This window comes from Sprattus sprattus (assembly GCF_963457725.1).
Source record: "Sprattus sprattus genome assembly, chromosome: 2".
NCBI classification, from domain to species: Eukaryota; Metazoa; Chordata; class Actinopteri; order Clupeiformes; family Clupeidae; genus Sprattus; species Sprattus sprattus.
The window spans coordinates 24,610,186-24,682,274 of NC_137921.1; the positions used below are offsets into that span (position 1 = coordinate 24,610,186).

The 72,089-nt window shown below is 42.4% G+C and overlaps 4 protein-coding genes across 5 annotated transcripts in view; 2 read left to right on the forward strand and 2 right to left on the reverse strand.

The window, feature by feature from the left end:
• Positions 1 to 17,203: 17,203 nt before the first annotated feature.
• Positions 17,204 to 36,595, reverse strand: kif26bb (kinesin family member 26Bb; the record flags this gene model as incomplete). The annotated part of the gene is made up of 12 exons (XM_080833430.1): positions 17,204 to 17,403; positions 17,652 to 17,802; positions 18,631 to 18,800; positions 19,054 to 22,342; positions 22,457 to 22,616; positions 24,112 to 24,256; positions 25,130 to 25,295; positions 25,772 to 26,034; positions 27,182 to 27,275; positions 30,388 to 30,573; positions 33,512 to 33,695; positions 36,519 to 36,595. 12 exons carry the CDS (start codon positions 36,593 to 36,595, stop codon positions 17,204 to 17,206), a joined length of 5,085 nt encoding a protein of 1,694 aa, XP_080689556.1.
• A 6,807-nt stretch (positions 36,596 to 43,402) lies between these two features.
• hnrnpub (heterogeneous nuclear ribonucleoprotein Ub) lies at positions 43,403 to 54,061 on the forward strand. Its single transcript, XM_080832274.1, has 14 exons — positions 43,403 to 44,033; positions 45,249 to 45,363; positions 47,067 to 47,140; positions 48,092 to 48,231; positions 48,473 to 48,572; positions 48,954 to 49,066; positions 49,765 to 50,028; positions 50,193 to 50,312; positions 50,640 to 50,768; positions 51,212 to 51,380; positions 51,527 to 51,802; positions 52,068 to 52,357; positions 52,896 to 53,039; positions 53,209 to 54,061. Exons 1-14 carry the CDS (start codon positions 43,553 to 43,555, stop codon positions 53,257 to 53,259), a joined length of 2,466 nt encoding a protein of 821 aa, XP_080688400.1. The 5' UTR covers positions 43,403 to 43,552; the 3' UTR covers positions 53,260 to 54,061.
• A 3,892-nt stretch (positions 54,062 to 57,953) lies between these two features.
• On the reverse strand, positions 57,954 to 59,603 carry lft1 (lefty1; the record flags this gene model as incomplete). The annotated part of the gene is made up of 4 exons (XM_080832748.1): positions 57,954 to 58,438; positions 58,549 to 58,788; positions 58,899 to 59,142; positions 59,336 to 59,603. The coding sequence occupies 4 exons, from the start codon at positions 59,601 to 59,603 to the stop codon at positions 58,120 to 58,122; spliced, it is 1,071 nt and encodes a 356-aa protein (XP_080688874.1). The 3' UTR covers positions 57,954 to 58,119.
• A 4,391-nt stretch (positions 59,604 to 63,994) lies between these two features.
• The window catches only part of cdc42bpab (CDC42 binding protein kinase alpha (DMPK-like) b), a gene marked incomplete at its 5' end in the record, with an annotated part of 73,043 nt that continues 64,948 nt past the window's right edge, over positions 63,995 to 72,089 (forward strand). For both annotated transcript variants that reach the window (XM_080832218.1, XM_080832219.1), the window contains one exon: positions 63,995 to 64,172. In XM_080832218.1, the coding sequence (XP_080688344.1) occupies positions 63,995 to 64,172 (178 nt within the window). The remainder of the gene's footprint in view (positions 64,173 to 72,089) is intronic.

Sequence of the window (72,089 nt, forward strand, 5' to 3'; positions counted from 1 at the left end):
ATCATGTTTAAATCTGTGTAATAATGTCACTGTAATACAGTGGCGGTCCGTGCATTTCACGACTAGGCCTTCAGCGATGTCCTACACGATGTTAAACTGTGTGAATCCACCTCCTAATACCATCATTATGATGACGCCATGGCTCTCGAACCATTATATTTATAGAGAAAGGCAGTATAAGTGAGCATTGCATCACCTTAACATAGTCGAGTACAACAGACTTTGTTAATATTTCCGGAGCATTTAAAATCAATACACCCGTATTAACAATACATTAAGAGTAGTAAACTCTCAGTTACGATCACTTGGATATTCACAACTTTAAAATAAAAGGCGATTTTCAGGGATTAGTCTACAAAGTTTTATTAAGTCCACCGAAAGTAGCCGTGAGCTATAACAAGTTTGTCCACTAAACATCGCATTGTCCCACCTGCAAAGCAGTTTCATTAAACTTCCCATCCTCACGATATCCAGTTTTTCTTGAAAGTTCCGTCTTGAAAATGGCGTTGTAATTGTATCAAAAACTGGAATTATCAAGTTGGTGCAAACTAGTTTATTTGAGTTGGTTAATGTTATTATATAACAACTAGCATAATAAGCATTGAAACCGATGTACGTCGTTTTCGCATTAGCCAGCTAAACTGAGCACTGAAGCACTGCACCGGTCTGCCTCAGTGTCCAATCAAAGGACGTTTACGTGTCACGTTCAACGCGAGGAAATAAATCTTCCGGGCCTTCTAGAAGGCCCAGTGTCGCCAACTCGAAATCTGATTGGTTGTCACAACTGTCTGTTTCAGTTCATTCAACTTAAATGAACTGAAACAGCCAGTTGTGATAACCAATCAGATGTACACGGGCCTTCAATGTGAAATCTGAAGGCCTCAGGGAAGATTTCTGTTCTCGGGGAAGATTCCTCGGAGCGTAGCAACACATGATAGCTGAAATATGATTGGATGAAAGCTCTAACATAAATTAACAACGCTGGAAGCTATGAAATGAAGATAATGGACTATGGGGAATAATTTAATACATATTTATGAAAAGAAAATATTAAAATTTAATTTATTTTATTACATTTATTTTCTGATGATGTTTAGGCCAGCAGAGAAGGCCTTGAAGGCCCTGACGGACCACCACTGCTGTAATACTGAGGGAGTCATTAGTCTGTGCTCACATGTCCTGGTTCTCAGTGTTACACAACTACTTCAGGTAGATGACGAGCTACTGAATTCATCTGCATGTTTAAAAGCCATAGGAGAAATAGGGTAAGCCATTGTGGCAATGCTGAATCTACTCTTGGGTCTTTTCTGAATGAACTTGAATGTGAGTTTGTCTTCTTCCCCATGTGAACTAAAATGGGACAGAAAACTACAACAAATGAATCTGCTTGTGCAACAGATGTTTTTATCCTGTTTAAGATTGATTCCTATGGTGACCTCAAGACACCAAAACTACTGTCTCTCTTCCTCCACAGCTTAGTTCCATTTGTGTTTAATGGTTTGCTGTGTGTTGTTATGTCATCTAATACAGTAATTAAGTTAAAAGAGTAAAGATTCCTGTAAGATCTCAATCAAAGGAATCATAGCTGTGAGGAAATTATTTCCCAATCCCACTCTCACTCTTGTCATAATGCCTAAAAGGCTTACAGGATGGTCTGGGAAAGGATGTAGGGGATTAGGATTACATCTGTACCTCCTCCACCTGAATTAATTTTGCCAAGTCATCCACAGGTTCCAGTCCCTTGCTCCTCGCCTCTCCAACTCCCCCCTTCAGCTCCTCCACACCCTCCTCTTCCTCGTCCTCCTGCTCCTCCCAAAGGTCCTCATCTTCCTCCTCTACCTGCTCCTCCTCTTCTCCTTCACCATCCTGCTCCCTCTTTGGATGGAAGGATTCGCCCGCTTCTGTTCTCATGTTTATGTTCTCAACAGAGGTCACAGCCTGCTGCACACCTCCAATGCCACACGGCCGGAGGCTCTCTGTCTGGGGTTGGTCAACCATGTTCTGCAGGGGTGAAGAGAAAGACAGGTGGCATGTTTGAAATGCAGCATGCAATCACAATTAAGATTCTGGGAGGGAAACTGAAGATGTCTGCAATGCACAAGCGCTTCAATGACAAGTATAGGGATGAAATAGCAAAATGATTCAGTCACTCACCTTTTCCAGGTAGAGAGTAGGTCTGTAAGACAGGGAGAGAAATGAATAAATACGAGATTAAAAAGAGAGCAAAGAGCATAAAAGTAAAGGTGAGAAAAAGAGAGAAGGAAGGTTTGGAGTGTTTCCAGAGTGTCAAAGGATAATAAACTGACTGTCATAGCAGTGTCATGTGCGGCTAATTCCATGACCTTGGCATAACCAACATACACTTATGAACTTTCATGTCTAGAAAGTTAGTTAATAGAAAAAGACTCTATTCACTGAAGAGAATGATAAACAGCTTGCTGAGTAGCATGAGAAATGCTGAGAATAATTCTGGAATGCAACAGTTAAGGAAGCTGTTCCAGTCCAGACATGTAAGCCCCAACACGGAGCAAAGCAGACGCCTCTGAAGGTATTACGTCTTATTAACATACGCCTGTGTGCTTCAGTGAAATAGATCAGCTTAATGGACCAAGGCATGGGGGAATGACACCCCTTCATATAAATGAATGCACACAATCACTTTAGCCAGCAAAGCAGAAGGTTTAATAGAGTTCACCGACGGCCTGCACACCAACAGTTGCTGAGCTTCTTTTGGCATTGCTTGTTTCATGGTCAACAAGCTCATTCTGTGGCAGGACCTTGCACTTAATGTAGTCAGTTACCAATGCAACAGTGTGATTAATCTCTGTTTGATGAAAAGATGATAATATACATGTCTGAGGCCCATCTGACTTTAATTAATGTAGGTGCTTCCTTTAGGGTCTTGTATAACATGCATATTACTTTCTGGGACATGATAAACATCTCTCTCAGAAATCAGCTTGGGTTCTGGTGTAGGAAAATCAGCATCAGCACCGGTGATGACCTCTCTCTGGTTACGTTTGGCCAATGATTGATTGAGCCGCATGGAACCTGATCCAGGAATCTGGTAGTGAAGCCTGAGGCAAGGGTCGTGAACGTGACCCTGAGTTACATCACTGATGCACGGACATAGCCTGTTGGGCTTCACTCAGAAGCTGACACTACAATAGATCCTGGCCTGACCTTGTGCAGATGTGGCCATTTGACGATGCATTTATACATAAACTGACAGCACAAGATCTGCAACACAAGGCTGTAACTTCACTTTTAAAAACTGTAAGTGTCCCACCTCATGTTTTTTTTTTTTTTTTAATCTAAAATAATTAAGGTCATTAAGAGACAAGTACCTGACCAAATTGTTAAACATATCATGTGCAGATCTTCTTGTCTATTTTGCAAGGCATGAGATTTTGATACTTTGTCTAAGTGCAGGAAAGAATGAAATACAGACAAGACCATATCTGTTATACCATCACACAAAGTGAGGGTACAGTTCAGTTCCCACAGATACTATAGATTCTAACAAAATATACATATTCCCACATTCCTTCACATTACTTTATATAGAAACAGCTGATGAATGGTCGAATGAATATTACGGCTTAAAGATTCACAAACATGACTGTCAAACACGCAGCGCTCATTCTGTTACTGCCTCCAGGGAGTGAGTTAGCAGTGGGCAAGCTCACCGTTGGTGGGTCGTGCAGATGTGCCTGAGTAAGTCCATCCGCTTGGATTCTTCATGGGAGCAGTCAGCCAGCGGTGAGGCACCAGCCAGAGGCCCCTTCCCCCCCACCATCCCCTGGGATTCTGCAGAGGAGCGAGCGAGGCGAGAGAGGCACGTTTTTTTTTAAACTTCAGAGAAATGTTATGAATGTAAACTCCCACACATTACACACATGCACAGAGAGATATGGTTCAGCATGTCGGTTTACCTCAAACTATACATGATATGCATAATTATGGAGGTGCATTTGCAAGCATATTAATGCATTAAAGAGCCACACACAGATGCTGTACATAGGTATGAAAACAAGATGCAAACAGAACAACACATGACCTCATGTACACATACACACACACGCACATTTAAGCAGACGCACACACACACACACACACACACACACACACACACACACACACTATGACATGTGTACACATAAACAGTGACACACATAAATCAGGCACACCCAAACACATCCACACACACACACACACACGCACAATGACCGCCTTGACAGACTTCCAAAAAACATTAGGTTTCTCCTCCAGCTCAAATCCTTGGCAGTTGTATTATGCAAGAGCCAGGGACATGAGAAGAGCACATTCCATCTCCGCTGCCAGAAGAGGAGGAAGCAGAGCTTCATGACTCAATAGACAGGGGAGACAGAGGCCTTATGTCAGGTCGGGCGGGGGAGTTGGCTGAGGTGAAATCTTTTGGTCCAGACGCTACAACTTTGTGTCTAAATCTGTACAATGGTGCAACTCTTCAGAGAGTGCAACGATCGATCAGTCCCTTCATTTTCTGATGTGGTAAATGCTGTCTCATGTTCTGTGTTCTCATGTGTTCTGATGCATGAAGTAATTACTTGAATGAAGATAAATGTAATTTACTGGCTAAGTGAATGCTAAATGCAAAACACATACGTAGGTGTGTTTGTTACCTAAATGTGAACGTTCCAACATCTGGACTTGGAAAAAAAATACAGTAGAGTGATACTCAAGGTGCTTTAGGTGTGGGGTGGGCATAACAGATACACGGGGAAGACACATTGTTTTGGAAGGAGGTTGGGGCTTTAAAGAGAGACCACCGTGAGAGGGCTGTTTGTGTGTGAGGTGGGCTCCTACCCCATTGTTCCTGCAGGGCAGCCAGGTTGGACAGCAACCTCTGGTGGTATAGTCTCTCTAGCTGGAGGAAGTCGACAGCCCCGTGGTCTGATGAGGGGAAGTGGTTAAAGCCAGTAACAACATAATCACTTTTGACCATCATGTGACATGGCGTAGAAGCTATTACTGGGTGTAAATGCTTTTCAGTCTGCTGCTGATTATTCTGTCCTATTAAAATTCCCTGCCTCAGCACCAAGAAATGACCCTTAAGCTCTGAAAACATAAGCTATTTAAAAAATAAGGTTTGATATTGAGTCAAGACTGTACATCCAAGGGGGAAAAAAACAATACAAATATGTATTGCAGATGTTCATTCAGATCAAACCACAGCAAATTAAACAGTAAAAGAGTGAATTTTTTACAAACATTCATAACTGACTATCCTCAGAAAACATGATGGCGAACTCCTGACTAGAACTATGCTCAGACAGTTATGGTGATCCCTTTCTCCCTCATCCCTACACCAGCAAACCCACAGAGTGGAAACCGACACTCCCTCCTTCGTCTCTGCTTCCTACTTTCCACAGGCCTGGGCCCGTTGGCATGGCAACTGCCAAAACAGGTGACTGGGTCTGGCACACTTACAGCCCAGAAGAGGGGCGAAGTCCAGAGGAAACGCAAGGAGCTGACAGATCGAACCCACCCACGTTTCGGCACGCGAATCAAGATAAAAAACTAGTGCCCGAAACAAAGGCTTGCCTGACAGATGTCTCTGAGAGATCAGCTGATTTAAAACAGAGACTTCAGCTGTTTGTGCATTATTCTTATTCTGCTCAAATCCTTAAGCTAATATTGAGCTTCGTTGTGCACTTGGCTCCATCTGAGGGCCATGAAAACAAAAAATGACACAACCTAAACAGGAGTCACCCTTGGAGATCTGGCTTTCATTCTAGAGTTTTTTTTTTCCATAACACTGTCTGGCTTATCACACATTTACTGTGCCAGACAACAGATAAGTGATCTATATTATTACAATATTTGTTTAAGTCATATAACAGATCTTGTCACTTATCTATTGTTTTGCCCCTTCTCTTGATTTTTTAAAGAAAGTATATTTAGTAATTTACTGACATAGAGCAAGCATCAAGGTGGTCTCTATGTCCACTTCCCTTCTGTGTCTCTCAGGTCCCTTCTGAGTACTTCCTGTTAAGCTCTAGCCCAGGATAATGGACAACACCAGTGGCATCTGTCCAAACCCCCTGTATTTGTTGGCTATCAGACTGGAGACAGTACAAAACAGCATCTTTATGATGATAAGCAAGGCAACCTTGTGTTTCTTGGACCCTTGGGAAGTGTAATGATTCCAAACAGGGGAAAAAGGATACAGTCTTCCTCCAGGAAATATGCTTCTGCTATCTGTAACGGAGTAAAACATCCGTTTGAAATTCCCATTCTGGGAACTGGCTCACTGTAGCCTTGAGAAACCAGATAAACATCAGGACCTGTTTAACTTTCACATTGTCAAGCATAATAGGACCAGGATCACTTAGCCTGGATAAAATATCCCTCCTTTCATAATGGTTCTTACTCCAATGGCTATCTTAGTTTCAGGGAATCCATTCACTGAACATTTGGCCTGTTTTGAATAAGAATCCTCACTTTCTGTAGAATTAAAATTCTTTTAAATTTCTGTTTAACAAAGAAGGCCCCATAGATATCTGAAATACCATTTCTGTTGGCAAAAGAGTATGTTTAAGAGACACCATCCCATGTTAACAATCACTAATAAACACAATGCATGCCTGTCCGTGTCTGAAATCTGCATGTGACTTCCAGACCAAACATCCAGGAACAGGTTTGGAGTTAACATATAGCTGGGAAGGGTCACACAGTTAGCTCATTGCCCATTAGTCCACTTGGCCATGCATGATGTTTTGCTCAGATTTTTCGTAATAATTCCCTCTTCATGACAGACCTCTTTGTCATTACATAGGGTGACCAGAAGTCCTCTTTTACCCGGACATGTCCTCTTTTCAAGACCTAAAAAATGCATCCGTCAATGATTCCAAAATTGTCTGGGATTTTGCCTTGACGGATATTTGTGTTTCTCTGGATCTTTCACAAACTGCTGTTTGATCACCTTGCCGCTTCCAGTAGTTGCATCGTTTACCAGGGCACGACATTTGCATGTTAAAACTTCGTCAAGTGGGAGGGGGCGGGTTCATCTGCATGTGAAATAGATGTTAAAACTTCATAAAGGGGGACGCGGCAGGGTCATCTGTATGCCCTGGGGGCCAAATCCAGTATACACTACCCCGCGACGAAGTGTCCTCTTTTTCACAAACTCAAATCTGGTCACCCTATATTATACACACGGATAAGAACTAGCAGTGAATTATACCTTCAGCATAACCCAACCAGCACTGAGCTCACAATACAAAGGTCCTTATTATATAATTCCCAGGGATTACAAGTCCTATAACAATACTGCACATAACTCTCCTGAAACTGTGTTAAATAACAACATGAAAAACTCCCTTTACCAAACTGTGTGAACTTTTGACCTTTACATTCTCTGTGAAATATAGTACCATTTAAGCAATAAAAGCCATCAATCTTCTGGACAGGACAGGGAGATAACCTGGGCACGTGAGATGGCATCAGGGGAGGAAGGAGAAGGTATGCACACTGCATTGTTGCTTCCTGAGACACATCATGCTGGAGAGTATTTTTCCACATCACAGAATTGAGTTTAGTCTAAATGATGTGCCCCGAGGCTCAGGTCATCAACAAGCTCAGCATGATGATGACTGTGTGTTTGCGTTTCAGTGTCTCTATTGGGATGGCCATCGCAGAGGTCATCGCTGAATCCATTAGTGAGTTCAGGTTAAATTTGTTTTTTTTTTGTTGTAATATTACAATTATTGTTGTAAGGCATTGCCAAATTCCAATATTAACCGGAGACAATCTTTCCCTGTTTCTAAGGAGCCTTGATTCCGAAGCACCACACTTCAAACTTCCAAAGATGGTAGGAAGGATAAATAAATACCAGAACCTCCAATGTGCGGAATTAAACAAAAACAGAGCGCAGAGAAGTGAAAGAGAGAGAGAGAGAGAGAGAGAAAAAGAGAGAGAGTTTTAAGAGTTGTTGGAAAATAAAGCATATTTAGGATCCTAACTGATGGTGACAAGCACATGGCGTTTGAAAAAAAAGCCAGATTCTCCAAAACCACAACTTCGGTCCCTACAGTTTTCTTTGGAATGGAATGAAAATATTTAAAGCCCACAGTAAAATCTAAAGAACAAACGTATGAATATAAACATGAGTGCACAAAATACAAAACCATATAAATATCACAAAATGCAAAACAATGCGGCACCAAAACTCAAACATGCCATGGGTAGGACTAGGGGGAAGCATTTTTAATAGAAGTAAATATCAACAAAGTCTGTGTCAGACCATGTGTGTCTGTTTGTTTTCCTGAAACGGAGAACAAGCACACATTAACTCTTTTTTTAAAAGCAGGTCCTAAGCGAGGCTTAATCTTTATATTCAAAACCTGTTCCCCAGGTGAAACACTTCAAGTAGGACATCAATATTATTGGAAACATGAACATACCTCCTGAGCTAAATATCTTAAAAAAAGGTTGAAAAAGTACTCAGAAAATGCCATGCTGTTCTACCCATTGTTAGTATGACAGAGAGAGAGAGCGAGAGAAGGGGAGCAGCACTAACCTGGTGAAGAGACTGGGGCAGCAGTGTGTGATCACTGTGTTCTCCCAGAGACAGCAGGGAAGCCAGCAGAGAAGGGCTGGGCCCTGGGGGTCCAAAGGCGGTGGAGGAGGGCCACCACCTAAAAAACACATCCAACCAGTCAAATGCAATCCAACCAGGTAATCCGCACACTCTAAAGGCTGAAATACACTTCTGCATCCTTCTCCTCCATTTTTCAAAGGTGAAAGATTAAAGGCAAGAGAATCGCCAGGTGTAGGCTACCTTCTCATTATGTGTGTGCGTTTTTGACAATAAAATAAATCCCATTTAGGATAACAGCCTTCCTCCTATGTGCGGGAGTTTGTTTATGCCTGGGTGTGACAACCCGATTACAGGCGGAACACTGGTATAACGGAAGGAGTTTAAAAATAAACTGTCATCTGGAGAGTTTAAAACAATACGAAACGAAGGGAAATCTATATGGACATATTTCTAGTCAATGCTGGTGTAGTATATAACGTGAGTTATATTTAGGCATAGCAGATGCCTAGCATGTGTCGGCAATTTAATTCCGTTCTTGCAATGTGAATAATTTAATTTCAATATGCTTATCTCGCCCTTGCCCGCGCTTGTGCGTTTAAAGGTGCATTTTTGTGTGAGCGAGTTGATTTTTCTATTGATGCTGGAGTTTAATAAAGGCAGGCTATTCATATAAAACGTATGTAATGTGTCAGTAGTATGAGAGACATTGACTCGGTGGGGCTCAGGTAGTTCGGACAAAATACTTAAATAGCGCCAGCTCTTGCTGGGATCAGGCTCTACTCCGGTGATGATGTCGTTGGGAAATAATATCGTTAATGGACCAATCACAGCAAAGGGGGTATCCGACTCTCTCCGACTCTCTACGAAAAGTTAGAAAAAAGCGTTCCTCTCCGACCAGCTCTCCGAGGGCTCGGATGGGCGTTAACACCTGGGCGAAGGTGTTGCCAAGGCGTGCCCAAGTGTCCCTCTACCACCAGATTGCAGAAGTGAAAATCAGGCTTCAGGCACTACTCCGGTGATGATGTCGTTGGGAAATAATATTGTTAGTGGACCAATCACAGCCAAGGGGGTATCCGACTCTCTACGAAAGGTTAGAAAAAAGCGTTCCTCTCCGACCAGCTCCCCTCGGGCTCGGATGGGCGTTAACACCTGGGGGAAGGTGTTGCCAAGGCGTGCCAAGGCGTGCCCAAGTGTCCCTCTACGACCAGATTTCAAAAGTGAAAATCAGGCTTAACAGGCAGCTAAGTACGCAAACCCTTTGGGGAAAAGAAGTTAGTTGTGAACCTTTAAGGGCTGTCCTGCTGGTTCTGAGGAGAACCGATTAAGGTCTCATGATGAACTTGAATGTTTTCCCTAGGGTCTTTCAGTGTACTGTGTGACGGCACACACTACTAATGATATGGACCAAGACAGTTTAACACTTTAAGGTGTTTCTCCACCACAAAGAGTCTGGGAAAATGTACAGGCAGCATTGCTTGTCATGCCCCAACTTACTGTGTTCTCCATGGTCTTGTTTTCCATGTAGATTAGAATGTGCTGTGTGCTGATCAGCTAATCATGTCTATATTACATAGTTTATTACAACAGTTTTCCTGAGCCAGGGAAAACTACTGACTGCCTGTCTTATACACACACACACACACACACAGGATGATTACCTACTCCTGTTATATGTACAATACTATATAATACTTCCTTAGTAAGTCTATTCCATCCAGTCATCAGGGAAATGCTCCACATGTCCTGCCTTTTTCACTTTGTGATCTAGGCATAATCTTGGTACATGGTACAAATCATCCATTTGATATCTTGAGTCCTATACAACTTATGCGACAAAAAGCTAACCCTGGGTTTTAAATGTTTAACTTGATAATGACAACATCCTGTTTGGAAAGTCTCTTTGAGGCAAAGGTAATGATGGTAAACAATAAAGAAAATGAGTTGGGAAAAACACATACCGTGAGCATCACTGTGAACTGAGGCCCCTGTGCTGTCTGCAATCATATTCGCAGAACAGCCCTTGCTCTGGATGTTATTGCTTCCCGTTGACTGATGCCCTTTGCAGGTTGACCCCCAATGTTGCTTCTGTTCCTGAGTCACCTGATTCTGGTTTTCATCTGAGCCGGACAAGTGCAGGGTTGCCATGGCGTCAACGGGTTTGGGTGTATCATGACATCAGCGCTGGGGATGCCCAATAGGAAGTCGTCAGCATTGAGAAAAGGCAATACCACACTGCTCAAAGGTGAAACTCAGTCAAGAACACACATTTGACTGTGAAGTGCTGATAAGATGAACATGAATTTGGAAAGCTTTTAAAAATGTTTTTTTTTTTTTTTTTAATTATAAAAGACAGCTACGACATGTTGCGCAACTTAAAGCACCAAAGCCTAATACACTAATACATATGATGACATTTTAGATCTGTAGCCATTAATTACTTACACACCAAGGTATGATCAAATTATAAAACCAACTGAATCCTAAAAGTAGACAACCAGTTTTTCCTGTTCTACAAACAGGGACACACTTCAAGGAAGGTGCACACGCCATAAGTGCAAAATAACAGGCGTGTCCAAAAACAAGGGCCTGTAATGGGCGGCCTGCACTATTCACGCTGGGACTCTTGTCTTTCACTTAGCCGAAGTGCTCTAGGGAGCGAGTCCGCTGTCAGAGGGGTGACCTGAGACCAGAGGAGACCCAGGGGAGTAATGCCCAAGCAGTGGAGCATGGACGAAAACCTAACCCTTACCCTAAGGAACAAACAAGGGAAACACGTTCCGTGACCCAGCTGTACAGGTGGTTTGATCTTATAGGTGGTCTTACAGGTGGAAATGTGAAATAGATGATAAGAAGAGGGGGGCATGGATTCCAATCAGGAGGAAAGGGACATACACCAAAGCAGAAGGTCCACATGGGTCTCTCTGAGGCTAAAAGGAGCCCCCAGGGCTTTAGGGGAGGGGTTCTTTTTTTCAGGCGGGTATGCTCAGGGGGAAAAGGAGAGAACAACCAAACAAGTTTGACTCCAGCTCCTGTTCCAAGTTGGTTTGTTTCAGTCAATGTGAAAACACATATTTTGCTCATTCAAGCTTATAAACACTAAACAGCCCAATTAAGAATCCACAAGACCAATTACAATGTCTGTTGGTTGCTTGGGTATTACTCACATCTATTCCAAAACCTAACCAGTTAATCATAATCAAGAAGAGGTTAGGAATAAAGAACAGGTGCTACAGCAGCTAAAGTTCTGTCAGACTCACAGATGTGCACAGATGCATAACTCTGCATTTTACATGAGGCATGACGAGACATGTTTAGAGACATTATGTCTGCATGAACTCATTACAGACCAGTTTATCTGCTTGACATACAACAAGACAGGGCTGGGCTGGGTCACTCTGCTTGCCAAGTGTGCAGTCATAAGTCTTCATGTGAGGAAATATAAGAATATTTTATCTGGCAAAAGATAGTAAGCTTGCAGCACTGAGTGACCAAAGGTAGAATAAGGCTGATAAACAGTGGCTACGTGCGTTTATTTCAGTGACTTTTCAGTGACTTCCATCCCACTGCTGAACCCTTAGGTATAATTACAAAAATCCTGTCACATCATTACTAAATCTACAAATGGCACAGGCCCCCTCAAATATCACACATGCTGACAAAATGTAATTCATAGATGACATCTTACTAAAAAATAGACATATTTGTTGTGCATTGTCCCAAATGGCCTAACATTGTCTGTGTTTCCCTAGGGGATAAAAAGCCGTCATGAATAAACTGTGTCCTACTTCCAACCCTTGGGAAATGAATAACATGGATTATAAAAACGAGGTTATAACGTTTTGAAAGAAGGAGTATCAAGAACACCAATAATGTTTCTAAGTTCTGGAGTTGGTTTCAATTCATATTCAAGTTACACAGATTACCTGTTTTTCCTGTACACAGTATTATCAAGATACATTAAAACAGTACTGATGCTGCAACAACGGCGCCTCTCAGATCGCCTGGAGGAGCTATAAAGCACTGTTTAATCACACTTTGAAACGTATTTTTAGAAAACGCGATGTCTGGTCCCTATGATAGCCCACGATCGACTAACATTGCCAACAAGTCGAGGAAAGGTTATTCTAAACAACCCAAACACAGTAGGCCTATACTTCGCCCGTCTCTGATCAGTAGACAGTTTAACGGCACATGCAATATCGATAAATAATAAACCACTACTTTTACTGTAAACAGTTGCATAGTTTTGCAGTCTTAAATACTTACAGTATAGATACCGGCGCGACCCTTGACGCTCAATCAGGCGAGTGTTGTACAGGTTGAGGTATATCCTTTGGTTTATGCTTTGGACTAAGAGGCGGACAGTCCCATGGCTAGTACTGCTGAGTAACCGATCCCAAGTCATTCCCAAGCGATTCAAGCGAATGTTTCCTCAGGTCGGATTGCTACCAGCTTCCACACGGGTTTTCTGACTGACATGGTTGATTGATTTATATTTGTTTTTAGCGCCATCTGCTGTAGGCTATCAGCTGCATTTAAAAATACGACCTCTTACATACATTCCGATCAGTCAAATATCTCTGGTTTGAGTCTACCAAAGCTTACCCGCAAAAACCTTGAGTCTGTGCTTAAAGCTGGAGTAAATAGTTACTATTGACAAAAAAATGAAACTGCTTCTGGACTGAAAGTAATGATGAGGAGCATGTGGAGAGGCATCAAAACCCTTACTGACTACAAACACAAGAACACACTGGTTAGCAAGGACAGGGACCTCCCAGACACCCTAAACCGCTTTTTTGCCCGCTTTGACAAGCATCACAGTGGGGTAACAGTGGAGCATCAGATGTCAGGGTCAGAGGAGGAGCAGACTCTCACTCTTCAACACCACCAAGTGAGGTCCACCTTGAGTAGAATTGACACCAGCAAGGCCACTGGCCCTGATGGGGTGTCGGGACGTATACTTAGATCATGTGCCGACCAGTTAGCAGGAGTTTTTACAGACATTTTTAACCTCTCCCTGCAACAAGCCGTAGTCCCCACCTGCCTCAAGACCACTACCATCGTCCCTATCCCCAAAAAATCTGCCATTACCTGCCTCAATGACTACCGCCCAGTCGCCCTCACCCCAGTAATCATGAAGTGTTTTGAGCGGATGATACTGGCGCACATCAGACACCACATACCTGTGGACCTGGACAGCCACCAGTTTGCCTATAAGGCAAACAGATCCACAGAGGACGCTGTCTCCATCGCACTCCACACAGCCCTGTCCCACCTGGAACACCTGAACACATATGTAAGAATGCTCTTTGTGGACTTCAGCTCTGCGTTTAATACAATAATCCCCCATAAGCTGGTCCTCAAACTCATTAATCTTGGTCTCCCTACCTCACTGTGCTCATGGATCCTGGACTTTCTCTCAAACAGACCACAGAATGATAGAATAGGGCATATGACATCCTCAACTGTAACCTTGAACACAGGTGCGCCCCAGGGGTGTGTACTCAGCCCAGCCCTCTACACGCTCTTCACCCATGACTGCGTGCCTATACACTCATCCAACACCATAATCAAGTTCGCCGATGACACCACTGTGGTGGGGCTCATTAGTAACAACAACGAGTGCCATTATAGGCAGGAGATCGAACACATGGCAGAGTGGTGTGTGGAAAACAATCTGGTCCTAAACACAGCAAAAACAAATGAGCTCATTGTGGACTAGGATGCCCAAGAGGACCACGCAGACCCCACTTACCATCAACGGGGAAGAAGTGGAGAGGGTGGTTAAATTCCTAGGGACGTACATCACCAAGGACCTAACATGGGCAACTAACGTCTCCAATCTGGTAAAGAGGGCCCAGAAGAGGCTCTTCTTTCTACGGAAGCTGAAACGGGCTGGCTTATCCACACACCTGCTCATACCACAACTTTTATAGGAGCACAATTGAGAGCATCCTCTGCCAGGGCTGCAGTGTGTGGTATTCAGGCTGCACAGTGGAGAGCAGGAGGGACCTGGCCAGGGTGATCAGGTCAGCAAAAAAGATCATAGGAGCTGAGCTCCCAGACCTGGAATCTGTGTGTAATGACCGCCTGAAGAGGAAGGCAAGGTCAATAAGTACGGACAAAACACACCCTGGACACACCTTGTTTGTGTCCCTACCATCAGGGAAAAGGTACCGCACACTGCGGGCCCGCACCACAAGACTGAGGAACAGTTTTTTCCCAAGAGCTGCAGCCTCCATCACCCCCTCAACCCCCGCCCCTACCTGACCCCCTAACAAAGCACTAAAGACTTGATGGGCACAATATGTGCATGGTGATGTGTGTGAGTGTGTGAGTGAACGAGTGAGTGAATGTGTTTCTGTGCATGTGTGTGTGTAATGATATCTTTGCACTTCACAACTGCCTTACATTTTTAAGTATTTATATATATATATATATTTTTTTAAATAATTTCTGAAATTTGGTATTTGTCCTTGTCATATTTGTCATGCTCTTATTGTGTCTTTGTGTGTTGATGTCAATTTTATATATCTAAACAAACTGCTGCTGGAGAGCGCCAAACTGTTTTTCGTTGTGTATTACAATGACAATTAAACTCCTTGATTCCTTGAATCCTTGAATGTTAGTCAAATGGTTTGGTAAATAAAGTGTTCCCCCACATTACTGCGGTTTTGTCCTCTTTTACAAATCTTTTTTAACCTCTCTGAGTCCTCCAAATTGTCAACAGATACACCTAAGAACCAAAACACACCTCAGACAAAGGAATATGCACAGAAGACAGGATTATCCTATACTATGGCTTGTGAACACTATGTAGGCCTACAGCATGTGTGCATGCAGGTGTGAGTATGCTGTGTTCCAAAGTCAGCTGTTATGAGCGGCATTGACGGTGACATCACTGTATGACATCACTGTATCAATCATCACTCTGTCAATGGTTTAGGAGAGAAGTTATTTTATTGTTATGGATGCATATACAGCATGGGCCACACAAGTCTCAAAGTGGCAAGTGAATTTGTTTGCTTGGATATTCACAAGTACAAGATAAGTCAGCTTCGGTAAAATGTTGCAAGCCAATATCAGACGTTTGTGTCCAGCCTGAAGTATTTCTATTAGTCTCGGCTGGACACAGGAAAAGGCATTGCCACTCACCCAAAAGATCTGACTCTTGCTCAAACAAAAAGGGAGCACCCTTACATCTGGGCCAGTCCTTCAGGGAGATAATAAATACGTTTAAATATTTAGGAACTGGAGCAGAAACATTCTCATGTCTCTCTGAACAGAGCGTCACTGTAGCATCCCGGGATGGAGAACAACTGCAGGCATTGGCAGCTGCAGGGAGCAATGAGTCTTAACTCGATAATAGGCTACCTATTGTCTTTTATACACATGTGAACTCTGTGTGACTTCCTCCCTTGATAACTCCGTCCCAAATGAGTTAAATTCAAAGTGGCGGTGGGGGTATCCATTGTGTCACAAGTACAGCTCAACCTACCGCATGAAACACAGCATGAGGTTAGACCTGGACTGACTTGGGGTAAAGCTGCTACTGCTGTTATTGCAGTTAACTATTTCAATGCTTAGTGATGCAGAGTGCAGTTTCTCTATCTGTGGTTTGAGTGTAGCTATGGACCCAGCATAAACACTTGTTCAATACAAATCAAATGAAACAATTTAAGAAATGTTTAAACATGTAACTTGTTTTTGTAACTACCCTAATTACAAATTCATTCAAATTAATCAAATCTTTGAACAAATTCAAATAAAACTCACAGGACCAAATACATTTAGAGTAACAGCATGTAACACAATGTGAAACAGTACAAATATGTGAAATAATTTATATAAATGAAAACAAATCAAAGGTGACCAGTGCATTTTTTTCCAAAAGAAATAACATACGAATAGATATGTTTTAGTATTTTCGAACACATTTATGCATAGTATAAGCACAATCTGTGCCAATAATCAACAGAAAAACTACGTGCGTCTTGCTGTATTCCGTCAGCTGAAAACAGCAGAATGTGTTTGACAGTTACTTTCTGCAGTATGGGGCCGTATGTTGTTTACTGTCACTAAGGTGCAACTCACGTGGGAGTCATCACAGTGCTTTGTTGTGAAATGTTATCGGATGTGAGCCTGAAGCCAAACTATTCACTGAAAATGGCTCTGAGTAAGGAAAATGGTCATTTCTGTCTGATCAGATTTCCCCCCTCTCCATCCCACCCCCCACCCTGTGTTTCCTGTGGTTCATCAGTTTACAGAAAAATCTCCCTAGAGGAGACTACATAGTTGCAAACCCTGTGACCTGTTGTCTTTTAAAAACCTTCTTCCCCTTCTTTGAAATCTTTTTTAATAAGAAAAACTGCATCAAGTGGACGTTTGCAGTCTGAGTCATGAGAAGAGAAATCTGTCCTTCAGGGATAAAAGACTCATTGTATACAGATTCAGTTTGGCTCAAAGGTACTATGGCGCTAGACATCCAGTTTGACTGCATTAGCACCAAAAGTGGGAGTTAAATCTTTTAAGGTTGGTAGTATCCAAGTGTCATTTCTGTTACTGATAAGTCAATATCCAAGTGATACCACATCTGGTAAAACAGGTGAATAGCACGAGTCACAGGAGTCCCTTTGGGTCTGGCGAAGGCCGACATCTCTTTGTTCTCTTTTGTCGTCGCTTTGGCGCAGCATCAAAGCATGTCACCATCATCATATGGGCCTTGCACAGGTTCAGTCGGCTTTCCAGTTTGGCGGTGACCAGCTCCAAGGCTTCAAGGTGTTCAAGGGAGTCCACCTCAAATGTCTGCCAAAGATCAACTGCAATACAAGAGGCAAAGATAGACTTCATAACACAAATAAACATTATTTAGCAAATTATAGCTTAATCTTTAATCTAATTTAGTTGAGGTTAATAATAAGACAGGCTGATATTCTTTCATGACAGGCAGGGTAGTTTCACTAGGGTTGGGGTTAGATCAGGTTCAGATGGTAGTGATTAGTAATGAAGAGCATTAAAACAGATTGAACACTTGTATAGAAACGCCAGTTCTTATGTTAGCACTTACACTCGCGAGTCCATTTTTCCGGGTCTAGCATGAGGTACTGCTTTGCCTGCTCCAGTTCCCTCTTCAAATTGTTGTATTTCAACCGCAACTCTATTATCCGTTGTTGGCGGTGCTCTAGGAACTTCAGCTTAGCACTAAAGCAAGCCACACCCTACAATAAATTACAGAGCCGATGTCCACCTTTTATTTCATATGAAACACAACGCTAATCAAATGTTTGACTGATCCATTCTAAATAATATTTTGAATTCCAAACAGATAACCTCTTTTTACTTCAGTGGCCCACTGTCAGTCCACTTATCCAGTTATTCTGGTGTGACTGCCTGAATTTATAAGTGGAAAACCTAAATTCCAAACACTCTTACAATAGAAACAAAACAGGCACCCGCCCAGAGGCATATGAAACAAGAAATGTGAAACCCATCATTTTGTGTTGCATGTGCTTGCATACTTTCTCTTTGGCCCTAACAACACAGAGATGACCCGGCATTATCTGCCTGTGATAATTGACAGCTTACTATTGATGTGGAAGTTTCAAAATCCAAAATATTCCTTTAATGCATAGCACTGACCAAATCCAACTGCTTCATCTCCTCAGCCAACATCCAAATGTACAGAGCTATTTAGTGATTTACAAGATATTTTTTTTTAAATTCTGAAGCTTCTGGCATAGAAGTGAGTCTACACTGTACTGTGTACACTTGAATCCATGACCTTGGATAAATGTAGCCCAACACTAAGTGCAGTGTGATAAGGCTTCCTGCTCTACAAGACCACCAGCTCCATCCCACACTGTCATCCACTTGAGTTCATTTCAAGATTCTCAGAATTTGATGCAATTAAATGATAATGTGGCATGCAGCAGTCCAGAGAAGTCAGAAACATATCTCCACTGCACCATGAGCTGCACTACTGTCCTTGACTGCCCCCATCACAATTTCCTGACTGACAATAAATTGAAAAGCTTCAGAGGACTCACTCGGTTGCTAGAGAGCCCCCTTCTCTGCGAACAATTCACATTGTCAATCTCATAGACTTTAATCTCATAGGAGTCCGCTGCACCCCTGTCACCCCAGCGCACTCTGGGGCCACTAGATGATCTTCGCAAGGATAGAAGGTTTTCTTGTGACGGACGTCTCTGACTGGTCCCTGGCGCGATTCCAAGAAAGGATTGCAGATCAGATATAAGCAAGTCAGAAGTTAGTCATAATTCACTGTCTCTAGATACATTTACCATACAAGTTTTGTAAAAAGTAAAAAATACAAAATAAACAGTTGAAACACTCGTCAATGATCATTGTTAATGGCAATAATAAAATAAACAAGACATTTCTACTGAAATTACATTTTGTCAGACAGAAATACCAGTAAAAATGCCAGTAAAATCCCAGCAATTGCAAACCTGCTGTGCTGTTGTTCCTTCTTTTCGAGCTCCTACCACTCCTGGCCAAGCTGTGAGTGCCGCTGTGGTCACTGATAGACTCTCTGATAGACAGGCTGCTTCCCGTGGCCTCACTGTCTCTCATCAAGCTCTCATAACCGCTGCTAACAACACTGTTGCGGTTACACAGTAGAGAGGTCTTGCCCATGGCTGGAGGCAGCTCGCCACTCAGAATGCTTGTTGTATCACTGGCATGGCCACTGCAGTGGCTGGGCATTTGTGGAGCTGTGACCCTACAGTAAGGAGAAGGCAAGGGGAGGTTCTCATCATCCTTGGACGCTCCCTTCTCTTTGTATTCAGAAACACCCTGGTCGACACCAGATATTGGATCTCCATTCCCTCGAAGAAGCTCAGTGATCCTGCCATTCATGATTTTCAGGGAGGACTTGGCAGAAAATGTGGAGCCTTGGCTTCGGGACAATGATTGGGTTGCCAAAGGACAATGGCCAGAGGTTGTTCCATCTGGTGACAAACTTGAGCTCCTCACTGACTGCCTTAAAGACTTGGTGGTGAGGTTAATGGTCTTGGTACTGGTTGTTGAGCTCCTGCTTGGCTTTGAACTAGACATCATTAGTTTGCTAACTGCTGAAACTTTGGACAGATTACTTCTAGATGCTGAACTACTGTCATCTTGGTCATTTATAGGTAGGAACTTAGGGTATCTCCTGGCATTTGCTCTTGGCAAAGTAGAATCACTTTCAAAGCGCTCCAGAGTATCCGTGGATGTCATAAAATTGTCCTGTTCTGAAAAATAAAAGTTGGAAAATTCTGACCGTGATGTATTTCCAGTAGGAGCCCTATTGGTCAATTGCTCCAGTTTTGCACTAAATAGTTTACTGCTTTCCTCGATAGGAGACCGTAGATGTTTTCTTCTACAGGAATCATCAGGAGCCTCATGAGGAAAAGATGGCTTCTGGTGCAATACTGGACTTCTAGGCAGGCTGGACTGACTGCTGGCTCTTCTCTTCCCGGATGATACGTTTTCTTTGGTTCTGGCAAAACGTCCCTGTTTGGCATGTGAATGCCTTCTCTCCAAAGTATCTCCAGGACTGCACGGAGTGGACATTGCTTCTCCCAGCACCTTGTAGTCCTTTCTTGTACTGGTTTGGAAGTCATCATCAAGGCCATCCTCTTGATCCAAACTATGCCAAGCTCTCGGTAAGCTGGCTGTTCTGTGGTTTTTGAAATTCAGGCTCCCAGATCTGGTCAGGTCATACGCATCCACCAACCTCCTTCTTGAGGCTGGGGACATGATGACCTCACCTTTAAAGGAGTGGTGTTTGTTTAGCTGATTGGCTTTTTTGCCAGCTGCTTTCTTTTCTTGTCTGAACTCCGTGGGGGGATCTCTGGGCCCAGCCAACCCATAGGTTTTCTTATCAAGTTTAGCCTTGCTAGAGAACAAACTGATATCCTGGTCCTTGCATTTATTGCTTTCATTTTGAATGGGATTGTAACGGTCACTAGTCCTGTTGGGGAACATGTTAACATCTTGGTCTTTAGATTTCATGGTATCATTTTGAATAGGGTTGTGAAAGCTATTGTCTGTCTTACAATCTGTCTTCCTGACTATTCCTTGATGAACACTTGATTTTGGTGTATGGTTGCTGGGGATACCTTCTGTGTTACATGCTTTCCAGGGACTGTCCATACTTTTGGCTGGTGAAGGCATTTCCTTGATGACCTCTAGCTTGTTCTTACAAACATCCTGAGAAGGTGTGTACCCGCATTTCAATTTCTCTAGACTATTTTTACCCCCTGAATTTCCTGAGGAACTACTGACATGTTTTGTCATCTCACAAACCATACTGGATTGAGTGTCTGTCTGGTTTTCCATTTTTCTAAAGCAGGGTTGGTAAAAACCCTCAACACTAGCACTGGGATGTACACCATGAGTCTCAACTTTGTTGGAAGAGTCCTGGTTAGATTTGAACTCACACCTTTCCTGTGATGTCGAAAGGAGCTGTCTCTCTGATGCCCCATTCTTGGCTAAGAAATCTGGAATACTTGCATCTTCACTGACACTGCTAATGATCCTGACAGGCTGTGATCCTGATGGTAAGGCCTGGAGAGGGCTCCCCTCACTGAAACTGATGACGTTGGTTGACCTGCCTTTCTTAGCCATGCCACTGATGGTTACCTCCTCCACCACAGTGTAGACCAGCTCATCATGCCCATTCAGGTCAAAGGGCTGCTGGACAGTCACCGTTATGGTGGCCTTCATCTCTCGCTGACCCTCTGCAGACAGCTGAGGAACAACATCATTCAAGGTGATGGGTAGAGTGATGGGTGAGTCTGTACTCGTATACATGGAGGATGAGGACAATGATGAGCCAGATGACGAGGATTTAGAGGAACTTTTACCAATAGGAGAGATCCTGATTTCGGGTTGCAGTGAGGATTCATCTGAGGACTGTCCTTCACACTTTGTAATCTCAAGTAGTAGGGAGTCATTTATGGAAGGGGATTTTGCACACTGGGGAGATTCAGCAGAGTACTGATCAGAATCTGAAGCACTAGTTTGGCTCCTGCTGTCAATGGGATTACCCAGATTATCTGTCAGTTGTTTGTCACTGGGGGTCTCGTTGTAACTTGTGGGATCACTTTGAAAAGAATCTATGAGCTCAATGTCACTGTTTTTTGTCTCACATGCTGCCAGGAAGCCATTTTCTTCTGTGTTAACTTGTGAGGAGGGGACATAATTTACAATTTCAGTCTCCACCCCTTTTTTGGCTTCCAGAAAAGGCTGTAATTTACTTAGGCCCGTAGTTTGACCCTGGCTGATAAACTCACTTCCATCAATGCATCCCAGTCGTTCCTGCAGCTCTGCAAATGTACTGCACTTGAAATATTCCATCTCTGCATTCTGGGTCTCCAACGTTTTCGTTTCTTTCTCCTCTTGCGACCGGTTCATGATCCGAAAGTCTTTCAGGAATATCCTCTGGGGGCGCTGTTTCATAGAGGGCGAAGTATTCCCTACCTCAGTCTTGCTTTTAAGCAAAGATGGGATTATTGATATGGACTGTTGAGGCTTTTTGTTCATATCAGTGTTGCACCCCTCAGAATCTACATGAATGACTGTATCACAGGATAGGTCACTGCCGGAGCGATCCTCCACATCCCGGAACAGCTTTGGTGCTGCCACATCTGGGTCCAGAGTGCCGGTGGAGTAGAATGCTCTCAGTTTGGTTTCATGAAGCAATTTCTTCTCTTTACGGACACTTCTCTCACTTGGTGAAGAGGACCTTGATTTCTGTTGGGAGGAGAAAGTTTACAGCAACATCAATTCTAATTATCTTAATTTTTCCTGAAATCTGTATTCAAATTATTTATTAGACATGAATACTCATCACAGCCTGATCAATACCTTGGCTTTTCTTTGCATCTTATGGACACGAGAGATGATTTGAATGGTAGAGAGAGTGTCTGAAATCCTCTCTGACGATCCAGACACATGAGCAACAACAGTTGTCTTACAATTGACATTCCCAAGAGACTCCTGCAGGAGCATGGTCAGCTTGCTATTCCTATAAGTCAATTGAAAATATGTTATTATTTATGTAGTGTTGACAGTTATTCTGTTTATGTAGTGTTGACAGTTATTCTGTAAAAAAAACCATGAAGCACTTATATAACTGTGAATGCATCTTCCACACACAGTAAACCAGTAAGCAGTAAACTAAAGTTTTAAATATTTACAGTTTTTTACGATCGGATACACACAATTTTGACTGCTTTGTTTTGTTTTTCAATCGCCTCACACAATAAGCACAACCACACACCCAATGAGCAAAAACATCAGATCCATTGCTAAATGAAACACTCTTGTAAAATCTATACACTCATTTAACAAAACCATATTTTGTAACCATATGAAACACACACATTGCATATACTGAATTCTGTTTGTACCACTTACACACTTCTGTTATAAACCTAAAACACTTTTAGCACTACTACTTCTCAGTGGTTAGAGTAGTGTAAGTGAAGTACACAGAGAAAGTGAAAATACACAATACAGTAAAAACACTACCCAAGACCAATGCTGATGAAAATATTATTGACGTAATTCTCTCCATATACCCAAATCAGTCAACATGTCAACATGGAGAATCACAACAAAACATGTCCCAGTTTTCATGCTACTTCAGTAGTGTGCATAACACTGTAAGCTCAGCAAATATCAGACAAAGGTGAAAAGATGTTTCCAGTAGAGGTTACAATTCCATTTACAGTAAAATGTACAGATTTGTCAGTGTCGCCAGTGTTGACTGAGAGACCTGATGGACATTACTGTATTGAAAATGGCATGGTCACCGATAATGTTTGCTTGAATTTCTCTGAGCCTGATAGCATAACGTATTTGCCAAAAGCATGTTTATGATCTCTCTATCTTGTTCTTGTGTGAATATGGGCCTGTCCTCCTTTCAAGTATATTTGATACATTTTGTCTTCTTTTTCTTTGAGCACATTTTCCTCCTGCTTCAGGTCTTCCTCTTCCTTTACTTCCACCTTGACCTCAGCCTCATGGCATGGCCTCGGCCTCTTCCTCCTTCTCCTCCTCTGTGGATTCCCCCTCTCACCCTCACTCTTCTTCTTCTGACTTCTTCCATTTTGGTTGAAGACAGATGACAGTTACTCATCTGCTGCATTTATATAGTGCTTACTGTAAACCTGTTTGTTGTGCCTACAATTAAGCAATCATGTGTTTGGGCACTTGATGGCTGTGTTTATTTGACCAGCTCAGGTGTGGTAATTTGGCAGTCAGTGTTTTGGAATTGCAAGGCAGTGACCTCTTGATATACGTCTTTGTCTAAAGCATAAAAGTGTGTTTAGTGCTTTGCAAATCACTTGTGTGTATGGTTTTGCAAAAAGTGTGATGTTTAAATGTGCTTATAGTTGTGCAGATCTGAGCCGTTCGTTTGCTCCTTGAGTGAAGGTTTTGATAAATGTGTTACACTTTTGATTTTAGTGTGTATCCGATTGTAAAAAACTGTAATTAAACAAGCGAACTGAGCATACCTGTTTGGGACTTGCTTGCCACCTCTGAGCAGGGTCAACATCACACTGCTGAGCTCAGAATAGGAAAGCTGGGCCATGTTCTTAGAGTGTTCCTCAACACAGCTCCCGAGATCTACAAGGATCAGCCTGCTTTGGCCTCCACACTCTGAAACATAGAAAAGGGGAAGTGGGAGCAAATCAGAGGAAGAAGAGAGAATTTTTTTTTAATAAAGCAGCTGCAAAACAAAATCACACATTAGTATGACAACATTTTGTTATTGCTCAGTGCTGCACATCAAAGCTTTGCTGATATATTTGGTTAAGTTAGACTTTTTGGTTGTAATTTTGTCATTAAGGTATCGAAGTTGCCAAAACAAATTTTATGTGAATGAAATTCAACTTCTGTTGAGGACATGCAACATCATGGGAATGGCTCAAATTCTGATGCTACAGAGAGCTTACGGTTACTGTTGAGCCCACTGTTACTGTTGAAAAATATTTAGGTCAGTTTTTTTCTTTCCTTTTTAAAAAAAAAAAAAAATAGGCAAAGGAACATCATTATTTAGTCAGGATGTAACCTAGGGTAGTAACCCACATTCAGGGAATCAAATCGAATAAGCAATGGCAACATTTGGGGGATTGCTTATTTGACAACAAAATATGCCCACATCTGCAGAGAATGCCCTTATTCAGCAAGTTCACATGATATGCAAGGAACAAGCAAAAATGTTATAAAGATCAAAGTACACTGAATTATCAGGAGCTACAAGGTTCATCATAAAACTGTTTATTACAATAGGTTTCCTCAAATGTTGAAGGTCCTATACTGAATATTTCCTTTGGGCAATCAAAGTACTCTGACAAAAGCAGCTTGTCAGGGGCAGAAAATGATGCTTCAAACTTGCCAAATCTAGTATCAAAGGAATATGAAAATATCCCTTCATCAGTCTGATCTGTAAGAACCTTTACGGCGTCTTCTTTCGAGACATCCGTTGGAATTGTACAGCGTAAGACGCCAGAGGGGACAGGCAATACTCACTGACGTCTTTGGTGGGGCCCTGTGTGTGTTGCTGATGGACGTGCAGGGTGAAGAACATGTGAGAACTGACTCCAGGCCTGTTGCCGGTGCGACAGGAGAGGGCAGTGTCCAACAGGGAGGCAGCTTTCTCCACTGTTGGTGCACTGGCCATGCTGTGGTTCATAAGCTGCATAAATATGATACAAATACAATAATATCATTGAATAGTGAGTAGTACTGACAAAATAATAGATTAGAATCCAATGAGATTTATCACATACTCAGTGAAGTATATAGCCCTGCGGTGAACTAGTACAACAACCACCAAGGTTGAGCTGCTATTTACCAGGAAATACATGCTGTCAACTATGCTCCGAGTTGCTCTAGATGAAAGCATTTGCAAAATAACTGAATGCAAATGTGCCCATTGCCTGTTGAGGGGGAAGCGTATGCTGATATAATGATTCCTTACTCAGTACACAGTTCATTTGGGTAATGCCTCGCTACTCTTTGCTAAATGAAGGCATATGAATAAATCTTTCGGTGAGCCTTGAATGAGTTGTTAGTTATTCACCAAACATTAATCATCTATTTTTGTTTATTATTTAAGCTGTAACAAAGCACATTGACATGGCAAAAAAGAAAAAATAAATTTCACCATACCTGTATTCCACTGACAGGGTCCTCATTAATGCTAATGTCTGGTTTCTGGCCATTGACAACATCACCAGTGTCTTCAGTTGATAGCAAGTCCCTGAGGATTTCATTTTTCCCACAGACCTCAATGGCAGATACAGACACAGAGATGTCTGCCCCAGTCTTCTCCTTTCTCTTACTAATGAGCCTAAACAGCCAGGAGATGGCACAGGGAATAACCCCTAGGCTCAGGATGGAGTCGTCTTTTCCTGTCATCGTGTAAGACTTTCCTGCCAAGCACAGAGAAAAAACTAAATTTTCCATTTTCACTGGATTTGGAACTCATGCTTGGTTGCCTAAGCCCTTTGACGTTGCACTAACTGAATCAGACGGAGGTCTCTTCCTGTTTGGTTTTGGTTCTGGCTGCTGGCAAATATTGTGAAATATTGATTTGTAAAACTTTGTGAGGTTCACTTTGTGAAAGTTTTACAAATCAATATTTCACAATATTTGCCAGCAGCCAGAACCAAAACCAAACAGGAAGAGACCTCCGTCTGATTCAAAAAGTGTGAACTCTTAAGTCATTGTGAACTCTTAAGTCGCTCTCTCCTTTGGACATCCATGGAACCATTATGGATGAATACCCTCCCTTAGAGACATCTAAAGACAGGTCACTGTTTTTAACCACAAACACAAGGCTTGCAAACATTTCATACACCCCATCTCATCTAAATGCAGCAGCATTTCCTCTCTCATGAAAAGTGCTCCACTTTACCATTACTCATCCTCAAACCCCCTTTCTATTTAAATAGATTTATGTCTTTTGGCACAGGACCAAGACCTTATGCTGAGGGAACCTAATTCAATCAGACTAATGGCCAATGATGTAATACAGGGAGAGGCGAAGGAGCTTTGAGGAGAAATTGCCATCATGCCTTCATTATTTTAGCAAAGCATCTATTAACAGCCTGTATGTTGCTTGGATTCCACAGTGACCTGTGGTGTCAGGGCCACTCCTGAGGCCTGGTGTCCACGAGCATCCACTTATGCCAAGGCCATCAGGCCCGCTCACTATCTGGGTCTCAGGTGCATTTGGGCTAAATAAACCACATAAGAGCGAGCCCTTTCAAAACAACAGCCAATGCATAATTAATTGATCCGCTTTTTATTTATACGTCGGTCCGTGCAGAACGGTGAGTGCGGCTCGTAATGGGGGGGGGGCGTTCACTCAAACACATTTAAACACTCATGTCATGGAAAATGGGGACAGTTAGAGAAATCTCCTGTTTTGTATGAGAGTGGTACAAAGCTGCTTTCAGTGCAGATAAATGGGGTCTCCCTGTTTGGAGAAGGGTGAGGGAGAGAGTGAGAGTGAGAGTGAGAGTGAGAGAGATAGTGAGAAAGAGAGAGAATGAGAAACAGCTGTCCCTTACTTACCCGTCCCTGCTCGTCCGAACCCGAGGATGCATCCATCTGCCCCGTTCATGACAGCCTGGAGGGCCCCCGACAGAGCACTCTCGCACACCTCTCCCTGGAGAACATGTAGAAAGACGTCATACTTAACATGTAGCTCAACACATATGGATTTAACGGACAGATCAATGCTAAACTAGACGTACTGCACAGTGGTGTGTAATATGACCGCTCCATAGAAAGAATTCGCAAGAATCGAGTGAAACTAGGAAATAAAAACAGTATTGAAAAATATATAAAAAACAGAATAATATATATTTTTATGTGTAATTTAACCCTGTAAAGACACATCTGATGTAAGCCAGAAATTTGCAATAGTTTATTGAATCTTTTGACAAAGTAATTTTTGTATTATTGAAAGAATTTTTTTTTGGACATTTAAATAAATATTATTCTCCAAAACAGGTGTGCCACAATTATTGGCACCCCTTAATTTAATGTTTTGAGCAGCCTCCCTTTGCCAAGATAACAGCTCTGAGTCTTCTCCTATAATGCGTGATGAGGTTGGTGAACATATGGCACTGGATATGAGACCATTTTTACATACAGTATCTCTCCAGATCCTTCAGATTCTGAGGTCAACACTTGTAGATTTGGCTTCAGCTCTTCCCACACATTTTCTATGGGGTTTAGGTCTGGGGACTGTGATGGCCATGGCAAAACCTTTATTCTGCTGTCGGTGAACCATTTTTGTGTTGATTTTGAGTTGTGCTTCGGATCATTGTCCTGCTGGAAGGTCCAACCACGGCCCACTTTAAGCTTCCTAGAGGGGGCTGTTAGGTTTTCATTTAATATCTGCTGGTATTTGATGGAGTCCATGATACCAGGTATCCTAACAAGACGTCGAGGGCCTTCGTAAGAAAAACAGCCCCACAACATAAAAAATCCGCCAACATACTTCAAAATGGGTATGAAGTATGGCTATCTTTCTGTCAACGCCAAACCCTACCTTTGATGTTTGTTGCAAGAAAGCTTTATTTTGGTCTCATCTGAACATATAACTCTATAATAAAAGTCTGACTTACATTTGGCAAACTGTAGGCACTTTAGTTTGTTGTTTGACAGCAGAGGCTTTATTCTGGCAACCCTTTAAAACAACTTGTGGTGATGTAGGTGGCGCCTGACTTTCTGACCCCAGGACTCAACTAACCTCTGCAATTCTCAAGCTGTGATCCTTGGAGATTATTTTGCCAGTCGAACCATACTCCACACGGTGCGTGGGGTCAATTTACAGACAGGTCCTCTTCCAGGCTGATTCCATACATCTTCTGTCGCTTAAATATTCTTAACTATTGCCCTGATTGTGGAAATGGGTATTTCCAACTGTTTAGATATTTTCTTATATCCCTATATCCGGGTTTCAGCAGCTTAACAACTTTTTGTCACACTTCGACACATACACACATACTACACATACACACATACTGTGTCCTAATCAAACAGGTGAACTGAAAAATGTAAAACATGACTGGTAATATACTTCAGTTAGATTTTAATTATAAGATTTTCTAGGGGTGCCAATAATTTTGACACCCATGTTTTGTAGAAAAAATATTTTATGTAATGTCAAAAAAAAAAATCTTTCAATAATTGTACTTCAATGAAAAGGTAAGATTTTTGTGAATATTTTGATTGAAAGACCAAGAGGATAAACAGCAAAGATATATTTTTTCATAGCCTGTTTTGGTCACATTCACTAGGGTGCCAATAATTGTGGAGGGCACTGTATGGTAAATAGAACAGGATGCATTTACACTAATATTAATAAAACTGATACTTGGAGGCTAATACCAATATGGACTGCACATTTTTCATGGACGCAACCCACATACTCAGCTCTGCTGCTCATCCCTCCAATACATGTTCGTTACAAATGTGGCACCATTTAAAAGGGTAATAAACAGGCTTTCCAACGGTATAAGATGTGTTGCCAAGAAGCATTGTTACAACAAAGAAATAATCTACCAAACACAAATTTCCTTACTCTTTATGCTATGTTTATATACAGTATGTCTATGCCTTCACTGTATCTTTAAATACAATTCATTATTTTGCTGGTCTTTAGTCATCTCTGATCAATCTCTGATCATCACAGTTTGTGCTTCTGCATAGAATTCTTCACAGAATTCTTTATTCTTCAATAGCATTCTCAGCCCATGAAGTGTTTTATCATATTGAAAAAGTTAGTTTTTTAAGAAAGCTATGAAGAGCATTTCTCTGCAAAGTATTTATGTGCATGTCATGCAGTAACAAAATATTACTTAAGGACAGTTCGTGGCATCAAGGTTAGAAGTTTCAATTCCAAAAGAAGCTACTGTATTGACATGGATGCATTCACCTTAAAGCACTTTTGATAAAAGCATGCACTGAATATGAATGTGAGTTGTTTGCAGTGTGCCTTCTAAATCAAATGAGTGAGTCATATACCATACAAAAACATTGACAGTGAAGTGAAAAGCTTTGGAATACACTCCATCCAGCCTGAGCACCAGGTCAGCATTTTAATGCACAAGTCCCATTCTGGCAATCACCTACTTACTGCCAGTTCACAATCTCTGGGTTAGATCTCCAGACAGATCTCTAATCTAAATTGCATTTTAAAGGTAAAGTCTCCTGGACAAGCCCTTGTCTTTCTAGCATTTAGCATTTCTGTAAATTAAGTTTCATGTTGTGGCAGAGGCTGGTAAACACAATTTGTCAGTCATGTACCTTTCTCAGACAGCTATTTCTTAAAAGAGCAAAGCATACGCAAGAAGCAGGCAAAGGAGTGAAGAAATATATATTTATATTATATATATTTCTATCTAAATGGCAGATTTGACACTAATTATAGGTTGCCCTACTTTCAAGTCAGTTGATTTATCCACTAATAAGATAAGCTAATAGGGATTGCAGAATAACTGTAACATTGATATATGAAATATTTTAGCACCAAAACATTTTCTCAATGGAATAACTCAATGTGCTGCAGGCATTTAAATGTGACAAATCATTCTTCAAAATCACAAATGGTAAAATCCATTATAATATCCATTTCATGATTAGAGTTTGTATATCAACAGAAAGTGCATGATGGCAAACCAGGGCTTGCATGGATGATGTATATGAATGCCATGGCTTATTCTGCATTAGTTCTGGTCAACAGACAGATACAACAAAACCTCCCTGACCTGCATTGACTCCGGAGTAAAGACGGCATCAAAGGTGAAGGACCTCTGAGTGACCTTGGAGGCTGCCGTCTGCTGCTGAGGATTATGGGTAATTGGGTCCAGTATTGTGACCTGTTTTCTCCGTCCGTCTACTTTGAGGCAGGAGTCCACCACTGGGCTTACTCTTAACATGACCTTCACATATCCCTTAGGAATCAAACAAAATAATGAGAATTAGGAGAATATACTGTATGTGCACAGTACAAGATCTGTATATGCCATTGAAAAGTAAAGACTCATTTGTGATACAAATAAGATAAACTGATCTGATAAACATTAAAAACTCCTATTGTGCAAACTATGTTTTACTGTTGTAAGTATTTGAGGGTGAAATGGCTATATATTGCATTCATCTTTTTTTCTAAGCATACAGTGTTTGTTCCAGATACACAAAGTAAAATATCTGATCAAGTCTCACACAGGTCTCAACAAGTTCTTCAACAACAGTATGATATGGATCGGTCTGGCATCTGTCAAAGTAAACTTTTAAGAGTTCTATTAAAGTAGTGCTCATATTCAAATCTTAAATCACTTAATCCGTGGGATTTTGATGATACTATTCCACACAGACTAAGACTAAGACCTTTAAATCTCATGCTGGTCACTGTGCACTCAATCTGTTTTTACCGGAACCAAATTTAGATGATCAAAGTCTATTTTAATTTTATTTATATAAAAATATAAAAACTAATGCAAAACATGAAAACACAAAAGGAAATCTTTGACTCAGTACATTTATTCATTTAGAATTTTGTCGCTGTTATATATGATGCACTTAAATACTATGTATGTCATATGGCTTAGTGGTATGGGGATTTATTGTACGAAGTTAAATGTGGATTGCAATCATCAGTCATGGAAATATTGGGGGGAAAAAGTTAATCCCAGCTATGCTAAACGCTACAGTGATGTGACAGGCAGCACTTTCACACTGGGGAGATTACAAGAAACACGTATGAGCAAATGGCATATCTTTACAGAGAAAAGCCCCTCTGATAGTTTATGCTCGAGGGAAGATGTAATCAGACATAGGAGGCAGACGTGACATTTCCCATACTTGCAGTCATTACCGGAATCAAAGCCTGCCTGTAGTTAAACCGTCAGTCAAACCGTGCAGCATTTTTTTTACGTTACATTCAAAAACATCAAAAGTATTGTGACCTGGGCCATTGAAATTTGTCATCAAAATGTCGTCATGGATGCTTAATTGTTTGTTTGTATTAAGAACAGCATGTACTTCTTTCTGTATATGATTATTTATGCACTCAATAATTGAATTGTTAGTGAAATGTTTTCATCCTTATTCCCAACAGAAGAATCCTTTCAGATTCTACTTGGAACCCTCTTATGAAGGTTCATTTCAGCTGTTGACCCTCTTTTTTATGGTTCTTTGTGACCAACATGCTCGGTGTAAAGCCACCAGCCTTTCATGAGACCTCAAATGGTCTATTTTGGTTTTAATGGTCATTGTCATTGGAGTAACCATAAATGGAGTACAGTGCAAGTACAGGAGGGAATTGGTATCTCACTTTTTCTCATGACAATGCAGACTTGTACTAAACACAAAGACAAACAAGAAAAACAACACATCATACCAGACTGACTGCCTGTGCAGTGGGCTGCTAACTCAACATGGGAAAATGTTCCTAAATAATTAAATTACTATCATTAAATTATTAATTGTTATGGGTGGAATTGGCAAACGCCAGACTATTTCTGAAGAGCATGATCTTAACTGCCAGAATACATTTGAACAACTGTATCACTGCACAGAAGGTTACCATCAGCAATGGCTGCTGCAGTTGGTGTAAACACATTTACTGTGCATAAAACCTCTGAGAATCCAACACTCAGACCTAACACTGATACATCAATACGTTCAGTTTACGGAATCGATATTCAGAGATCTTAAGAACAACTGATCCTCATGGATGTTAAGGCACATTGCCCAGTATCCACATTGCTCGTGTGCAACACACAATAGGGTGGGGTCAAAATGATTAAAATGAGGTCATCAAGGTCAGGACAAGATTAAAGTTAAATGACATCAGTCCCAGTGCCTAGTGCAAGTCCTGTGTCCGAGTCCTGTGTCCAAGTCATATAGCCCTGTGAGAAGAGCCCAAACAATCACTGCTTAGAGACAGAACCTTGATTTCTATGGAGAATGACCCATTAAATGTCTCAACAATGTTTACATCACAGAAGAAGACAGCAAACGCACAGCAAATGTACACCACAAAGAGACCAGCCACTCATACAGAGCCTTCAGTGTGTTAAACACTCTGCGTCAGTAGCTTGGAGAAAGCATGAGGTAATGCTACTTTTCAGATCCAAGGGGAGATTGATAGCAACCCATTAGCCTACATAGGTGGGATTCTGCTTGCATGCTAATCACTTCAGCGGCACAGTCAAAGTCAGAGGTGACAGGTTCTCAGAAGCTCCCGATCACTTGCTCCCAACAATCACTGTTATCACATAACCCAGCGTCTGTTTGTCAAATTATATTGTATGCCAGCTGAATTATTTAAGAATCCATTTGCGCCGAGACACTACTCGCAGCTGAGTGCATCCACTGACCATCCCCCCATCAGGTGCGACCGAGAAAGCTGTTAGGTGAAACCCAAGATGATCCCTGTTAATGTGTGCGCTTTCGAGAACGGAGTGAATGTCTCAATTAAAGCAAATTGATTTTCCTCCCCCCGTCTCTCAAGAGAACATGCATGGAAGACATTGAGACTTTAATGACATATTACTGGGCTGGTTTAAGTTAGAGAGCACCTACTGTACTTAAATGAAAATCTCTTGCCAAATTGAATGGAAGTGGTTTGGTCATGGCATGGCATGTGGAAAGTGAAAGCGAGGAAACATCAAAGTGGGACTGCCTGCAAATCAATTTTGGACTCAATTCCAGCTAATGTAAAAGTTACAACCAGTGGAACGCTGCCTGCCATCTCTTTATGAGTTACTTCAGTGCCTCAATGACCTCATGTTTCAATTTAGCATTTCTACAAGTCAGCCCCACCAACTCTGGCTCTTAACCTGTGGTGGCCCACCAGGGGGGGGCTGGGGTGATCTGTCTGCCTACCTTGCCAGTGCCTGGTGTCTGTTTCCCTTGGGTGGAGGCCTGGAACAGATGGCGTGGGACCAGGGGAGGGGACCGCAGGAGGAGGCCGCAGAAGTTGGTGATGCGAGACGGGGCGTCACCACAGGCGGGAAGGGTGGAGCTTGGCTTCTTCCTCCTGGAGGAGAGGTTGAGCTTCTGCACAGCCCTGGGAATGAGGAAGGGTGGGAATGAGACTGAGTGAAAGAGATGAGCCAGTCAGGCATCCCAATGATGCATAAGCAATGCTTGGATTAAGGCTTAGGCACGCCACAAAAGGTCAGGCGTCAACTGAGATGGATTATATGTTGAAAAATTCAACAGCTTGCATTATTGTTGAATCACTGACTGAGAGTCATCATATCACCCCCCATCAATTCCTAAAACACCAGCTCTCTGTAGCAGTACCACAAGCATTAGCTCGCTGTTTACATCCACTACAAAACCATAGGTTCCACGATGGTACTAAAAGCACTTTCACAAAACATGTTACAAGAGAATTGATCTCCGCAGAGCAGAAAGGAATAGCATTTTGGTTTATTGGCAGGGAGACCACTCACTCAGGTTCTCACTGACTGATCTTTAGAGCTGAAACTGTGGAAATTGCATTGATGAGGTAGGAAGAAGTGCTTTTAATACTATTTGGCCATCCAAAATGACTGTATTGTGGCATCCAACGCGATTTCGCATGGATCCACTTTGACGAGGGTAGATAGATGTTCAGTACACGAGTTCAGTATTTCGAGTTTCAGCTTTTATTGTACACAACTTAGGGTTTGCAACAAACACGATATAGACCACGGTCAAAAACTGTGTCCTTCTACACCCGCCAACTCATTCAAACAACCCACCACCTGTTACCTGTAAGTAAAGGTGAATCACCAAAAAGGGCGGGGCTTAGACACCCAATCAGTGCCCAACACTAAGCACCCTGTGACACAGGCTACACCAAACATCACATCAGAGCCTTAGAGCCTAGATCACGATAACAGTATTCCAAAATAACAGAAATTACCAAACAATATAAATATCACAAATAAATCATAAGCAGCAGAAATGGCTCCAACAGAGCGTATGATCGAATAATGGTGGAGCTATAGCTACAAGACCGCATTGACTTCAGACAGAGGTTGGCATTGATAGGATCCTAAATGTAGTGGACTATGAGATCCTTTTTCAAGTTCAAATTCAAGGAATATCTTGCTTCAAGCACTACGATCAACTGTCACATTCTTGCACTGTGTCTTTCTCTAGAAGCTGATTAAAGCCTTTGTGTTCAGTCAGCGACATTGCAGTCTTTCCCAAGTGTCAAGAAATCTTTTGTCTGCTCTTGTTTTCCATTATGACAGGATAGTCAATGGCAGAGCATGAAAGCCTCTCTCATTTCCACATGTCACTTAGGAGACTTACCTCCGGTCTGGGAGCCTCATGGGGTGTGAACACAGCTGATTAAGGATGCTACCAGGGCTAATTGAGTGGCTGGAAAATTGCACATTCTGCTGCTCAACAGATGATGGCAAACCATACGGGTCACATTAGCATTTTCAACTTTTAATGACTTAAAGTCTCTTCTTCTGCCTAGGTTACAAATAAATATAGGAAACATGTCCTATATTTGTCCTTGTCATACATATGCTACATCTGATTCGTTTTTCCATCACAAACTGACTATTTATCAGGCTTCTCACAGCCATCAGAAAGGGCAAGACAACAACACATTGGGCCTCATTCTCGACCTTTTTCTGTAATTCTTCAGAAATATTTTCTCGACTTCGCAAAAACAACGTAAGAGAAACGCTTCCGCTGCATTCCCGCACGCTTGAAAATGTGTTCATAAGCAGCCGAAGTCTTCTCAGCTGGGTTCCTTCCGATTAGCTTCTTAGATTGATGCGCGTTCTCGTGAAAGTGGATTTGCATACATACACGCCCTGCCAGCTCCTTATTAGGAGACGCAATTTTAGAAACGTGTGCTGTCGCAATCTCCCGAATCCACCTCGTAACAGGTGTTCATTAATAAGGTGGAGATATTGTATAACGTTGAACGTCCGAAGTCCGTAAAACACATTTAAGTAGTCACTTTTTTTTTTTTATCGAAAAATAGGCACCATAGGTGTGAAGACCGGTCCCAAATAGCCTACGAGTATAAATTATAGTCCGTCCTGTCGTTCGAAATGGCCACCATAGGGGTGAAGACTGGCCACCAGTAGTAGTATAAATTGCAATAAATTCATGCCTCAGTTCACAGAAATTGAGCTTAGTGTTTATTTATTTATTCACTTACATTTGCAGTGTTCATGTCATTCACATTCAGTCTCTTAGCAGACGCGGCCTTTGTCCAAAGTGACGTACAAGGGAGAGAACAGTCAAGCGCTACGAGCCATATAGACCTAGTGTAACAATAAACACTACCTCGTGTAATTATGACTATAGGCTAAATGTGAAACGTAATTGTTAATGATACAAATATTCTCGTATTTATTATTATCATAATTATTTTAATCCGAGGATGTCTGTGGAGTTGACGTGAACGCAATCACCAACGGGTTCTCACAAATTCGCCCGTTAACCCTTTTACTGTAATACGGAGTTTTTTCAAATGTCATTCCTCAACGCGATTCCTCAAATAAGCACAAGATGGCCCGTGGAATCCCATTTGAGAAGATTCCGGTAGAGTTACGACTGCTATTTCGAGTTCTGAAAGTTGTCTGAAGTTCAGAAGAAAGCACAGAAGAAAAAAATAACGAGAATGCAAATGTTTTCATAAATGTTTCCGAAGTGGAGTTCCTTCTGAAATCCTTCGGAAAGTCTTCCCAACTGCTGTCGAGAATGAGGCCCATTAATCTCTTTGGGCTGCTATGTTGTCCATGTGTAAATATTGGATTGTTTACTTTTTTTCCTAGCTAACTTCATCCTAGGGACTACTCTAATGGAGAAGGTGGGTGCTTGAAACTGCTATGAAGCACTCCAGCCCCTTGGGCGTGCCGCTATTTACCTGACAAAGAAGGATACTGCAGTAGAGGTGGCTGTGGGGGTTGTGGCTCCAGGGGTGGCAACTGTGGACTGGGACATCTGTTGAAGAGGAACAAAGAAACCCAGACTCCTGAAGATTAACCATTTAAGTATGTTAATGCTAACATCATTGGTTCAATTCCTTGAGAGTGCAAGCAGTGGTAATATTTATTGCCTTCACTGATGCTCTGAAAAGAGGAGGTTTATGACATGAACAGTGATTTAAAGGAGCCCTGAGGGAAACAAATAACCATTTGTCATTCAGTCAAATTCCTCTGTGGATTCACAGAAATCATGTTGTTACCATTATAATTTCAACCATATAGATTATTGATGTGTGTTGCTTAGACTTGACACACTTTATGTCTATTTTCATTTATGGAAACATTAAAATGTCATATATTTTCATTCAATATCATGCATTTTCCATTTTTTTTTTATGATTCAACTATGATGGTTCATGGTACCACATTTCCAAATGTTACCACCTCATAAACTAGACGTAACTGACTCATGATTTGATGGCAGCAGCTATGACACTGATGATACCGAGTTCTACCAAGAGCCAGAAGCATGTCAGGGTCTGAATACCATTAACGACAGAAGGTTTGTAGGACAGTAGGCTCATCAGCTAAAATTATGCCATGAAGTCTCCTTAGTTAGGAGGTGACTCAGATGCTGAAATGAAGTCACAGCCTTGTGTTAAACTCAGAGCGGCTCTGCACACATACACAACCACACATATAGTCACACACACACATACACACACACACACACACACACACACACACACATACAAATACACCCTATGGCAACAGAGGTTCCTTCTGGGTGCAACACAAACCAAGCTCTTGTCGTGGCGTTGCGCTACTCTGCTTCAGGGGCCGACTCTGAAAAGAGGGTCACCGTTCGCTGTTCTCTGCCACTTCACCCACTCGGATAGCGCCATGAGGTCCTCCCACTCTTGTCCCCCTCCCTCAGTAAACACAGAGCGCCGGAGCCTCATTCCATTCATAGCCCACTCCACATCAGTGCTATGTCTCATCAATGTTTCATCTAGGAACACGGAGTGCACTGTCCCTGCTTTAGCCATAAAAATAAGAAATAACATAAGAGCAAAAAAAAAACACTGAAGCCATGCAGTGATGCCAATTAGTGCTGCAGAGAAGGCCTAGAGCCACACCGCCATCTGGAAAGAGAGAGGAGGACCCCATGAGTCCCTTCTACTGGACTGGGTTCCCTTTGCCCAGCTCTTTAGGTTGATTTTAGGGTTTATGGATGTGTGTGTGTGTCTGTGTCTGTGTTTGTGAGTGTGTATTATGTACAATCAGTCTGCCACAGCCATTTGTGACCTCTTTCTCAATCTACTACACAGAATAGTGGCTTATTAGCTCTGCTGGCCTGGGTTCAGTGTTTGTTTTTAGCCGTATTGTGTGTGTGTGTGTGTGTGTGTGTGTGTGTGTGTGTGTGTGTGTGTGTGTGTGTGTGTGTGTGTGTGTGTGTGTGTGTGTGTGTGTGTGTGTGTGTGTGTGTGTGTGATGTGATGCCCAATCTGTCTCCCATAGCCATTTGTGACATCTTTTTTCCTGTCACCCCTCATCCCTAACTTTACAATGTCAACTCATCAAAAAACGCATACAATCCCTAAATGTCCTCTCTCTCTCTCTCTCTCTCTCTCCCTACCCCTCTCCCAGTCCTTTTAGTGCACCGTCCTTCTCTCACCAAATCACTTCCCCTCCGCTCATTACTCCATCTCCCCCACTGTCTTTCCCCTGCCCTCTAATATGCCTCTTTTGTTTTCCAGCCCAGCAAGAGCTCGTCCACCTGGCAGCTTGGAGACATCAGACTGATGGCACTCTGCCGTCCCCAACACAGATTTCATCAGAGCCCTAATAAAGCTAATACCCATGCATAAGGTCTCAGTGGCCGTGCGGCGGTAGCTGCTTGTACAAACAAATGGAGCTTGGGTAAAGGCTCCTGTCTTGTGTCATCTGCTCTGACCAGCATCATGTGTGTCGCCGCATGACAGTGATCACTTCACTGAGCACATACCTCTCGCAGAGACACACAAGCCTACTGGTCCAACCCAAAAGAGCTCGTATGAACCATCTCTGGTTTCATTTTTATTTATTGCTCCCCTCTCCAGAGAGGGAATAATATTTCCCCACTCATATATTACAAGAATATTGATTGCGTTTTTCGTTTCTTCATTTTATCTGTTTCTCTTTTTTTAAAGAAGCTTTTTAAGATAGACATAAATCTCACTGTACTTTTCTCCATTAGTCCTGTCTGGGTTATGTTTCCCTGTCAGACTTACTCTGCCCTGATCGGTGACTGTGAATCAGTGGTCTGACAGACACATATGCACAGCGGCACGTGCTGGGGTGTATTTCAAAACACCCGTAAAATGATCCCTCAAGTAGCATGACGTGATGCGTGGCACAAGGGTCAGTCTCCCCTCACATTTGACCAGAGATAATGGCTTTCCCCTGTGGCAAAGGCACTACAATTCTGTCTTCCGCTGTCATTGCACAGAGGGTCTGTTCTAAAAACAGCAGTCCCTGTCGTGTTCAATAAACACTTGTGCTCTGTTCATCTGAATGGGCTGAACAGACCTTGATGCAATACTCCAGGTTTCTATGGTGATGAATAACTGTAAATGGTGCAGTAGGCATCAAGTCATCATAAGAAAAACAGTGGGGAAAATTTGAAAACCACAAGCTGAAATAGCATTGCAGTGCAGGGCAAATCACGTTATTGTCAGGCATATCTATTTGCATTAAGTGTAACAAGCAGTCAATTAACACAAGAGGCATTAGTACTTCCTTGTCAAAAACTTCACCTATCATGGGTTTTATCTATTTATCTACTGGTATCTGTAACTCCTGGCAAACTCTGGTGAACTGTATATGCTCTAAGAGTAGAGTAGGGTGATAAATATGGGTCAACGATTTCAACCTTTGTCAGTGACAGTAATTAAGGCTTCAGTACTTTCAATTTAAGGCCACTTTATGTAATAAAAACTGACAGGTTTTCAGCTTGTGGTACCTGGTGGCGATGCAGAGAGGCTCCATTGCTTCGGAGAGCTGACCCAGACCACTGAGCCTCCAGAAAAGGCTGCCCCTCTGTACTCGCATCCTTCCCCTGACCGCTGGACTTCAGTGCGGGCTTGGCAGGGCTGGAGTGTGGACTGGAGGTCCTGGGAAGGGTGTTAAGGCCTGGGGCTCGTTTCGGGGGGCGAGGGGAGGAGAGGAAGGGAGGAGAATCACGGGCCCAGATGGCCTGCTCCTGGGTGAGGATTGTGTGCAAAGCCTTCTGCTTCAGCTGCCTCAGGTTGGTGGCACAGACGTCACAGTGGCCATCACTCTCGTACCAGGCCTCAATGGCACAGTGAGGCGCTACACTGGCCCCTTCAGGGTCCTACATTCCAGACATAAAAGTGATATTAGTTTTTTCTGTTTGTTAATTTAAAAATTGTTATTTTCTTTTTGTATTTATATGTTTTAATGACATGAATAATCTTTAAGCAGAAAGACTTCAGTCAGACGCAGCGAAGCAACAGAAACTATTTAGGGCATAGAGTTTTTCTAGTTCATGGTTAAGAAATATCATTTTTTTCTCAAAGCTATTTGCAAACTACTGGCATTTGTTCTTCCCAGCCTAACGAGGGCTAGGCGAATGACTCCTGTCCTAGCTGCCGGAGATACAGATCGATCGAAACTCATTTTCAGAGAGAAAAAAAAGGGGAAAGAAACCACACGCGTCCAGATATCTGTAATAGATCTATGAGGCATGACATATGGACTCCTGAGGCTTCTCTGAAGGGGCCGAGTGTAAGGAATTATAAAAACGTTTTTTTTTTTTTCGATTGAGTGCCATCAAAGAGCTTATTACCTTGTGCAAATGCATAGCAGTAGATAAGATACTAAAATACTTGGTTAAGAACGATGAATGAGTAGACTTGGCTCAGCCTACCTTGTTATGGATGAGTAGTTTTAGAGCCTGTCTCCTCAATACATGTAAACGTGAGACACAGGTGTCGCACAAAACATGATCATAATCCAGGGACTTTTTGCTTCTTGACTCGGGAGACTTTGTGCTGTAACCAGTGGAAACGGTGACAGAGCAAGTCGGCTCGGTGATCCCAAGAGGGAATGATGCCACCAGAGAGCCCAACGAGGAGAAACCAGATCGCAGGGATGAAGCGCCGTGAGTGTCACTTGTGGAACCAGCACCTTCAGGGGAGGGACGCTCAGTGTAATCAGTCTCCGGGGATGCTTGGCACCGTTTCCCGCGAGACAGTCCGCCTGGCTGGTCATCTGTTAGCTGTGAAAAGTAATCATACCCCATTTTTCATATTCAGCCCGAGAATTTAAATGCACCATGCTTTAATCACTCTTTACGCACAAATCAGATACCCAATGAATCGTCATGCAGTAGCCTAATGGACCCAAATATGACTGACTTCATCTGAATTAGAAGATAAAAATCAATACAATATTAATATTTAATCATACGAACCACATATCTTCGGCCGCGGGTAATCTGAGACGGTCCGATCTTATCCTCAAAAGGAGAGGTCATCGCAACACAAATATGTAAGGCACCAATTAAATTATATACTCTCTACAGTAAACACAAATCCATTCTGTTTCCCTCTTTAGACGAGTAAATGCAGGTTTGGAAAATCCAATAACGGCGTTTCCTGGTGGAAACTTAAATTCACTTCATGATATAAACGTTACATCCATCTTTTGATAGTCCGTCATAATATTGAACTCTTCATATGCGTCGTGGCGAGCGCGTAATTCAGGAGGTGCGTCTGGAGACCGCACGCGCAAATCCAGAACTAGTGTCCGTAGCTTTGGATCTGTCAAACCGCCACAAAACGTGAGCCAATAATTCTCTCCATAGCCTTCTTAATCTTGAAATCCTGGTGTTCTATATGGAGCCGTCCAAAGTTAGGGGGAAAACTCGCTGTTTGAAAGGTCTTGAAACGGAGCTCAGTATTTTAGATGGTTCACGCCTCTCAGCACTCTTCTGAGAAATAACATCTCAAACGTAGTCATAACCCATGTAGGCTATTGCAGGGCTCGGCATCATGGTCTATTCTTCTCTTATGATTCACGAGTTATTGAACATCTAAGTTCAGTTGATGAAGGGCGCCACCTAACGATTGATTAAATATCTGTGGTCACAGATTTAGTAGCTAATTTCAATTCAATGGTCGAACTTCCCCTCGACGACTTCTCCCGCTGGATGTGACGACCACCACTCTGGTCACCGGCAGCTCCATGGTCCGAGATGTCCACACCCCCCCTTCAACAAGCGGCCCCTGCAAGGTCCACTGCCTCCCCGGAGCCAGGCGTGTTCCAATCGCTGATGGAAGTGGAACTATCCCTCCCCACCCCCACCACTCTGAACGTAGTCTCTCTACCTGGTCTACCTAGAGAAACCCTCGGCCAACCGCACCCACCGCCACTGCTTTGCCGTACACCTTCTCTACCCAATACCCTATGCTAGCCTTTATATACAATATACATTATCGCCTCCACCGAAATGTTTCTCTGTCCCTACATCCCTTTCCCCTGTAACAGTAACCCTATTGGCACAGTAATCTGGTCTTGTCTGTATCATGTATTTACCACCAGATGTATGTATACATATGTCCAGTGACCAAATGCTGGCTGTGTATTGCCCCTGTAGCTTCCTTTCCTCTTCTGCCACACAACCCTTCCCCTTCCCCCCGTCCCACCTTCCTGTCTCCACCCGCCGACCTCAAGCAGATGGGTCCCCCCTTATGTGCCGTGGTTCTGCTTAAGGTTTCTTCCTGCCTAACAGGGAGTTTTTCCTTGCCCCTGTTGCCGTTGTGCATGCACTAAGGGGGTTCAGGCTCTGGGCTCTGTTAAGCGCCGAGAGGCAATTTTATTGTTATGGCGCTATACAAATAAAATTGAATTGAATTGAATTGAATTGAATTGAATTGAATTGAACTTACTTTCATATGAAATGAAACTCTTCATGGATTCCACTGATAATAGTCTGAAAGCAAATGAATAGTCCAAATGGTGTGTTCAGAAAGTAAGGCGTATGTGATAAATACGGTGAGAAAGTTTGTACAATTGATTAAATAGCTAATTTCAATTAAATGGTCTAACTTACTTTCATACGAAATTAAACTCTTCATGGATTCCACTGATAATAGTCTGAAAGCAAATGAATAGTCCAGATGTTATGTTCAGATTAGTGAGGCGTATGTGATAAATACGGTGAGAGAGTTTGTACGCTAATATTTGTTTGATATAAGAGACGGACTTTATGATTCACAAAGTGCTCCCACTGGCATACTTCAATGCAATTGCAGTGTTTACATTTCCTTATATTTGCGCGGGCTGATTTTATCACGGTACGAGCTGTGCACCTCGCCTTTTCTGTCTTTAGGAATGATACACAGTCTACTTGGTGAGACCTTCAGTAAATAAGGTTTTGTCTGTGTGTAGCCATGAACTGTATAGTCATTGGTGCAAACTTGCTGGGTGATGATGGTTAGGGTGCCGCAGTCGTAATTCATTTGCTTACACATATTGGGAAACGTAGGCTACCTTCATCCTAATGGTATACATGAGAAAATATGTCAGAGCTCTATTAAGAAAAATTGCATTTGCCACATCGAACACTTAAATACATCACGCAGTAGATGCCAATAATGGCTGATAATTGGAGAAACATAAATTACGGTGAGTATTTTTGCGCTTCTACATGAGTAACTACGGTAATGGGCGCTAAACATAGCCCCTCCCCATACCCACAAACAGGATTGGTATATGAACACGACGCCGTATGTTGTCTCTGCCGGTTAAAGTGAGAAGTGCGCAGTTGGAGCCGTTTGGCGCAGCAGAAAATTAAGGCGGCCTTCTTTCATGTAATCAGAGTTGATCGTGCATATACCAGTTTCTAGTTTAAAGAATCAGTGTTGAATTGTATTTGGTAGTGTATTGTAAGATTCAAAACGGAAGCATGAGTTCGCTTAATGTGAAGAAGCTGAAAGTAAACGAGCTGAAAGACGAACTCAAAAAGCGTCAGCTTTCAGACAAGGGGCTGAAGGCCGAGCTAATGGACCGGCTACAGGCCGCATTGGATGAAGAGGCCCTTGCTCAAGACGCCTCCATAGAGCAGGATACTGAAGAAAACGGGGCAGATGGTGGAGACGGTGAGGAGAGTTTGCTGGAAGAAGTGAAAGAGGATGAGGACGAGGTCACATCTAAGGGCACGGAAGCCGAAGAGGAGCAAGGAGTTGAGGACGTTGTAGACGAAACAACAGCGGCTGAATGTGAGGACCTCGGTGATCAAGAAGATTTTGACATGGGTGGTGCAGAGGAGGGCGATGGCGAAGACGACGACCTCGGTGAAGAGGACGATGCGATACTAAAGGAGGACGACGAGGACGTGGATAAAATCGACGAGGAGGATGGTGAGCCGGAATCTCAGTCGGCAGAGGGTGAGTTTCCATTTAAAATGTTTGCTGTAACTCTTGGATCACGTGTTTCTGTTGCGTCTGGTTTGTATGGAGCCGGTCGATTCATGGCAGTCGAGGCTAATGTTAGTCCGCCCAATTTATGTTAACGAGTGCGTAAATGGCTTTGTTTATGATGAGCGGTGTGTCTACACTGGTAGAAGGTTGAACGGTGGAGTTTGATCCATTAGATTAATATTTGTGACTACAGAAGGTATTATCGATAGCAGTAGCGGTTGCTGATTAGCTTTAGCTATTGTTGTCGAGGTCTGCTAGCTAACGAGGTCACAGGCTAACTGACTCGTTCCTCCAGGTTCGGTCTTGCTAGTTTGTCTTTCGTATTTAATGGTGTAGTTAGCTAGCTAGCTAGCTAAGGGTAATGTAAGCGTGGCTAGTAAACACAATGGATTAATTCAGATGGTATATTTAGCTAACTAATCGATTATTTTAGCGAGTGTTCGTGTGCCCCACGAGATTAGTATCTAGCTAACGTAAGAGTTTGATAAGGGTGGTCGACGCACAGAAGATTGGCTAAGCTAGGTAATGTTAGCCAATGGAAGATGACAACGTTACTATTACATGGATGCTAACGTTAGCTAACTAGACCGATGTTGTGCCAACGCCATCCCAATTTAAGTGTGCCCTTTGTTGGTCTTCTGTATTTGGATGGTCTGCTTTAAACGTTGCGAGGTGCAAGCAATCTCAGTTTCATCACGTTTGTAATGGTGCATGTTCGAGTTTCGCTCATAATACAAGTAACCGTTAGTTTATTTTGCAGCATCTGAAAAATTAAAGTAACATTCATGTAACGTTAGCTTGCTATCCTACCGGCGGCTAAGTTAATCAGGATATGTGTGAAGTTTTTCAAAAACTATGTAAAATTAGTCATTCCTTTAGGCCTTAGTTCCCGAAAGGCATATCTTAAATTAAGTTTAATTTTTTTTTTATCAGAACCGGCCTTGTTAGCTTTCGAGCTAACTTTCATGTATTTGGTTGAACAAAGTAACCTACTTTACGTTAGTTATGCTGCCTAATCAAAGGCAATGTTATATGTGTTGAAAAATAATATCTGATCAGAGGTGGTCGACTCGTTTAACTTCAGGTTGAGTCTGAGCACTGGCTTTGTAGTCGTGTGGGCCACCCTAACGTTAGGGTCCAACACGGTGGAGCACCTCAATACTCTTTGTTTTATTTCCAAAGGGGATGCGGACAAAGACACCAATGCTGATCAGAAGAATAAGAAGGGTGTTAAGAGACGCCGAGAGGAACATGGAAGGGGCTACTTTGAATTTATTGAAGAAAGCAAATACAGCCGGTAAGGATGGGAACGATGGCCTTCGGTATCCTTGAAGCGCCACAATATATTAACGCGTTGGCACTAAGCGCCATCGCTTTAAAAAAGACATTTTGAAAAACCTTGTCTTTACTTCCATATATTCTACCTCAACAAGAGTTAAATGGAAACATGTTGGAGGCTCATCCCTGGCTTGAAATAACCCTTACCCTGTACCATTCAGAGTATGACTTGACGGACAAAAAAGCTTGCACATGTTAGATTTAAACGCAGTTGAATTCGTCAGTAATTGTCATTGTTCCTCATGCATTGTTTTTGGCAGACCTTTATGGTATGTGCATATGGTGACGCAGAACATTACCCTTCCACTCGCTCCGAGAATGACAATAGTGCGGCAGCTGGGGTTGGGAACGCAAGGGCTGGGAGGGTCTGGGAGTGTACACTGTATTACCGAGTCATGTCGTAGGGCGCATGTTTTGGGGAATTAGTCCGTGCTAGTGTGTTGATGGGGTGGGAATGGAGTAAGTGGATAGCGCATCCAGTGTTCTCTCAACTTTATATGATGTACATGTATGGTTTGTATTATAACAAAGTACTTCCTTCCAGACAGATCAGTTGTTTTGCGATTTCAAGTCATGTACATATCATTTACTGTGTTAACCTAATTTTATCTGTCATTCACTGAACTATTATATAATCTCTGGAGACTGAAGGCCTGCTAAATCAGAAGTATGGCCTGTGCTTCATTAGCTTTGATAACATTCTTTTTAAGCTGCATTGTGTTTAGAAGATACTCTCCCATTACATGTTGTATGGCCAAAAAAAGGTAAGTTAGTCAATAAATCCTTCTCTGAATTGCCCCTCATCATGAATCCATCCAATACATGCATACTTCCTTGATAATATGCTGGCAGATTTCAGGGTGTGAAATCGACACAGGCTACAGGTAGCAATCATGTGTTCTCTTGGTACGAAGTAGAACAAGTCAGTAAAAACGTGTTTGTTTTCAGGCCCGGTTAATTACGTGCCTTGGGTATTTTGCCAAAAAGTATGTGTAGCAGACCCTCTGTGCATGTTTATGTGTTGATTCAATAAACAGAACATGCTGCAGTAGAGGCCTGTCAGCTGCACACTCATAACCACCACATAGTTCACAAGTCACATTGCAGTCTCATACAGGCTGTGCATTTGTCGTATCTGACTTGGTAGAGCACTCTGCCAGTTGAGCCAATGTCCTTTTCTAGCTTCGGATGCTTCCATTTGGGCACTGACCTTTCCCGGAAAGAACGGCTTGTGGGTAGTTAAATATATCCAGAAGACCTTTAGAGAACCAGCCGGACCAGCTGGTGTCAAAGACCAACGCCCCCGAAGGATTTGAGATGCCATCTGTTTGTTTTTTGTATCATTTTTTTCTCCCTTATAGTGCATATTAAAGTGCACATTACTATGCTCTTTTTTTTAAGGTTTACAGTCTGGATCTGGTAAGCAATGGTATCATTACTGTGAGCCGTCTGCATTTCACACACTCCCATGTTTTGATGGAGATGATTCAAGCCAACATGCCCAATTTTTAAATCTTGGCCTGCCTCCCTCCTCTTTATCCTCAGCCCTGTGTGCAGCCTCCTCCCTCTGGGTGGGGTCAATCTGCCACTGCCCTCTTTCCCCTCCCAGTGACACCCCCCCCCCTTCTCATTCTGATTGGCCATTCCTATCTCCTTTTGCAGGGCCAAATCCCCCCTGCCCCCATTGGAAGAAGAGGATGAAGAGTTTGATGACACTCTCGTCTGTCTGGACACACGTAAGTGATGTGAGCATGTCGTAGGTATAAAGGGAGAAAAACAAAGTGAGACAAACGGCATAGTTCTTTGGGTGGAAGGTTCACTTCCAAGGCAGCTCAAGCATTGAAAGAATGTACCCCTTCATTGCATAATTATTCTTTCTGGATATAAGGGGTATTCTTGCAAAACTACATTCTTTAGCTGTGAAAGGCTTTTCTGTGGCTAAGGTAGCTTGTGTGTGTCTCAAACATTGGACAGCTGTTTAGAATTTAAACTTTCTTTCAGTTACCACCTATCATGATGGTGCCTGTCTATTTGTCTGTATTACAAATGGTCAATGTCTGCCATCTAACTACTTCCAATTGCATTGTCAAAAATACCTCCTCAAGCACATGGGAGGAAAAAAAGTTAACATTGCTCTAGGGCACCCATATTCTAGACTGAATGGTAAACTGTGGCTTAAATAATGTTGTCTGCCCCACCAAAGCAAATTGGTCAAAATGTGTTAATGAATTGGACCGCTAGCTAGGATTACCCTTTTTGACATGCCACAGCCTTGTGATAATGTGCTGGAGGTTTATCACCTCATGAACTGGGTGATGTGAGGACATAGTTGAGGCCCAAGGAAGCACCTGTCCATAGCAGAAGCTAAAGCTTAACAAGTGTTGTGAATCCATTTGGCAAAAGTTCTAGAAGTCCTAGTGGGAAGAAATTAGCGCAGTTAGAAGAATTTAATACTCTGCCATTTGACTGATCTGTGGTGCAACAGTCACCATTTTGAAGTACATTGATGTAGGTATTTTTGAGTGTTGTAATTTGCAACAAATCCTATTTGCTTTATAAAGTACCAGTAAACAGTCATCTTAACCATTTTATGGAAGGTAGTTGTCTTCATGTTGGTTTAGAGTGTAATGTTGACCACGCTCTTGGTGTGAGTGCTCTGAATCTCATTTCTTTTGTGCTTTATCCAGACAACTGTGACCTGCATTTCAAGGTGTCCCGGGATCGTTACAGCGCCTCCTCCCTCACCATGGAGAGCTTTGCTTACCTGTGGGCAGGTGGAAGGGCCTCCTACGGCGTGGCCAAGGGCAAGGCTGGATTTGAAATAAAGGTGACCTGAGTTGGTCAATCTATTGTCTTTGTTTTCATTTGATGCATTTTTTAACGTTCCCTGACTAGAATAGACATCACTTCCAATGTTTTGACCCATTTGACTTGGATTAATGTATCCTTGAGATTTAGATAATTGGAGATGTTGAGATGTTAGGTTTCTGGTTTCCTCCATGAAATTCTGTACTTTTGCAGAAACATACTTACTTTTTACTATGTAGTATGTGGTTTTTCTCTGTAAGGTCATTGAGAAGATCCCAGTGAAACACATCTCCAGCAAAAACCTTGATATCCATGAGGTGCAGGTGGGCTGGTCTCTGGCCAATGGCAGCCTTTTGTTGGGTGAGTAAAATTTGAAGTGGCGAAAACACCCCCTAGTGGTCATTGATGAATGACACAAAGCCGAAAAGCAGCCGAGTTCTAGGATGTTGCCAGATATGTCAGTTGCTCTGTAAGAGTTTGTTTATAGTTGATCGCCCCAATATGTGTGATCAAGGTCATCAGGCATTTAAGCAACATTTAAATCTTTTAATGTTTGAGATTGATTAGGATTGGTTCTAAATGCTACAGGAAAGAGGAAAACTACACAATGTTACTTTAACTCTGTTAAATTTAGATCAGCTTGCAACACTTCCAATGATTATTGTGCAAGCTGATCTCTTGCCAGCCATGATAATATTTTAAGGGGGGGAAATAACTGACAATCCCTATTGGTTCTCCCAGGTGAGGAAGAGCACTCTTTTGCCTACTCCGGCAAGGCCAAGAAGACCACCAACTGCGAGACTGAGGACTATGGTGAAACCTTCGATGAGAATGATGTTGTTGGTTGCTTCATCGTAAGTCCCTTTGTCTTTTCCAGCCAGTGTAGGAGATGATGAGTTGAATTTCTCTAAATGATTCTATGCCACAGATCCTAATAATTAGTAAATGTGATCAACAAATGAAGTTGTAACATCTGACTAAATTAAAGGGTGTTGCCATAGACATACAAAAGCTGTGCCTTGATCTCCTGCAGAGAAACATTTAAAGTATTTTTTTTCACCGTATTGCACTTGCATATCAATTTGCCCTGTTTGTTGAGAAGTGTAAATAAACTATTGCTTTGACGTTACAAATTAGTTGTCCTATGGAAGTACAGAGTGTAGCAACATGTTACATATGTCTGAAATGGCCAGTAGTACTGTTAAACTACCTTTGTGCTAAAAATGCTGAGACATGCTAGCTTGGTAATGAGAGGTATGTAACTAATGACTGGGCAACCATCCATTTCAAACTAGCAATGGCAGTTTTAGGGGAAATTGACAGCAAATTAATACAATTTTAGTGCAGCAACCCTGGTATAAGTACACTTTGAGGGCGAGGAGGAAATAATGCGTTTCGTGTCATAGCCACATTAGCACCTTAAATGTGCATTACCTCCTGGTCCCTGAATGCTGTGTCATCAGCTATGATATGCATATCGACTAGGTTGTTGACAAATCCTGTATGCATATTGTTAACTATTGTTTTGTTCCGCTTTTGTTTGTTATTTTAGAACTTTGATGGTGATGAAGTAGAGCTCTCCTTCTCCAAGAACGGCCAAGACCTAGGTGTGGCCTTCAAGGTCAGCAAAGAGGCTCTGGCCGGCCAGACCCTTTTCCCACACGTGATGTGTCACAACTGTGCTGTGGAATTCAACTTCGGCCAGCTGGAGACTCCCAACTTCCCCGAGCCCGAGGGGTTCCCCTTCCTACAGCAAGTGGCCCTCGACGACCGGGTCCGTGCACCCAAGGGACCAGCAAGCAAAAGCGACTGCGAGGTATCCATAGTAACCCTTTTAACACATAATTGAGCTCACATATAAACCACCTTGAGTTGCTAGTCATCTCTGTGTTTCAGACCTCATTGCATGTTGCACTGCAATGGGTCCTGAATCTGGATTGAAATGCTATATCTTAAGTGGTTTCTTCTCTTGTCGTGTAGGTGATCATGATGGTGGGCCTCCCTGGATCAGGCAAGACCGTGTGGGTGAAGAAGCACATGGAGGAAAACCCTGGCAAATACAACCTGCTGGGCACCAACACTATCCTGGAGAAGATGATGGTAAAGAATCATTAATAATTGAATTCATTGCATTTAGATATAAGGGAAGGGTGTATTGTCAAGAGTCTAGCGATATTGTGCGCATCATGATACAGGAGTAAGTATTCAAACTATGCAATACTGTAAGCAATTCTGCCACAAATCTTTGCTTGTAATCTATTCATTTAAAGTCAGTACAGTGTTTTTGATATTTTCTTATGCCCACATAAGTGTCTCTGTTAAGTGAGGGGATCCTTTTTTTAAATGATGGATTTTAGTCATTTTTATGTCACTTGCAGAAAAGTGTGAAGTATCATGCAAAACAATCCTTTGTTTCCACTGGTTTAGATTGGCAGTCTGAAACGCCAGAATAAAGACGTCACAAAGCTCACAGCCATCTCCCAGCGTGCCCCGCTCTTCCTGGGTAAATTCATTGAAATCGCTGCCCGCAAGAAGAGGAATTATATCTTGGACCAGGTGAGGAGCCCCATGAGGCCCAAGGGTCGTCGCTCTAGCTCTACCTTTCAGCTTGAATTATGAGCAAAGCCTTTTTTTCTTTTTGATTAAAATGCTAATTCCCCAGAATACACGCAATCATCCATATGTACTTATTTGATGTGTCCTTTTTTTGTCATACACAATTCAGTTATGCGTCCTTTATCTGTTTTTCTGAGTGAACCACCCCATAGAAGTACAATCAGCTGTGGATATTGTCGGTAGAGAATATTGTACTCCTACAGTAAAAAACAAAATCATAATGACAGTCCTGGCTAGACAGGGTTAGGCAGACGGACAGCCAGGCTCCATTTTAGGCAGGACTGAGAATCTGTCATAATGGCTCATTAAATTCTGTTAAACCGAGCCAGTGCTGGTAGCAGTTTTGGTATCAGCTTTTGTGTAACGGTCTCCCTTTCCTCCAGACAAATGTGTCCGCCCCTGCCCAGAGGAGGAAGATGTGCCTGTTCGCAGGCTACCAGCGCAAGGCGGTAGTAGTGTGCCCCACAGACGAGACCTATAAAGAGAGGACCCAGAAGAAGGCAGAGACGGACGGCAAAGACGTGCCTGAACACGCCGTGCTCAAGATGAAGGGTAGGCCCCAGATGCGTGAAGTTCTGAGACACTGAAATTTGACTTAACTTCTCTGTCCTGGGATTGGTGGCCAAGACTTGTTTTTCATCTGTCTGTTCTGTTCCCCGCCCACCCCCTACTTCCTTTCCCTCCCTTTCCCATTTTAGGACTGTATGCCCTGCCAGAAGTGGGCGATTGCTTCACTGAGGTGACTTACGTGGAGCTGGAGAAGGAGGAGGCCACCAAGGTGCTTGAGCAGTACAAGGAGGAGAGCAAGACCACACTGCCCCCAGAGAAGAAGGCTAACCCTGGTGCCACCTCTCCCAAGAAGGGGGGCCAGCCACGCAACCGGACAGGGAAGAACCGCGGAGGTGGCGCACCCGGAGGCCAACGCGGTGGCGGTGGCAGAGGCGGATTCCAGAACCGAGGCAACTTCCGAGGAAGTGAGTTTGTGTGTATATAGTGTTGGTCTAGATATAGGCCTGGCAACATGAAATGGCCAATGTTTTGTTTTCAGAATCATGCTTGAACACTCATTAAGATAAACCTGGTGCTGTTTTTGCATTCTGACCTGTTGCACTATATGCTTCCTAACTATCCTTTACTTTAGATCCACCATATTTTCCACAATGTCCTGATTGAACCATGCTGATGCCTTCAAGCTGCATGATGGTCAAATACTAACTGCTCGCTTGTTTGCCTGAGCAGTGCCAGGACCTCGTGGTGGTGGCGGCTACTCTCGCCCACCTAGAGGCTTCCTGCCACCCCCAGTCTTCCGTGGGGGCTTCAACAACCGTGGTAACTTCAACCGGAGTGGTGGTGGTGGCGGCGGTGGTGGTATGTCCAATCGTGGTGGCGGAGGACCCATAAGGAACAAAATGGGAGGCAACAGGGGCAGGCCCATTCATCATGGCGGCCCAATGAACCGAGGAGGCGGTGGAGGTGGCAGCATGAGCCGGGGGGGAGGCGGACCCAACAGAGGAGGAAACTACAACCAGGTAAGGACAAAGGGTGTGGAAGGAGTGAAAGAATTCTGAATTTCTAAAAAGTACCGATTTGATAGATTGTAGGTATTCAAGCAGTGTCACACAAAATGCTTAAATGTACAGATCGATGGATCAAGTTATGTGTACACAGATCTGTTTGACTGAACTGTTAAAGGCCTAGTGTCCAGAGCCACTGATTCCACCATGTTCCTGCTAAATCCATGAGGGCTTAGGGCTGCCCACTGACAAATAGTCACGTGCATAAAGACATTTTTGAGCCCTTTATGCACACTTGAGGGAATTACATAGTTCATTGGGCTGTGACGTGAAACACAGGGTTACCAGTCGAAGCCCGGAATCCTTAAAAAAAGAAAATAACTGCCATACCATTTTGAGCTGTTGCACCCTCTTGCACTCACCAGGTGATGTCAATTAAGTCTAAGGGTGCAGTGATTAGGCCTTTGGGGATAGTAGGATTTATGTAGTAGCTATGAAAATGCATACTCTTGATAAGCCATTATCTTTAATTTTCTTCTGCTTGTGCACAAAGTTCCGGGGAAGGGGAGGCAACCATCATCAGCATCAACATCAACACCAGCCTCAGCATCAGCATCAGCCTCGTGGCAACAAGAATGGCGGCGGCAACTTTGGCATGAACAAAGCCCAGGCCTTCAACCAGAGCTGGCAGCAAGGGGTAAGTTTGTGTTGGGAACAACTTTACATTGGGAAAGGGAGCCATGGGCCCCAGAAGCGCCTAAAACATTTTGGGGGATTTTTTTCTCAACTTCATGCTGAGCCACCTGTTGATGAAAATGTGTGTGTCTCCCCCTATTAATCTCCTCCTGCCTGCTTGTGTGTTTTAGTTTTGGAATCAGAAGCCATGGAGCCAGCAGTACCAGCCTGGATATTACTGAGGGCTTTCTCTGTTGGACTGGTTGCTTCAGTGGAAGCCTACCCACTCACCCATGGAGATTCCCTCCTTGCTCTTCATCTCTCCATTTATTCCTTTTTCTTTATATCCCCCTTTTCCTTTCATTTTATAAGTCGGCTTTTAAATTCAGTAGAACCCATAAACAAAGGAGGGAAACGCATTCCACAACTGTCAGGAGGAGAGTTCGGGCTTCTCTCTCCCTCCATTTCTTCTCCCCTTTATCCCTCTCTCCCTCCAGAGCAGAATGGTTTCACCTTTCCGTTTTATTTTTGTACATTTTATTGGGATGTTTTTGCTTTTGTTATTTTGTTTTAAAAGAAAACCCCACCCCTTTTATCCAATGAGTCATCCGGTCCCACAATGTTCACTATGGGTATTTTGTGGGGGTTGGGGGTGGGTAATGCTTTGCAAGATTTTCAGGGTTGTGCATTTTATGCTGTACTGTCATTTTTATGAAATGTAAATTATTTTTCCCTTTTCATAGTTATCAGTATTGTCTGCGTAAACCCCTTATTTTTGAAACACTTAAAATCCCCCTGAAGTTAAGCCCCCTTTTTTTAAGTGCATGTTGCTGTTGTGAGTAAATTTAATTGGTAGTGAATCAGCAGTTTGCCCATGTAACAGATGAGGGTGTGCCCTGCAGAACTAGATTGCTCCTTTTGTGTGCGAGTGTTTTTGAGATATTTGTTAAAAAACAAAACAAAAATATAATAATGTCAATCCTGTTCTAGTTAAACTTCATAGGTTTACAATAAACGGGTTATTTGCTTTTTTACAAACTTGAATGGCTGGTGACTGATTTGATTATCTCTCTTTAACCAATAAACTTCAAAGGTGCTAGTGAGCCTTTGAAGGAAAGCTATACCGGTCCCACTCTTACCTAAATGGGACCTGCCAACAATTTGTCTTCCCATTTTAAAACTACCAAGAGGGAAGACGCAACCAAATCAACCAGCTTTGATCAAAGAGTGCATAGAAGAAACGGGAGAAATTAGTTTATATGAATAGTGCTTGATGCAAGTGGCACATTACTTTTAACACAGATCATGTGAGACATCCTACTGACGGTGATTGAAATTAAACTATTTTCTATGTCATTTCTCAGGAGTCGTAAATTGTACATCTCGATTTCATTTAGAGCTCGGGTTTGATATTTAAAGGAAAATGTATGAGCATTGTTTTCACATTCATAATCTGATTTGTTTCTTGAGGACACACTTGAAGGCATTGCTCAGAGGTCAGCTGTAGATAAGCTGGTAGTGTGGGCTGTCGGTGATAAAATTAAGAGGTTTATCTCAAACAGCAGCCAGTCACTTTGGGGAGCTTTGATTTCAGATATCTATGGCCAGTATGACCTGTGCCAAGTTGGGGCTTTAAAGTCGACAACACTCGGGGTAGATCCTGGGAAGTGAGTGCAAACGTTGTCTACTCAATGCAAGATTAGCCAAACACTCCTAAGGTTTTTGAGAGAATGAGTCCTATTTGTTCTGTCTAGTATTGATTTGTATGTTGGTATGACCTTTTTAATAGAATGGAAAGTATTTGTATTTCCAATTGACATGGTCTAATGACTCTTCATTAGAATCAGCTTCATTTGATATTTGCACAAATGACTGATTTATTAATAGATATTTGTTATTTGATTCCAAAATGTTAGGAATCTTTGTAATTCAGGATGCATAACTGCACCCTTTATGGCCCGTAAGGAAGCCAGTTTGTTTTGATGGTATGGCTATTTGACTGCACTACATTATAAAATTAGCAAGTTAGTATCGGATGCTGTACTTGTTTCCATTTATAGATTTTAGGGTGGCATTGGACCTCCCTATCCATGGCAGCTATTTTTATACAGTAATTAGATGCCAGTTTTAGAAAAACCTTGACATTGGTTTGTCAAATCCTCCTTTCAAATGAAAAAATCCTGTCAGTAACTTCACATACCTGTAGTCATTCCTTTCCCTTCTTGCTTACTAATGCAATGGTATCCTGGTAATTTTGTCAATGCAATGGTTCAGTGGTCACACAGCATTATATCGCCTACATTATATTTACATCACCTATACTCTTTTATACTGTAATGCTATGTTCAAAGCGGCTTACAAATGTAGCTGTTTACTACATCGTGATACTAATGTGCTTGCGATACATTCTGGATACTGGGCTTAGATTTGACTAGGTGGACAACTGAATGTCTTTGAAGTGGACGTTGCAATATGTAGTGTTACTCGAGTCATCTCTGCTGTTCATATTTACAACAAGTTTTGTGTTATGTTTGCTTGCAATTCAGTCAGTTATTTGAGTTACCTTTGTAAGCTCCAATATTCAGTCCATCCAGAGTTGTTTTCCATGGACAGCGGCCATTATTCAGAGAATACTATTTTATATGTTGATGTGTGATTGATTGCATATTTCTGTTACCACGTAAAACTATATCCCACTGGAAACCAGGACAATGTTTCGCAGAGGACACAATAAACAGACGATCGTATTACTTGTGAAGTGTTGGATTTTTTTTTTCATCAATCATGAAGGTGACCTGTGTATAGTTGTCGCCAAAAGTTTTGAGAATGACACAGATATACATTTTCGCAAAGTTTGCTGTTTCACTTTCTTATGATATTTTTTCTGATGCTACTATGGAAGACTGAAGTATAATTACAAGCATTTAATAAGTGTCAAAGGCTTTTATTGACAATTACATGAAGTGAATGCAAAAAGTCAGTATTTGCAGTGTTAACCCTTCTTTTTGAAGACCTCTGCAATCTGCCCTGGCATGCTGTCAATTAACATCTGGGCCACATCTGATGGCAGCCCATTCTTAATAATAAATGCTTGGAGTTGGTCAGAATTAGTTATTTTTGTTTGTCCACGCGCCTCTTGAGGATTGACCACAAGTTCTCAATGGGATTAAGGTCTGAGGAGTTTCCTGGTCATTGGACCCAAAATATCAATGTTTTGTTCTCTGAGCCACTAAGTTATCACTTTTTGCCTTATGGCAAGGTGCTCCATCATGCTGGAAAAGGCATTGTTCATCACTAAACTCTTCCTGGATGGTTGGGAGAAGTTGCTCTCAGAGGATGTTTTGGTCCAGCAAGCACCAGGACTGTCTCCTAAAGTTGATTCAACTGCGGGATCGGGGCACAACCAGTAAAGGGTTGGTCAGGAATGGCAGCAGGCAAGTGCATCTACACACACACGGAGGGCGAAGACTTTTGGAGGATGGCCTGTTAAGAAGGGCAGCAAAGAAGCCACTTCTCTCCAGGAAAAATAGCAGGGACAGACTGATATTCTGCAGAAGGGACAGGGATTGGACTGCTGAGGACTGGGGTAAAGTCATTTTCTTTGATGAACCCCCTATCCGATTGTTTTGGGCATCCGCAAATAAGCTTGTCCGGAGAAGACAAGGTGATCGCTACCATCAGTCCTGTGTCAAGCCAACAGTAAAGAATCCTGAGACCATTCATGTGTGGGGTTGCTTCTCAGCCAAGGGAGTGGGCTCACTCACAATTTTGCCTAAGAACACAGCCATAAATAAATAATGGTACCAACACATCCTCCGAGAGCAACATCTCACAACCATCCAGGAACAGTTTGGTGATGAACAATGCCTTTTCCAGCATGATGGAGCACCTTGCCACAAGGCAAAAGTGATAACTAAGTGGCTCGGGGAACAAAACATCGATATTTTGGGTCCATGTCCTGGAAACTCCCCAGACCTTAATCCCATTGAGAACTTGGGGTCAATCCTCAAGAGGCGGGTGGACAAACAAAAACCCACAAATTCTTACAAACTCTAAGCATTGATTATGCTGCCATCAGTCAGGATGTGGCCCAGAAGTTAAATGACAGCATGCCAGGGCGGATTGCAGAGGTCTTGAAAAAGAAGGGTCAACACTGCAAATATTGACTTTTTGCTTCCACTTCATGTAATTGTCAATAAAAGCCTGTGACACTTAATAAATGCTTGTAATTATACTTCAGTCTTCCATAGTAATATCTGACAAAAACATCTTAAGACACTGAAGCAGCAAACTTTGTGAAAATGTATATTTGTGTCATTCTCAAAACTTTTGGCCACGACTGTATATTCTTTACTGAGAGACATATATGGTCGATATTATTGGAATTCCAGACAGCATGAAAAGCGGGAACTTTAAGGCATGGTTTAAATCCCTTCCACTCTGCAGTTGCTTTTTAATAAGCTTTGTAGTTGGCATTATGCTATTGCTGGGCCTATCAATATTGGTAAACGCTCTGAATACGAATGTTTATACATCCCAGTATTTGTTTAATTAGGGATGTATCTCGTTTAACCCACAAATGCTTGACTTGTCAGACGAGGTAAGGTTCATTTATTTCACCAGCAGCCTGCGGTTCCCCGCAGTGTTGTGTTAAACATTATTTGCTCAGCTAAAGAGCACACAGGAGCTACATTAGCCGTAAATTCAGCGGGCAAGTGAGAACCCCCGCCAGTTACAAACTAAGGAATATAAATAATTAGCATTGATGCACCCTACTCACCCAGTGTCCCTCTCCTTTGGGGAAGGAAAAACATATACACCGCGTTTCAAAATGAAAAATAATTTATTTTTGAACATAGTGAAATATGTCTCAAACTCATACTATTTACAGTCAAAAATATAATCTGATATTTTCTTGTGGCCACATGGTCTTTTACGAAGGAAGCCCACTGACACTTATCTTGTTTGGTTATTTACAATTTCATATCAAAGTGCTTAAAGGATGAAGTAGTCCGCTGTAGAGCGGGTTTTGTCCACTACCTGCTGCCTTCTCATCAAAGTACTTTAGGTTTGGTTTACAGTTCAAAGGCAACGTAACGCGTTCATACAACAGAAATATTGTCCATTGTGCACCCGCACTTCTCAACGATCATGTTGGGGAACTCCGCCACCTCTATCTCGGTGTAGTCCCCCTTTTTGACAAGGTACATCATGGGCAACGGTGCGCTCTCAACCACTGTGCATTTTCGTTCTCCATAACCATAGTTACGTTTGGGCTGCTTGCACCCTCCCGTGCACCTGAACGCCTCATATCCCGCTGGTTCGATGATCCAGTACTGGGTCCATGTAAGGGCACGGAAGTCAATGAAGTACTTCTCACGGCAACATGTATCTTTTTTGGCTTCGCAATCGCCACTTGACCTGGAGAAGAGGAGATGCAGGTTTACATTTGTGATACTTAACCTAAAAAGCGCAGCAGAGTAAACTTTCAAACAGTGTCAGAGGTAGGCTACATTTAAACTAGTTCTTACCCAAATTCTTCAAGGTTTAGCGTATACAGAACCAGCTCCGGTCTCCCCATGGCGTTTTCACTCGGGTCCTGGGTGGTAAAATGGACACCCTTTGCCATCTCCGCTGCGTAGCTGCCAGGTCTCTCGCCCTCGATCCACACCTCCAGGTGCATGGGCTTCTTCTGCTGTGTTTTCGACCAATAGTGGACAGCCTGAGTCACATCAAAGCTGATCCAGCCAGTCTCATGGATGGGGATCAACCTGGTGAGATAATTAAAATGATTAATTGCATGCATTTCAAAACCGTGGGCGCGTAACGCCCAATACGCAAATGTCGCGCGTCTATAGTCAAGAATCGTCTGCGCTCTTACCTTGAATCCACAACTGATGTTCTGTTCGAACCGTTTTCCACGACATCCACCCAATATATGCTGACCCTGGCGTTGTTCACTGGTCGATGGTTCTTTTTTTCTTTCATAGAATGCATTCGCTGGGCTATCTTGTACAGTTTGAGTTCAGCCATGGTCACCTCGCTATTCGCTGGTATCCTTGCATTCATGTCAAAGACTATTCGCTGACGATTGGCATCAGAGTATATGAACTCCCCAGAGATATCTGTTAACGTGAGGGAAAAAAGCTAAATCTTAGTTCATATACAATGATGTAAAGAAATACAGCTCACATGGGTAAGTGCACCACCAATAATGCACTTTATATATTTTAGCAATATGAGCACTGTGGTAATTAAGATATACCATTTTAACAGATATTATAATTGCAATATGATGTTTTGTAAATTAGTTCCTACCTGCATTTCCAGGGATGCCTCTCAATATTCCGGCAAGGCTGGGCAGAGCGCGACGCCGTCTCTTGTTGTGTAGTTTCAGCATGGATAGGTACTTATTTTTGATGTGTGCCGGGATGACAAGGTTCTCCAGGTCCCGCTTGTGGATTCTGGGTACCTCACCTAGTCCCAGTTTTTGCAACATCGCCTCCTTCATGTCGTCCTGACTGAAACCCTCCACAATGACCAAAAGCGCAACGCAGAGAGCGCAAAACACGGGAAGAGAAGCCATCACTTTCCCAGAGTCGCTGAACTAAGTTGCTCCTTGTAGTATCCGATTCTGAACGTGTGCTCTCGCCACACATTCAGCCCGTGCTTATATGCACGCGACGCCCCGGTCGTTCACACGTTGGCGGGGGGAGGTGACCGACACCAGAGTGAATGGGGGGACATGAAAGCCCTGTCTCATGAGTACATTAAGTCGAGTACTACCCAAAGAATGATTATCATTTCGCAGTTATTTTTCATGACAATAAATAAACTTTACATAATATCAGTGGATTTACAAAGCTATTGATTGGTGAAAGAGGTTGTGGAGATATATTTTTTTCTTCATAATTTTCCCAAAAGACACAGTGCCTTTTTTTTTAAGGAAAAACACACTACCAAATACATTATCATATATGAATACAACATTTCATATGAGCCAGGGAGTAAGAGGTCAACAGTTTGCATGAAGGTGAAAATGGTTAAAACTCACAATAAAATATACAGTTTATTGAAATGGCAGTGATGCCTTTAATACCATATGGAAAGCCTTGGCTCTTTGCATGCATAATATTCTGCAATAGAATATACATTCAGATATTTATGCATTTAGTCAAAGGCAGTAAAACCCAAAATCCACTACTTTCTGTTTTTGTTATTGTTTTTAACTAACTTTACTAACAATTTCATTTTATGTATAGAATATTTATGATTTTAGGGGAGTTGCAAAGTGTTATTCTCTCTATATAGACTTTTTCAATAGAGTTCCATTTCTGTGGGAAGGCCACATTTGGACAAGTGGTTCCAGACACCCGCTTCCCGCTGCCCTCCCATACCAGTGGTCTCACCCTCCCGTCTATCTTGCATATGTGTGTAACACCCTTGTCCCCACTGTGTACATTCCCCTGGATGCTGTAAATCTGGCCCTGTCTGGCACAAGTCTGTCAGACTGGACATTTCTGTGAGGGGCCATATGATCCTATAGTCTCACAGCCATTTTGTTGATCACCCAATTCTGCACCCATCAAGCTTTGGATAATGTGGGGAAGGGAGGGGGTTACATGTGTTTGTGTTTGTGTGAATGCCGATTTTTGGAGAGAGGACTGTCGGGTGGATGGAGGGACGCAGGGATTAAATGTTTATTCCAATTCAACCTCCCATTGTGTCCCTCTCCACAGATTAAAATTATTAGCCAAACAGACAGTTAATCCAGGGGCTAGGGATGGGGATGTGGATTGGGAAGGCTCTTCACAGGGTAGTGATTATCTGATACCATTGCAGGATTTGCTGTCCCTTGTTTGGTCACACAAACATAAGAAGAGGGACTCTTGGCACTAAGGGGTCACTGTCTGAGTTTGTGTATTGGGCCTCTATTTGCCTTGAGATGTCAGACAGACCAAAGAAGCACACAGGAAGGGCAGAGGACTGATGGCCAACTGGATAGGAACTCAAGACAGGGGAAGTATATGAACCAGGTGCAGAACTGTTTTATAATTTACAACACTTTACAACAAAGTCATCAATATCACACATATTTTTCACTCAACAGGTGACAATGCTCAGAGGTTAGCACATAACTCATTTGAACAAAGCATCATTTTACAGATAAGTTATATTTCTTTGGAGATGAAAATGCTTGACACCACTGTCTTTCCGATTTGTGAAACACAAGCATAGCATTGACCACCCTAAAAGATGAAAAAAAGATTTTCCTTGCTCTAGTCTGTACTGCACAATACACATAACGCTTTATATCTACCTACATCAGTGCATTAGAACCATGAATCATTGTGAGATATGTGTCAGTCTTCTCCCCTTCCCAAGCCAATTAGAGAAGCCCCTTTGGTGAAAACATGGCAACTTAAATCAAAGGATAGGGAGATCCTGCAATCAACAACACACGTGTTAATTAGCACCTCACAATAACATTAGAAAGACTGTATTAAAATGTACACTACTTCTTCCCCGACAGTGAAAAATAAATAAAAAACGGATTCGTGCACGGTAAGCATAACAAATAATAGAAGCCAGGAATTTACCCAATTCACTTCAATATAACCGATGAATCCTACTGAGGAAATCCGTAAAAAAACTGATGAAATATGGCTCGTGTTGCTGCAAGTAGTAGCCATGTAACTGCCGCAGGCCCTCTAAATGTACATGTTACCATGTGAAGGTAACATTTGTAGGGAGGCGCACTGACACCCATTTGCTGCTTGCCGAGTGCATGGAGGCTACCGTCTGCGCATCAATTATTAATCGTCATGTCAACTTCCTGCTGAAACTCACTTTATCCCTACATCAAATATTTGAAGACATGAAAGACGCGATTAGCACCTTATTAGCCTTGGTGTGGCAATTGTCAGATTGGAAGTAGGCTTGGGGCGTAATCACATGGAGAGGGGAGGGGTGAGGACGATAGGCTACATGTCAATACAGTTGTTGCGGCTGACGCGCTGTGGCTTTGATGCCACTACACAATTTCAGATGATCATAGCTAACTTTCAATTAGCCTCATGAAACAAAATTAAATAAACAATGTCAACTGGACAGTAGCTGACGTTTTCTATAGATGAGCATAAGATGTGGTAGACAGAAATGATCAGTCACTAATATGTGTCCAAATTTTAGAGAAAGGTGTAGTAGCTTGCTCGTCCAATGCAGGTTACTCGTAGAGCTATTGATACAATGTAATCAGACTCAAACACCAAGCCATGGCTTAGAATAGGCACAAATAGTAATCGTAGAAGTTTAAAGATTATTTTAAAAGGCAAAGTTGCGATTCAAGGAGAGCCAACAGGATACCGCAAAAACATTTGACATACTACACGATGTATTAAGTGTAGATCTACGTTAGAGGGCGCCAGGGCTCAACTTTCTTATCTAGATGGACATCACTAGTTAAAAAGAGAAAATGCAGAAAATAGGCCTCAGCAAACATACTGGCAAGCAATATTTGTATAGAGTAGACTATATATAGTCTGGCAACACATAACCTGGCCAATTAATTGATATTCCTTCATTAGCAGGAGCCCAAAACCAACAGTTTGTTTTTTTGTAAATATACATATAGACGCAGTTACTAACAAATACAATCTTTTGAAAATACAGACCAAAATGTTTACATTAAAATAGTTTTGGAAAACGTGTACGATAACACCGCCTATGGATTTTTTTAAGAAGACATTATCTTTATATTAATAGATTATAAAATATATTTAATTAAATGCTATGCAATTCAGTCTTTCAGTCTGTTCATTTCAGTATATGGCACGAGGTGTCAGTGTGAGACAGCCAGGTAAAACTCTAATAGTCTAAGTAGCCTACCGTCGCCATGTCATTTAAGACACTTTATAATAAAAAAAATTGGGTGCTGATAAAAACAAGTCATTTTATTTGATTTCTGAACAGTATCTCACTCCCACCCTCACAAATTGATTATGTGTCATAAGGAAGCGATGTCGGTCACATTCCTCAATGAACGGTTCCCGATCACCGACCACAGTTTCCATTCACACATTGCCAGTCCCCCCACCACTCCCCTCGCCCAAAACCGTATTCCTCCTCTCCCCGCAGCAGATGCTGTGACGGCGGTGTGTGACGGCCGCCATGATGAGCTTGGATTTAGCCTGCAGCACCAAGCTGGAGCTGAGACGCAAGCCACCGACCGGGGGAGGCTGGGAAAGGCTGCGCTCTGGGTTGGAATGAGCCACAGTATTTTTTTTTTCTCCTTAGTGAGCACCGGACGACGAGTCAACAATATTCGACGCTGTGTACTGTAAACCATGAAGATATTCTCCACTGTCTACCCTTTTCAACTGAGATCGAAGTCGGCGGATGATTTGTTAAGAATGGGATTTAGAGGAAGAAACTAGCTGGGCTAAGCCTTTCGCCCTCTGTAGTCTTCACAGAGGAGGGGCACCCGGGCTTTGTAGCATTGCAGATCCTGAATTGATGCATTTTTTGGTTACTGCATAATGGATAACCGCATATCAGCAAATCGGAGGATTTCTTTAAATGCTTGGTAACAGGTATTAGTTTCCTTTGGAGGATATGTGTAGGAGAGGGATTGAAATAATATATAAATACTACCAGCAACTCAGTTACGTCAAAATCTGCTTGCCAGGGCAGGGTCAGCAATTGGGAAGTATCTCTTATGTCTCTTGGGAGTGTAGATTAGGGGAAATGAAGAGATATGGTTTGCCTCACACACATTCTGCGTCTTCTGTCGATACATTTAGACGAAGAGCGTCATGATTGACTTCCTTTAGCTCGACATCGCTGCTTCTCCTTGGAACTTTTTTAAGGTGAGGTAGGCTGCTGTGCCTTTCGCCAATGCGGTTTTAGCGTAAAACAGGCTAAAGGCCGTATATTTTGAAATAATTCACTCCTTGGCCACGTTAGAAAATAATAATCATGTCGGGAGAAGTCCGTTTGAAGAAACTGGAAAAACTGATTTTGGATGGCCCAGTTCAGTCCAATGGCCAGTGCCTCAGCGTGGAAACATTACTGGATATACTCATCTGTCTCTTTGACGAATGTCACAACTCGCCTCTTAGAAGAGAGAAAAATATTTTGGAGTTTCTGGATTGGGGTAAGATTTCGTTTTAAACCTCACTCGTTTGTTGTTATTGTAGGCTCAAGAATACTGATGTGTTGTAGGGTCAGAGTTCCATAACCCTGCCCCCTCAGTGGGGTTATCGGGCTGCATGGGTTCTCAGAATCGTTGGTTCTGTTCTTGGGTCAATGGTTGGGTCTTGAGCTGGATAATGTTTTGGTATGCGGAAACACTATCGTGAGGCAACATAGTTGCGAATACACCTGTACCATACGTCTACCAGTCATTCAACATCAATATTTTGTATCTTAAAAAGGGGTAAAAACTGCAATCCACCTCAAACGACTGCAAATCATGTGATTGTGCAAAAGAAAGCAAGAAAGAACAGAAAAAAAACAGCAGTAAAGGTGACATCATTGCCCGACTGGTTTGTGCATGAATGTGGAATGCAACAGACTCACCTTTTTCAGGCCTTCGGCTGTCGCTCTGACAGGCAAGGTGGAGGCTGTGCTGCACTCTGCCAATAATTACTTAATTTTGACATTTCCCGTGTTGACACGGGGGCACTTGGAATAAGTGTTCATAATAATGATCCTGTACACTGACCCCAGACCTTCAGTGTAATCCCATCGGACACAATTTATGTTTTTTTTTATGTGTTGCATTGTCCACTTTTGTTTGTTTTCTCAAAATCATACAAAATATGGCTATTGACCTGCAAATACACCTAGGCTATTGAATAGATTAGACTCTAATTCAGCTGGACATGTACATCATGACCATGAAACCTAATTCTGGCTTCTAGTTACCTGTAAAATACCTGTTTCATACCTGTAACTGGAGCGGACAAGTGCCTGGTAGACATTTAGAGGTTTTGCTTTTCATTGTTTGTTCTGTATGACCTAATTTTGGTTGGTTTGAAATGGGAAACCAGCACATAACCTGCAGCCATCAGGCACCCAGGAACAGGTAATGAACATGTAGGGAACAGCTAAAGAACGTGTAGACATGCCTCACCCAGCTCATACTTCTGACAGATCAGCAATGCTGTGAAACACTTTTCTTTGGCAGGTAGGTTCCATATTGAAACTACAGTGCTTGTGTTGCTGGGTTCATGTTTATAATTGGGATAGTTAGAGGATCACCTGCAACTTCAAAAGCACCAGTAGAAATTCATTATAATGACTTTTGACCAAAAATTGAGGAAATCAGCTACTACTAGCAAGAGTAACAGCAAGTCATTTTGGTCAGTGAAAGTACTCCATCTAAGCCTCTTCTGTCCAAGACTGTGTTTTATTACTTTTGTGAGCTATGGGTTTGAGCATATGTGATTTATATGTAAATGTCAGGATGTGGTAAAGTGCTGATTCCGGGGTTAAGGGTCAGGGTTCAGGAACGTTTAGGGGGTCTGACTCGCTGGGGAGTTAGGCCCACACCAGGTTCTCATCGGGAGGACAGAGAGGGCAGAGAGGAGGGAGTTCTGCTGGAAATGTCCAGGCCTATGTGGAGGACAGGGGTCAGGACATCCTTGAAAACAAACTGTGTGTGTGTGTGTGGTATTGTACATCCGTGTTTAAGCCTGTTTTTGTCTGTATGTATGTGCATGCTGGCTTACCTTGTGGTTCTGTGTAGGTGCTTTCTCTCTCTCTCTCTCTCTCTCCTCTTTCTCTCTCTCTCTAAGTGTGTGTGTGTCTGTTTGAACAATCCATTTCCTGTAGGGGGGCTCATGAGGGCAGTGACAGGAAGTATCCGAGCTGGCGCCCTATGATGTCATACTGGGGAATGGACCTCTTATTGTGTTTGCTCTCTTTGTAGAGCGAGCCATAGAAAGGCCAGCCATGGCATGGCCCATTCATTCATTCATTCATTCATTCATTCATTCATTCATTCATTCATTCATTCATTCATTCATTCATTCATTCATTCATTCATTCATTCATTCATTCATTCATCTAATCAGTCAGTTAGTCACTCACTTACTCACTCTATCATTCATCTTCTTGTGAACTCAATCAGGTTATCATTTACTCCCTCACATGTGCTCACACATGCCCTTTCAGTGGCCTTGGATGTAGCAGTTATGGGGTTGTGCCTTAGAATGCGATAACATCTAATGGGGCTCCCTATGCTAGGGCTTAAGGGGTTTATGAATCTCGGACTGAATTGCTCGGTTTTAGTTTGGCACCATATTTTATGTTGGTTCATGCCTCACATTCCCAGGTGATGTGAAAGACCCTGCTGTTTGAGCTGTGGGGTCTTAGGCTGATAAATCCCACTTTTATGGACCTGGGAAGCCCACATGAGTGAGTGGCTCTGGTCTGCATCACAGCCATTCCCCAGTGGGCTCTCAGTCTGGCTGTTAGTAGTCTCCCAGCACCCAGGAGTTGGGAATAGGCTGAGTTCTTATATCATGACACGGTCCAAACCAGCTCCTGACACGGGCCTTTAGCCTGGTTTACTTGCAGTCCTGGTTCTTTGCTAGTCTAGTGACTCTCCACCGATTAGGGAGTATTTATAAATATTAGTCAATTGTCACTTGAGTGCAGTTAACATGTAATTACATATTTTCCTTAGTGTTGTGCATTTCATTTGAGCCCCATATTCACAGGTGGACAACATCAATGTGGATATTTAAACTTTGTATCAATAAGAGTGAAGGTTAGCAGAATATCACATTTCTTTACAGGAGCTGGGAACCAAGTCTGTGTCGGCTGACTTTGAATGTATACTTCACAGGTCAGAAAGCCACGCTATCAACTGGCTGGGAAGGAGAGTCACATGGGCTCAGCATGGTCACTAATAAGCAGCTCTAATGTGTAAAATGTCCCAGAAGAGTGGAAGAGCGAGTGGAATGCTCTAGTCAGAATGAATGAACCAAGCCATTCACAAGTCCTCAATTGTTTTCTGCCATCTTAAGTTTGACCAATAACCAAGTGCTGTGGTATAATGTAATCATTTTTGTACGGCCTTAGCTTCAGACAGGAGCTGAGCCACTGCCAGCTGGTTGAGATGCTTCTGTCTTCTTATCACTTTGAGGATGGCTTGTGAAAACAAGACGATGGAGCCTACTTTGCTAGATGTATTCTAGAATGGTGGGAGGGCCCGTCATGGCTGAAAATCCAGAAAGCCTTGTATTTCATAGAATACTTTGGGGATTGTAAACTGTGCAAGTGTAGGTTGTTTGGTTGGTGTAGGTGTTACCACAAAATAATTATCAGCCTGTTGTCTCTCAGGGTAGCCTAAGTTTGAGGAACTGTTGGTGCCACCTGGTCTAAGCCATAGGCATTTTTGGACCGGAGGAGCTTTTCCATAGTTCTTGGAGGAAGTACCCCTTTTTTGTATGCCCGCACTGCAGGAACTGAGGACGAGGGACTTTGAGGGACTTTTGAAACTGCTTTGAGGGACTTTTTTAGCTCCTACTTCAGGGAAGGTACTCTCCCAGCACAAGAAGAACCATGACTGATGTAGTTAATGGTGATTGGTCTAGACATAAGGGACGTCAGTACACCAACTGTCAGCTGGCCTACGTCACTTCAGCATTCCTACCGGCGGTGCCAACAGAAGGGCCTTGAAGGTATGGTGTATTTAGGGGAGCTCCCCAGTCGGTAGTTCCAACTGTTTCATCCAAAAGAACCTCATGATGCAGTATATGTCCCTATTGAAATTTCTCTTTGTCTAAACTAGTTTGTCAGATGACCGCCCCACTACAAACACTTTGAAATTATTCAATAAAAGTTATATCAGGCCCAGTGCAGGATGCAGGATACTGCAGTCATATCCATCAACTGCAGGATGTGACTGCATTCAGTTTTTTGTCATCAGAGGATATGTCATCTAGAGACTTCTTCCCAAGGAAGGTCCTTTGGTCATAGCACGGTCATATGACAGAGAACTAGCACAAGCACCCTTATATATTATTTTTGTGTCTTTCCCCTCACCAAGGCGTTGCTGAAGTTGTCGCTAACCGTAGCCAACTAACTCATGTTTCATTCACATATCTCATTTTCAAAACTACGAAAACACACAATTATGATACATAACCATATTTATAAAACAAAGCCAATGTAGACTAACATAAGATAAAGACTCTCAAATTGCACTTGCTCACAATGACAGTGCCGGCACCAGCATACCTGTCAAGTCTCTTGTTTTGTTAATGTTTCACGTATGTGACAGGTTACTTGACAGGTATGGGCACCAGCGAACATATACGTACACAGATAGACTACATACAAGGTACATGTTAACATAGCTACATAGACAAGTAGCTTACACACAGCTTAGCTAATGTTATCTTGGGGCTCATACATAAGATTGCTACAGAAGTAGCTACCTATGTTGGCTTCATAGTTCAGGAAAAGAACAAATTCACCCTAAGAAAACAAACCAGGTAATTATCTGTCCGACAGAAATACAGATGGTGTCACTTTTCAGGCCCTTCAACTCCCTCAGTCGTTGCCATCGGTACTCCTGACCTGTTCGGCCGGAGTTGGGTTAAAGACCTAATGCTAACTGCCACACCACCAACTACAAACCAACCAATGCCTAGCTTCCTGTCCCTGTGGTAGGTGCTTTAACTGAACTGTTAAGCTTGGCTTCTGGACCACTCATTCCTTTGCTGCCCACATACTTCTGTGGTTGATAGGAAGAGGCTGTGTATTATTATTATTATTATTATAACAATATATAGCTAGCTCACTAGCTTAAGCAAAATGGTTGCCTAGTCTTGTGCAAAACTCCAATCATGCTCAATGAGTACATAGGCAGAGTGTGTGCAGGTACGTAGGTAGTCAGGCAGTAGCGTATATCATCTGTAGCAATTGCAGGGATGTAAAAATACAGTTCAATGACTTAATTTGGACTGACTGAAATAATTGGTCTGGCTTTTTACAGATAGAATTATAGATTTGTTATATTTCAAGAAATATATTTGTCCCTCACCACTATGTTCATACTGTCATCGTTAGCTGTGTTTACTCAATGGTCTGTGGAGCAGTGTGATCTTGCATCGGCATATCATCTGTAGCCTCAGCGACACCATGTGCGGCACTCTGGGCACTCTGAATTGCTGTAGCTGGAGCATCACTGCATTCTGCTGTGCCCTGTGCTGCACTGATGTGTGTGTGTGTGGGTGTTTGTGTGTGTATGTAGGGGAGAAAGTGCTGATTCAGGCCTGCTGCTGCTCAGAGCTGGCCTGTGGAATTTAGAGGAGAGGTGCCGTGCAAGCAGGTCCCTGCAGCAGATGTTGATTCATCCTTGTTGATACTTTGTCCTCTTTTTTTTTTGTCTTTCCACACATCTTTTTTAAATGTCATTCCTGTTACTCCCTTTGTTTCAAGCATACGGCATATGTGTAGTGTTCTGTTGAATGGCAACAACAAAAGCAATTATTTAACTGCTGTGTATTGGTCAAGATTTGATGAGAGGGTGACGAAGAATTTTTGTTATGGGTTAGGTAGAAGTGACAGGGGGATGGGTGTGTGTGTATCTGGAGTTGCATTTGCAGTTGCAACGGTCTCAATGCGCCTGTTTTATAACCTAACTGTGTGTGTGTTTTGTCTAGTATGTCATAAATGTGTAACTCAAACAGGATTGTTTTTTGATGCTTACAAAAGATCAAATGAATCCAGCTAAGCCTTTTGTAGCTTTTCTTTGCTGGGGGTAAAACACAAAGTTGTTCCGAAGCAGCATTTAGGTAATGATGGGTAATCTTCATGGTTCATACACATTATTGAATACCAGGGTAATGGATGCATGTTCTATGGACGATATGCATTAATGAATGGTTTTACGCTCTGTAGTGTATAAGTGTTTTGATCTCTGCATTAATTCCATCACAGAACTACTTTGTGGCCACATCTTTGGTTTTGAGGTATGCCCTGAAGAAATGGTATCACTTAAGTGGTTTGGAGTTCCTCCTCCTGTAACTGAAGTGTGGCTGTGGTTCCTGCTGTCGTGTCGATGTGATCCTTGGACTCGAGGTCTCAGGAAGCTGAGGCTTGAGCTGTCGCTGAGGGGGTGCAGTGAGTTACCTTTCCCGACCTAGGAATCAGGAAATCCTGTTCACTTGTCACTTGGGTTGTCTGCCAGAGACATCTCTGCTGTTGCTATATTTAAAGAGACAGCTCATCTCAGGCTCGATGTGAGAGTCAGGGCTGAGACCGTGTCAGGTTTCCGACTAACCTTCATGGCCTGTGTGCGCGCGCGCGTGTGTGATGTAGTTAAGATGATGCCAGGCTATGTGATTTCCTCATTAGATCTCTAACCATGGCATTACTGCGTTTAAATGCTCCTGGCCTACACTGTAAAAAAAAAATCTGTAAAAAAACAGTAAATTATTGGCAGCTACGGCTGCCAAACAAAAACCGCAAAATTAAAGTAAAACATCCTAATTCAAATAAAGTGCAAAAACCCTATATTTACAGATATTTCCATTTAAGGATTTGCAGAGAAAAACTGTTTTTTTTATAGATTTTTCCTCAATTAATACAATCAAACACCATTAATAAAGTTACAGCCCTAACAGTTTAGCAGAGAAAAACTGTTATTGTACAGATTCTTCCTAATTTATTACGAGCAAACACCTTTTATTAAGTTAGGGTACTAAAAGTATAGCAGAGAAACACTGTTATTTTACAATGTTTTCCTCAATATTTAAGATTAAAAACCTTCAATAAAGTGGCAGCCCTAACAGTTCAGCAGAGAAAAACTGTTATTTTACAGATTTTTGTATCTATTATTAATATCGAACACTTTCAATAAGGTGACAGTACTACAAGTTTAGCAAAAAATGCTGTTATTTTACAGATTCTTCCTAATTTATTACGAACAAACACCATTCATTAAGTCAGGCTTCTTTAATTAAGATTAAAAATCTTCAATAAAGTGGCAGCCCTAACAGTTCAGCAGAGAAAAACTGTTATTTTACAGATTTTTTTATTATTAATATCGAACACTTTCAATAAAGTGACAGTACTACAAGTTCAGCAAAAAATACTGTTATTTTACAGATTCTTCCTAATTTATAACGAGCAAACACCATTCATTAAGTCAGGCTTCTTTAATTAAGATTAAACACCTTCAATAAAGTGGCAGCCCTAACAGTTTTGCAGAGAAACACTGGTATTTTACAGATTTTCCCTCATTTATTACAATGAAACACCTTCAATTAAGTGACGGCAATTCACATTTAGCAGAGAAACTGTCATTTTCCAGATTGCTCCTACATTTTTATGATCAAACACATTCAATAAAGTGCTGACACATGCTCAAGATTGTAAAATGATGGTTTTATTTTGGAAGACAATTATTTCAAACATTGACTTGCAGGGTTTGTGATTGAAGAGTTTCAGGTGATGCAGAGTTTATAGATGGAGTACAGACGGGGAACAGGACACAAACAGAGTATACAAATCAACGAAAGGGTTAACAGACAGAGTTCTAACACAAAGATCTAGGAACATGAACTAAAGATCGCACAGAGTCTCACTCTGGCTACTGTGCGCAAGGGCAAAGAACAGAGGTACACGGCTACAGGCCGGACAAGACAGTCACATTACTCCCGGTGCCGTATGCACGGCACTCTGGATAATGCAGTCCTAAAAGTCTGCCGGCACCGAAATGGCTGACTCGGAAGCCAGCAGACAGGGAGCTTGCGGGGCTGGACGCCCACGGACAGAGAGCTTGCTGGGCTGGAAGCCAGCTGACAATGGGGTTGTAGTTGCCGGTGGCCGGAAGGCGGAATCCCAGGGACGTAGAGTGGACCACAGAGCTAGAAGACTTGGGCAAAGGTTTCACCCTTGTAGCGACGAGACCAAACACGGAGTGAGGGGAGTGCAGGTTATATATAGGAGTGAATCAGGTGTGTGTGATCATGTGATTTGGGACCTGAATGCAGTGCAGCTGGGACGGTGAATGATACTGATGACATGCAGCTGAGAGTATGAGTGAGAG

Excerpts from the sequence above, each read along its gene's own strand:
- hnrnpub (XM_080832274.1), top strand. The coding sequence starts at position 43,553 with ATGAGTTCGCTTAATGTGAAGAAGCTGAAAGTAAACGAGCTGAAAGAC. Across the intron at positions 45,364-47,066 it reads GAAGAAAGCAAATACAGCCG|GGCCAAATCCCCCCTGCCCC; the intron begins GTAAGGATGGGA and ends CTCCTTTTGCAG. Across the intron at positions 47,141-48,091 it reads TCTCGTCTGTCTGGACACAC|ACAACTGTGACCTGCATTTC; the intron begins GTAAGTGATGTG and ends TGCTTTATCCAG.